The sequence below is a fragment of the Melozone crissalis genome, unplaced genomic scaffold, assembly GCF_028551555.1.
Source record: "Melozone crissalis strain CALT ecotype California unplaced genomic scaffold, PUWL_Pcris_2 ptg000005l_1, whole genome shotgun sequence".
Lineage (NCBI taxonomy): Eukaryota > Metazoa > Chordata > Aves > Passeriformes > Passerellidae > Melozone > Melozone crissalis.
The window spans coordinates 27,109,625-27,181,713 of record NW_026535783.1 but is presented as its reverse complement, the minus strand read 5'-3'; the positions used below and the strand labels follow the sequence as shown (position 1 = coordinate 27,181,713).

Here is a 72,089-nt window from a genome sequence, read left to right as displayed (position 1 = left end):
TGCTTTGGAAATCTTGACTGATTTCATACAGATTTTTTTGCTGCTAATGAAGTCAATCTTTTCTTTCCCGGCACGGAGAGCAATTGATCGCTTCATTAAGCACTTCTTTACATAATCTCTCATCTCTGTACCTTTATATCCAAGTTAAACATATCCACTTATCTCACTTTTTATTCTACAGGGCTTGTTTTCCGAGTCTGTTACCATTCGTATTTTTGGAGTGCAGTGCAATGAATCTCTTTTTCAAAGTCAGATCCAAGAAAGGATACAGGACTAAATCTGTAGTGAATATTAATTAGCTTCCAATTCTGCTGTATACCACTCCTCTGAACAACATCCCAGGATAGGTTCCTTTTTCTTGCTCTTTCTAAGGATTCTATACTGTGCTCCATTTAATTTTATATGTGCCATTTTTTTTCTGAGCAGATGCTTTTTATATAAATTTGTCTATTTCAACCAAATTTGATTGAAAAATACATGAGGATCCATAGTTCTTATGAATTTTGTGAAAATCTGTGTCTGAACAGGTAACAGGGAGCTCAGCTACCTTCCTAGATACTGACACCTGACAGGCTGGGGGATTGGCATGTATGCCCTGTCCACTCTGTCACTGAAATCCACGTCCAACTTCCTCTTCCTCTGGCACGTGAGGCAAAAAAGGGGATTAGAGAGAGAGAGGAATTTGACAAGCATGAGAGTATATTGCAAATATTTTTGAGGGCTGACGTTTAGGAAGAAATAGCTGCAGGTGTTGATCTGGAAGAGGCTAAATATAAGGTAATATTTCATTAGTTCCACCACCGATAGCAATCTGGAGTGATTTTTTTTGTTTGTTTTATTTTGAATTTGAGTTTGGTCATTTGTTTGCTCGCTGTCCAAAACTTATTACTTCTGGCTAATTTTCAAATTGCCATACACTGTAATCCTTATATGATTTCCTTCAATATGCTCCTGGATTCCTGGTGTTTTATGCCTTCTTCGCAGGTGCAGTTTGCACTTTGAAATATATACTCTCAAAAAAAAAATTAGGGGGATTACATAGGTAAGTGAAATAAGCATTTAGATGAACTTGATGCGAAGTTTCAGTTGCTGTACATAATAGGACAGAAAAGAAAAATGTTGCAAAAATCCTTTTTGTATACCCTCACTTCTTCCCAGAGGAAATCTGGACATCGCTTCAGCAGCCCAAGTTTACTTTGCCCATGATTTTATAAAGTTTGTACTGAAATATTTAATGCCCAGTATTCCTTGCTTACCCCAAAAGTTATGGTTACTGCGTGAAAACCGATCTGCAATATGAATATGTTAGATCTGTCTGCTGAAACTTCCCCTGCCCTGAGGAGTGGAACCAGCTGGGCAGAGAGAGACACTGACCATATTCTCACTTCTTTACAATGATCCCCTTTTTGTGCACTCGGTGCTGGTGAAGAGTTTCACTTTGTTGTCTGCAAAGGACAGGTGGTTTGGATAGAGAATTGCAGAGCTCAATATTTCCAAAAGCGATGGGATAATTTAAATGTTAACAGCAAAATAGACTATAAATTCAACACTGGCAATAATATTGCTGTTTAGTTGATTAGCCTTAACATAAATTAACTGCTGGTTCATGTTACTTATATTCTGCTTCATTTCCCAGTCTTACCAATCTGATGCTGTACTCATAAGTCAGACAAACTAGAATACAGTAAATGACAAAAATCTACTAATTCCAGCTGCAAATATTAACATGTGGCAAAGCTGTGTACAGCGGCAATATTTGCATTTAAGTGCTTATGTGATGTGCCAGAGTAGACAAAAGGCGCACAGGCATTCTATTCATTACTTAATTTTGGAATGATAACAGAACATTTATTTGAGTTTTGGTAATTTTTATTGTAGAAAATGAAAACATTTCCTTAAATATTGGCAGGCAAGACATCAGTTGAAGAGCAAAAGAGTAATTTTTTATGTGTATGACTTGAAGAAGTCCACTTTATAATATTAGGTGCTCAGTGTGGTGCAAAAAATAGCTGCACTTTTCACGTTCTTTTTAATGTCAATGACAAATTCGAAGCATATTACATTGTTAAAGGTGAAGCTTCTGCTGTTTTTAAAAGAGCCGGCATTAGTCTAAAAACATAATTTTGAAACCAGGGCATCATTGCGTGACCTGTCTACCTTGAGAACAAAACTGGGAGGATGTGAATGGCCAACGATGTCCATCGCTGAAAACTAGATCTTCTACATGTGCAATGTCACAATAATTTATGGGACTTTCTTTTTATTTGTTAATTTTGATGGATAGAAGAACAGCAAAAATATGTGATCATCTAAGACTTATGTAAGTAATCAAAAATCAAAACAGATATTAATGTTTGGTAAGCAGAGTGGGTATGCTGACCCTTGCACCCAGGTCAAATTTCCCCTTAAAGAGAGAGTTACATGGATGAGAATGTTACCTCTCCTTTATCTAAACACATGTACATGTGCATGCACATGTATGTATATATGTGTATGGGTATTTCTTTCTAGATACCAATTCAAATGAAAGAACTAAAATCAGTCTTATGGTAAGCGGCTTCTTTATAAGCTATTATATCAGCATTTTCGTGAATGAGGAAAGGAGAGGAAGCCAATATGTTTCTGTGCTGATCTATAGGTACCAAATACAGAAATATGCGCATGAAAGCATATGTATTTACATATAAGCGCACGTAAAATAGGAAAAAGTAAAGGCTTGACTGTAAACCTAAAACTCCTAAAGCAGATGTGTCTTTTTCTTGAAGCGAGACTTTGTGGACTGCAAAACTACTTTTTGTCATTTTTGAGCCGTCCCATGTCATAATGTTGGAAAGATTAGATTCACTTGTTGTGTTTCCCCTTGGTCCTCGAGTCTTACACAGTGCTGAGAGGCACTTGGCAAAGAAAAAGGCAGCATATAAATTTTCAAAGGCGTGGCTAGAATCTGGAGTGGCAAAGTGAACCGTGGCTTGAACAGAGTGATCTTCAGGGGCAGATGGTGGCTGTGTGGGACCCTCCTCAGCAGCGTCTGGTACAGATGTCAGGCACAGCTGTTTGTGTGAAGTTACTGCTCTGCACGTCTCAGAGCCACCAGGGGCTGTTAGGTTTGGAGAAGTGGTATCCGAGATAAAATTGCTCTTGCAGATCTTTGGAAGCCTAGTTCAGCTCCCAGACACTTTCCTGATTCTGGCCCACGTTTTGTGTCCCAAAGAGCTGTAGGATGGAGTCTATGTTTTTTACCCAATAATAGGTTGTGGTGTTTTCTCTGAAGCATCACAGCTTTCCTCTTCTGTTTCCTCCATTTATGCCAAAGGTCTTCCAAATGTAATGTATTTGAAGCAGATTATTTTTCTTATCCCAAGTTCAGGACACTGGGTTCTGGAAGAAGTTAGTTTAATAGTATTTTGTTGGGTTTCTAGTTACTTAGTTAATTATTGTTTGATTCCTTTTTCTGTATAGACCATTCAAAATCACACACAGCAATGCAGACTTGTGAATGCTCTTATGGGGGAGGTCAAAGGCTTATCAAAAAATAAGTGTATGTTCTTCTTTTCTGAAAGACTTGGCATATTTTTTCATTTGCACTTCAAGTCTTTCTTATTTCTCCATTTTCCAATATCAAAATATCACAAATGGAATTATTTTACATGCTCTGTTCTAGTGAAAGAGAGTGTTTCTGTGTAGGTCTGATGAAAAACCCCTGGTTATTTTTCAGTTTGATAGATCTCCATAATTGTTTGTAAGGCTATGCAATCCTGCAGCTGAACTTCATATTCCTGCTTTTTATAACATAATAGGACATATTCCTTCAGCTAACAAGAAAGAACACAGTAAATAAGGTAGTAATTTTATTTTTAAAAAATCAAAAGAGGTACAATTGCACTGCATCTGTCTACCATCCCTTTGCACTAAAAACAGGTTGCTTGGATGAGTAAGAATGACTCACGAGAGCATACTGATGCTTAAAAAACCTGACATTACATTTAACCTAATTTATAACAGACATTAACAGACATTTCAGAAATAATTCAAGTTGCTATCGGATCCTTTTTAAAAGCAGTCATGGTATGTAATGTCTGGGACTGTATGAGAGTGGGTTACACAACTTGCTTAAGTCTTTTTCTTCGCTCCTGTTTATAAATTATTGGTGGGGTGAGATGCAAAAGTCTCCACAAAATCTCTGGCCTTTCTTGGGGAGCTTGTTCAAATTTTCTCAGTGCTCTATGTGTGTGAATATACTGTGAACTATCCACATAATCATGTTTTCATTGCCCACTCTGGCATCACCAGCTGCTTTCACTTTTTCAGTGAAATTCTGTGAAAGATTGAAAGAGGTGTTCTTTAATATAAATAACTTTTATCTTGTGTGGTTGTTACCTCACACAGCTTCTGAAAATTTCTTTACAAATGGATAAGTTTCTCTTTCCCAATTATTACATTTTTTATTAGGCATTGAAATAATGTTTATATAAGGAACATGGGTATATTGACTATTGTATTCATGATCTATTTTGGGACAGAACAAAAGCAACATGAAGCAAATTTTAAAAAATGAGATGGGAAAAATTGTGAACTACATATCTGTATGTCTGTTTGGAGAAAAAAATAAAAGGTGTTTTTTATTTAGTCATTCTTTAAACAATAAATCAGGAGGAACATTACAGGAAAGCTGAGTTTTGACATGCTAAGTCTGAGCACCAGAAATTGCCCTTTTGTTTTAGGCAATGTAAAGAAAAGAACTCTAATTTCTGAAGAAAAACACTTAGAGATTGTATTTTATCTCTGAGTTTCCAAATAACATCCTGCCAGCCAAATCAACTAAGAGATTTTGCAAAACAATGAATACCGTGACATGAAAGCAGGTTGTGTAAGTAGGAGTGCATAACTTTTAAACAATGTTTATTAGTAAGCAGTAAGAGAAGCACAGGCAAATATCAATTCTGTTTGAATTCAGAGAGGTTTATTTGTGATGTTAGTCAATGCATAATAAGCTCAGGCCCTTTGTAGCCAGATGCTTTGATGCGGCACAGATCTGGCTTTGAGGCTATTTCTACAAACTAAAATTAAAAATCAGAAAAGCAAACTTCCTCACAATTAGGTAAAATGTACTGTATATACTTGTTCTAAAACAGCAACAAGTGCATTAGAATTCCATAACTATCATGCTATTATGAAAATAAATATATTTGTTAAATTCTTACAGATTTTTGCACTGATTTATGGAAAGAGCAATTTATAGTGTTCATTTGCCCAGGCATGCATCCAGAAAGGTGATTTTCAAGCCAAAGAATTCTGTCCTCTCTCTCACGAGTGAATATTTTTTGCCCTCACTAGGAAAAGAAAAAAATTTCACGTACTCTGAAATTTCTTACATAAGACTTTTTCAGGACCAATGACTATCTTTGCAGATTTTCTGCAAACCTCAAAACCTGAAGAAAACAAATCCTTTGCAGAGTTATTAATGTTAAGCACGGCTCAAAAGAAAATAAAGATGTGGAGGGCTGATTTAATAAAAAAAAGCAAACATAATCAGCTAAAAAGAGCTTTTTGGCATTATCAAACATGGTTCTACCAAACCGTGCATTCTGGACAATTAAAAAATAGATAGCTCTGCTGTAGGGTGGTGGTGATTGAGAACAAGGGTATTTTTGTTTGTATATTACCCATTTTATTAAATTGACCAAAACCATAAATATATTTACATTATCTATATTTTATATTTAATTTTTATACTTAATAAATCACAATAGCATTGGGGTTAAGATACCAAGCACATGTGAGCTGATTTAGGAATTCTTGATTTTGGTTCTAGGGATATAATTTGTACATCATACTTCAGTCCACTAAAACATTTAAGCACACCCTTTGCCCTAAGCAGAGCTGCCTGCAACACTTGCCCATTTGTTTGGGTCTGTAGCTTTTACTGCTCTTTCCTTAAAACAATTTGCAGCTGCTCATCACAAAGCATTGTGCTCTAACATGAACAAGAGGCTCTTCCAAGCTTTCTTAAACTTCTCTTGGGTGCACGCTGCCAACAAAAATGAAATTGTTACTGAACATGACTAGAGAAAAACTTAATAATCACCGTAGGTTTAAAAATACTCAATAGTCACTTGGTTCTCATGCAACAACACAGCTACTGGTAAAAATCCTATGAAAAGCTAGTCAATAGAAATCCAGAAAATGAAATCTAAAGACACCAATTTATTGTATAGTTCCCAAGAACTCGCAACAAGTTTTTTAAAACTGCTAGTTAAAAACATAAAAGTATGGATATTTGTCTTTTCTCTCTTTTTCTCTCTCCCTGGTCACAGCCAACTGATGGGCACACAAGATATGCTGTGAGCTTGTCCCTATGGGCTCAGCTGAAGGCGGGGTGAAGTCGTGGAGAGTCTCCAGCAGGCTTGGCAGCCCAGTTCAGAGGTTGCTGTTTGCAAGAGAAGGGAATGTGCCAGCTTTCACAGATCTGTACTTGCAGGAGGAGACCCAGACCTGTGAGGCAGCACCCTGCCATCCGGCTCCTGGCTGGCACCCAGACGCTGTGAGTAATCCTCCGGTGGGGGAGGCATTCCAGCTGAAGGGAGCCATCTCTCATTCCTCAAGCCCCCAGCAAAAACCCCAAACGAGCCTCTGCTTCCATAGGACGAATTAGGGGCTCACCAGGCACATGGGGCTCCCAAGATCTGCTCTTCAGAGACTTTGAGGAGCACTGGTGTGCTCACATATGCTTAGGTAGAATGGGAGAACTTCCTGTTATGTGAAGGAGCCAGGATTGCAGATCTCCTGGCCACTCTTGGTTTTTTGGACCCTCAGCTGATTTCCAGCCCCATCTGGATGTAAAAGACAGGTACCCACTCCTCCTTGGCACTAGGCTGACAGTACAGAAGTGTAGACAGCTATGGTAAGTCCAAGAAGCTGGGAAACCCAGGTTTCTGGTGCTCACCAGCAATGTCACCGTGGTGTCCCGTGGGCAAGGATCAGGGCAGGCTCAGCAGTGGTCATGGTGTCCCCACATCACACACAGCCAAGCCCAACACCCACAAGGCACATGGGGCAAACCTCAGGGCTCTGGGCTCCAAAGGTGAGCAAGCATTTCGGCTGTGCCAGGACTTATCCTTACGCCTGCAAGCAAAACTCTTTTATTCTTTATTCCATTGCCAGTCTTCAGAATCGCTGTGTCCCTTCCCTGCTTCCCCCTCACTTGTACTCACATCTAGTTTGCTTATGTATTTTAAAAGATGGAAAAATCGCCAAGTTTTCTGCCTACTGATGTTTTGGGACACTCCTGCCTTTGCCATCTTCATTGGGCAAGGCACACAGTGCAGCAGGAATAAAAATGTGATTTTTTTTCTTGACCTTTATGCTAATAATTTCATATTAAACAGAGAAATAATTTCAAAATACCAGGAAAGAAATTAAAAGAAAAAAAACAAACTTGACATGTAATAAATAATTTAACACCTCACCCTAACGCAACCTGCAGAGTCTTTCAGTCACGTTATGGATGTACAGTCATCAGTTTTTGTGGTGCTTTGCATAAATTTCATTAGTATGAACACAGTAATATTAAAACACACACATAGATACAATTTTCTGGCTTTTCAGTTCATTATGAAATACTTTACCTCTGGGCAGATGACTAATATGCCCAAAGGTAAAGTATGCTATTAAATTTCTCTATCCTTGAGTTGTGTCATAGCCAAAAAAAGGGTGCAGTCACTCATAATCTTTATTAAATGAGCTGAATACACCCACTCAGGGAAAATGCTGTTGTATGACTTTAATGTGTCCTGTAGCAGCATTAACATGCTTTTAGGTCATTCACCTCCATATTGTGGAGTTACAATAATAAATCCATGGTGAAAACTGGGGGAAATTCCCTGCCTGTTCTGAGTAGTTTGGGTGGCATTATCCAGAAGGTGTAAATTCCTGCTTAGCAGAAGGAAAACTTCCCCCCACGCTGTGTTGTGAAACTATGGAATTTATGTATCTGGGATATAGTGAACTCTAGCAAACTATTTGAGTAGGGCAATATATATATGAAGAAAGTTTTAGTTTCATCTGTTTTGTGAAACATGTTCGTATAAAATTGCAATCTTCTTATGGATTAATCTTTACCAGAATCGACATTAAACTTTAATTGTTTCTTTATTTTATTATTGATTCTGTCTAGAACTAGACATGAATTCCTATGGTTTTTGCTTTTAAACTGAGGAAGGAAAACACACAACCACTATAAATCATAAATAGGAAATCCTATTTATATAATATAAAAATACATCTCAAAATCTTTTGTGAATATAATTTCGGCCAGAACTAGCCTATTTTCAAGTGGAATAGAAAACACTTTACCAGCCATTAAAATGTCCCTATAGATTCTAGCTGGATTAAGCTAGTAATTTCAACTGGAAAGGAGTTTTCTCTGGTAACTTGCAATGAAGAAATTTCCTTGTCACTGTAACTTCTTTTTCTACCCTTACGACTAGTCCTATGGAATGTTGCATGAATGATTCAAAGGCATTTAGAAAAACAACACAAATCTATTTGATCATACATGAAATTTGGGATATATTCTGGTAGTAGCTGACAGTGACCATACTGGAAATTAATTCACCTTATAAACAAACCTGATTCAGTGTCTTGTTATAAATGAAGAATCATCTGGTTTGCTTGTATTTAGGGATATATTTTTGCTTGGGTGAGAAAATTATTTTTAAGTTAAAAAAGATGTATTCAGAAAGCTATTTCTAATATTAGTAATTTTTTTCTTTCCAAGCTTGCACTTTTTGAAATTAACTTGGAATATTTTAGATATTTTATTTCATAATTAAGAATTTTATTGTTCTCTCATTGGTTCATATTCTAGAGATAATGTTGTAAATTCTAGGAATTCTAGTAAATCCTAGTTATTCTAGTAACTCGAGTAATATGATATGTAAACTCTAGTGTTTCTAAAAAATATTTATTGCAGCAAAAGAACAATATGAAAACTAAATTTTAATTCTTTTCAAGAAAGAAAAAACAAAATTCTTTTAATAACTTTGTCAGTAAGAATGCCTTCCTTTACCCCTACTTGTTGGTACATTGGATTACAGTAGAAGTACCTGAATTGATGAAATAAAGAAACATGAACGTGAACAGCATCAACAAAGAAACAACTATCAGCATGGTAATGAATCAAGGGCCTTGTTAAAAATTGCTCTTCAAGATGCACATTTATGGTGAATGCCTTGGCTTTATGACTTTTATCCTAAGCCTTACGGTGATGTGTAATAAATCCTTAATTTTCTATGCAGCAACATTTCTCATCTCATTTCTTGGACATAAATTGCCTAAGGTTGGTCTTTAAAGAACTTTTAAAGTGTCTAAATGCCTAATGGGGAAGATAAAGAAATATGACTGTGACTGGAGTTCTACTGAGATAAAGATTAAACTGCCAAAACTACCCCACTAATGAAAGGCAAAACCACCATCTTTATCTTATTATGCTTATCACAACAGTAAAAGTTTATACCATGTAACTATTTTAGTTTATTCTTCTGTTTTTCTATTACTTGCAACCTCATTCAAAACAGACGCGATCAAAAACAAAACAAAACAAAAATGCACAAAAACAAAAACAACAACAAAAATCACCCCAAACACTATGTGAATTAAAGCGAAGTAAATATTTCAAGCCCTTCTTCATGAAAATCACTTGGTCTTAAGCGTTGTTAGTAAACCTAAGTGATTAAAAATTAGGGATGTATGAATAACTGTTATTTCATAATGCCAGGCTAAAGACGAAGACAAAACAGCAATTGTAAAATTGTACAGTTCTTATTAAGGTAGCAAACCAGCAACTCATAAGCACATTAGAAAAAATTTGAATAATTTAGATGTCAACCTGACACATACTGGACCGGCTCCCTTACCTCTTAAAATTCATAAGTCTATACAGGTCTTATAGTATGATTCAGATCTCATAATTTAATGAAACAAACTTAATCAGAGGCATTCATTAAATAACAATTCTGATAAAGAGATAATTAAGAATGACGAATTGAAGACCTACTTTCTTTTCCTCTATCATTCTGTGAAAAGTTCTACAAAGGTGTAATTTGCTAATTAAATCGTGTGATCTAAATCAATGTTTCAGGCATGTAATTGCATGAAGTTTTGCTCTTCTTGAAGAAATCATGGAAATTTTTTTAACTATCTTCTCATTTAAGGTATTGATAACATCTTTTTCTGTAATGCCTTAAAAAGGAATGGACTAAAAGCAGGAAAGACTTAGAATTTGGAGTATATAGAGATTGGGTGTGCTTAAAGTTTTGTATTTGAGAGATTCTTTCAGGAGTAAGCTGGTCTTCAGTTTAAGAGCAGCAATGCACTTAACTGCATTCTCATTTTTGTCCCTGTTTGTGGAAGGACAAAAACACATATTCTACGTGAAGACAGTATTTCTGCAATTTTGCGCAACTACTTAAATTCTGTTTTCCTCCCCTTTCCTCCTTGCTTTTATGCGCAAAATAATGTCTTAAAAATTAGTGACGACTCAGTTTAGATGTTTTCGCTGCTTCTTCCTGATGCAGACAATTTCTGCAACCATATAAAGAATTAAACATTACTTTGTATTGCATACTGCTATGAATGGAAGTGATTATTTTCTATCTTTGAGAAGTTCCATCATCAGAAGGTTAGATGATAACTTGGTTTGTTAAAAAATACAGAATTTTTAACATCTTTTCGTAGATGGATAGAATTTATCCTTCAAAACTGCAAATAAGGCTGAGTGCAGTGCATAATTCTTTATGATAAAGGAAATTACAAACTAAAAATCATCCGTTCTGGTAAAAAAATCCCACAATCCTATTTTTATAATTTTTTAAGGGGAATACCTAAAATTTCTGGCTTATTCCAGAAGGTTTTCTAGTTTACTCAATAATAGACCTAGATTTCTTGTTTAAGGAGTATGCATTTTCTGTGGTCCATTCACTGCTCTTTTTTTTGTCTGGTTAGCTTTGGGTTTTTTTCATGTTTCTAGCATTATTGTCATTACAGAAATCTGGCAGGTCTGATGTGAAATGTCTTTATGACACCACTGGGATACTAAGAATAAGAGGGGGGAAAAATCAATTGGAGTCTCATTTAACTAAAGTTGAATCTTTATTACAGAATTTTTTTACAAATTACCCAACTGCAAGCCATTTTTCCAGCTGCTGGTTCCTACCATTTGCAGTTGGCAAATGGAAAAGCTAAGAACAAGTGGCACAGAGACTGCAGTTTTTGTACTTTCCCAGGAATGTCCTCTTTGTTTTAGTACCCTGTATTAATACTTACTTTTTCTGATTTGTGATTGACTACTTGTACGCTCTATTATATTCAGAAATTGCTCAGGTAGCCACAGCTTGAGATTAGCACATCCTTAGAAATGTGACTAGTAATTCAATTGTAGTTATTTAGCTTCCAGTTGGTAACATTGAGTTAACCATTTCCTAGTAGTGGGACTTAAATTCCATATGGGGAGGTTCTGTGGATTTTCCAGTTTTCAGAAGTTTTCCAGGGACAATACTGCCATGGGCTGCAGATATTCAAATATTAATGACTGATATTCAGCCTTGCAGCAGTTTGGGTGGCATTTTCACATGCTGCCCCATAACTCAGAGACATTTAGCACCTACCCATCACAACTTTGCTCGGCCTGTGGTATTAATCCTTGTCTGGAGAGTAGCTAAAATCACCATTTTCATACCCATGTTTTTGCATTCTGTGGCTACTCTTCTCTGACTGCTCTGACATGTCTTGGTGGCATCACTAACCCTGAAAGTTGGGAGTAATGGATAACAATGCCTGGATATGTCTCTCCTCCATGCCTATTCTCCTGGCAGCCTACACAGGTCTTTGTCAAGCTGATTTAAGCATATCCTGGGAAAGCGTATTAGACTAGAAATCCATGAAACTGGAATATCTTCCAAATTGACATTCTGACTGTTTTACAGCTTTGCATTCTCTGTATGTTTCTTAGCTAGATGTAAAGACACTGACAAAAACTCCCTGACTTCACATCTCAACATCTCCATTACTTTTACAAGAGAGGTGACCTGAAGACACAAAAACATATTACCATCATGGAAAATCCCAAGAACTTTGAGTCATGACAGAATAGTAAGTATACATGGCCTCTGCATAGGATAAACCGCTTAAGTATCGATTTGTAAAATTTTCTTATCTGAAACTGCTTAAGCATGGTCCTATGCCCTGAAAAAAAATCTATCCCAACTATGTCTGAAGTTTCTGGGGTTAACATGAGGGTGGAAAGATTTACAATATCAAACCATCTCCTGTTTTGTATGAACAGTGATAAACTCCTAAGTACTACTGGAGCACAACCTTTATTAGACATGACCTGACCAGACTTGTTCTTCTATTGTAGCTCAAGATTAAAGCATTTGCTGCAACATTTTTTAAAGTAATCCTCTCTCTGGCTGACTCATAACAGCTGTAAAGTAACTAGATATTTAGTTTAAGATGAAATGAACCTATAAATTTAAAATGATATAATAACCAACCCCTTTATGCATAGCAAAATGCTTCTGTCATCATTTGAATGCTTCATGCTGATGTCACTATCTGCATTTGATTGAACTGATCTAATACCATAGTTGACAAAAGATGATACCAATGGTGATTATGTATTTTTGATGCATTTTGGAAGGGGAAAGACACTAAATAGGAGTGAGAGGCACCCCGTGGTGGGAGATGGAAGAGTTGACGTAATGTTCTTGAAATGTCCAAAAGATTGTTCAGAGTTTGTTGCTAAGTGTTTCAATGGCAACACGTGCAAAAAGTACACATGCATTGGTTTTCCTTATTTTCTTTACCCACTTTGCCAGTTATCTGGTAGTCTCTCTTTCCTCCCACAGGGCTGGCAATGAAATCATAGTTTTGTTGGTGGTATATTCACCTTTTATTTTCTGCCCTCTTAGAGGTTCTGATTTGTCAGAAACTTCTTAACAGCTCCTGCAGCAGCTCATTCTTTCTTGACCGTAGTGCCTCAAAAGTGTTGACTTTTTCTGATGGGAGAGGTTGACACCTGGAGAAGTAAAATGATTAATGTAGAGCAGATTCAGTCTTTATATTCATAGCCCCCTCCTAACTTACATCACAAGGAGTCCTCAGGCTTTTTTTTCCCCCATGAAGAGATGACATGCATATAAAGGCTTTTATTAAAACAAAACTATGTAAAAACTCAGTCAGATGAAAAAAAAAGCTTTTCTTTTCTCTTGTTGACAAAAGTAACTTGCTTCCTTTTCACATATACTCTTGTTTCAATTTGCACTGGTCCTAAGGTCTCCTTTAACCTTTTCAGTAATATTTGAAAAGACATCATCTACTGTTGGAATTAACTCTAGGAAGTGAGAGGAGTTTTTTCTGGTAGCACAGGTTTCAGAAGACTGAAGTAAAATGACAATTTTAAAGATGACAGGCACATTCCTGAAACCTTTTAAAAAGACACTCATCTTTAAGCCTATGTAAAATGCCTTAGGACTTGAAGGTTAATTATTTGAGTAACGTGTTGTCTCAGTGCAGACCTGAACTCATGAGATAATAATTTGTACCCAGAAGTGAAAGTACTCAGTTACGTTCTTCCCACAGTAAACATGAGAGCACCAGTGTTTGTGAGCACCAGTGGCTTCAGGACATGTAATTTCCTTATGTTTTGAGCTACATTTGGGATTGGTATCATTGGGAAGTCGAAGAGTGCTTAGTTATGCTGTACTCTGTGCAAACATGGAATGAAATAACAGCTTTTCTGAGACCTGATAGAGCACAATAAGGCAGTGATACAGATGCATCTGTCGTGTAAGCCAGCTGATAGTAAATCTCACTAACGTAAGTTGTTGTTCTCCTCTGAGTGTAAGGAGCAACCAGACAGAAAGTTCAAAGGTGTTCACCTGAAAATGAGGTGGAGGAAATTCTGGCACTGTGAACTACTCTGCAGTATCAATCACCTTATTGGAAAAAGAGAAGTAGAGGTTGGTATGTGACAAGAAGTCGCCTATATTTGGTAAGGAAGACATGAAAAAATAGAAGCAATGTGGTATTACAAAGACTGAAATCATCTAAGCTGCAATATGAGAACATAATATTTTGCAGCATCAAAGCCAGAATGGAAAAGGCTGGTCTAAGCTCCTGCTTACCAGTCACAGATAATGATGTCATGATGAATGTGTGGCATTTTAAGAGTTGAAGAAATCAAATGTGTTGTTTGGAATAGCCACATCTCTGAGAAAGAGAAAACTGACAATGAGACGATCAATTCAAAATTACAGATCAAGTGTCTGTGAGGCACGTAAGCATAAAGAAAGGAAAGTAAGGAAAGTGCCAAAACAAAGGCTCAAAACATCCTGAAGAAATGTAAGAGAGACAGGACAAGACCTTTTTTTTTGAGAATAAAATTGGCCTAGAACAGTCTGTGGTTGCCTTGTTTCTCTCATGTGGCCTTATCTTTTTGTAACTTTGAGGATTAAGTAGGAATATCTCAGATAACATTAAAAAAAAAATCACAGACCTCTATCAGGTCAAGTGAATTTATATTCCTCTATCAGCTAATCCGACAGAGTCATTTTTTTTACTCATTTGAAGAGTGTGCGAAGTAACCCAATTCAAGAACCCAGTGATGACAAGTGTCAAGTGCTCAGTGATATTTTAACCAGGGGAAAATTAACCTGAATGTTACTGGAAGTAAAACCATTTAACAAAAGACATGGTCAAACTGGTAGTGGGAATGGAGAATTACATTCTGTCCTGGTCCCAGGAGGCCATGCCTGCACAGCAGTGGATGGCCTCACAGGGATATGAGGGCTCTCTGACCTCTCCTTGCACAGCCTCTCATTTTAGCTACACAGGCACTGCTTCTGTATACGTAGCCTGGTTTCCCTTGGGAAACTAAACTGAAACCATATTGTTTCAACTGTAACAATGGTGTTAGTTCCTCTCTTTTCCCATTCCTTAATAACCCATTATGAAACCTGAGTCAGTAGGGCCAAGTTCAGAGATGTGTTTCACGCAGGCACAGGAAGGAGGCTGACAGTGAGGCTGCAGAGACGGGCACCAGCCATCACTCCCAGTTGTGAACATAATGCTCAAGGGACCTCCTGGCCATGCACTGTCCTCCGCCCAAGCTGAGAGCAGTGCTTCCATCAGGGCCAGGGGTTTCCCCTCCTGGAAGAGGATGTGATGTGATGGGAAGGGGCAAAGGGACATTGCACCAGGTAAAACTGGCTTTTATCAGCTGTGCTCCTCACACAACAGCAACTGCTCCACAGCTGCAGTTTTGCAGCTCAAGCTGAGGATTTCCAGGGGCTCTGCTCCAGGGCTATGAAAGCTCAGTGTCCGTCTGTGGGGTCTTCAGTTAGCTGTCAGAAAAAATAAATAGCCACACAGTATCCAGTGCTTCTGGAAGAGGAGGAACAGTTTTCTTACAGTCTTCTCATCTTTCACCCTCTCCCTTTGCACACCTTTATGTTCTGCCAAGTGTTCTCTCTTAAACAGATACACATCTTTGTCCCAGACTTAATTCCTGTCATCAGCTTCGCTTTGTCTGCAATCATCATGATGTTGAAATCACTAGTGAAATGTACAAAAAATGTTTGCAGACACGCATCAGCTTGGCTTACAAACACACGCTTGGAAAGTGGACATTTTCAGCTCTTTAGCGCCTCCCATTTTAGCTCTATGTAGCGGCTGTGCTCATGTCATGGCTGCTTGTGGCTTTGGAAGATGCAGTATTTTTAGATTATTGGCACCAGAAACACAGGAGAGACTGGCTCAGAAGTCTAAGCCAAGCTACATGCTGAGCAAAACCTTTGGTTAAGAAGGTGGTGTTTTCTTCTGGCTCCTTCTCTCCCCTCCACCCTCCATCTGGATAATTCAGCTTTTTTTACCTCAGGAAAAAAGCCATGGGGACACCGATACTTTTTTTATTTTATTATTTAAACATAACTATTGATCAAATTTCATAGCTTTAAAAGGTCAGCCCTGTGTCCAGTGTCCCTCCTCCAAGCCATGCCCCCTTCACACTCACTAAGCTACATCTTGTACCTGTTTTTTAATGGACACATACCAATACACAGCTGGTGATGAGAAAGGTAAACAAAGAAAGGCAGAAGCAATATGAGCCCATGCAAGAGCTCGTAGTAGTTGTTCTTCAGAACAGAAAATCTAATACTTCTCTTTCTTCTTCAGGAAGGACCTTCTCTCAAGAGAGTCCATAAACACGGGCAAGCAAAAAGGCAGGGAAGGAGTAAGTCACAAGCTGGAGAAGTCAGATGATATCAGTAGAGTTTTTAGTAGACAGTAAAACACAGCACAAGCTGCACACCTGTAGCATGTGCAGCTTTGAGAAGGGTGTCTAGCCCTTTCTCTCTGATAAGATAGTGTTAAGAAGGTCTAGTATTAGAGAACAAGGAAAGGAAAGCAATATACTTCAATTCCTGGCTCATGCCCTAGGTTATGCCATAGGTGAGGCATGGGTTACTGGGGAATATGTCAGTTACAGGAAAAAATACCTGAAGGTGTGTGTTGTGGTTTAATATTGGTCAAACACCAGGCACCCATGAAATCCATTCCCTCACCCTCTTCTGCTATAGTTGTACAGAGGAGAGGCAAAAAAACAACGAAGGGCTTATGAGTTAAGTACTGTAAGAAAAACACTCGAAGGGCAAATAAAGTTTCAGATTTAAAGGTATAAGGTAAATATATTACTAACAGAGTCAGATGACAATAATGAGAAGTAAAAGAGGCCTTTAAAACACCTTTTTTCCCCCCCAACTCCTCCCTCCTTCCCACCAAGAGTGCAGGGAGACAGGGCATGGGGGTTTTGGTCAGTTCGTTATTCAAGATCTTTTTGTATTCGCTCAGGAGAGGAATCTTTCCTCTGCTATGCCATGGGGTCCCTTCCACAGGAACAGGACCAAACAGTCATGCACAACTGTTGGGCCAGGAGTCACTCGTCCACTGGGTTCAGTCTTTCAAGGATAGGCTGCTCTAGTTTGGAAGCAAGGGCCCTGCCTATATTTCTGGAAGCAGGGGCCCTTCTCTCTCTATTCAGGTCTCCTACTGGATCACAGCTTTCTTGAGCATCAACCTGCTCCAGCTTGAGCACTTTTCCTATGGCCTGCGAGTGGATCTCCGCATGAACTGAATTTATTACAGAGGGAAAATTTGTTTCATCATAGTCCTCACTACAGCTTGCAGAGGAATCTCGACTCTGATGCTTGGAGCACCTTCTCCCTCTCTTTTTTTTTTCCCTCTGACCTTGGTGTCATCATGTTTTCTCTCACATGTCTTAACTTCCTCCTCTTCTCCGACCAGTCTGCTGCTCATAGGTACCATTGCCAACAAGTTTCACCAATTCAAAGTATTCTGCAGAATCCCACCGAGCCAAGAGGTCCATCTCATCTAGGCTGCGCCCTGGGGAGGTGCCTGCCCCCTTTGCACTCTCAGCCGTGTGTCCCTGCTGCCTGCGTGCAGTGGCAGCCAGCATGGCACTGGTGCTATGTAATGCCTCTCTTCATGCGGAGCGTTGGGAAGGAGAAGCCACTGCTGCCACACCTGCCCTTCCAGCTGTGGCACTGCTGGCCAGGAGTGGCTAGGCAGGCCAGGCCTGCCACAAGCTGTGCCGAGACAGTGGCAGCCACCGTGGCACATCACCGCAGGCTGCGCCACAATGGTGCTGGCAGTGGCGCCTCACCATCCCTGGAAAAAAACTGTGCTTGCCATGTTATAATTTTCTCCTTAAATACATCAAAACAGAGGTGCTACCAACCTCTTTATGTGGCTCAGAAGCATGTCCATCTTCAGAGCCATCAGGGATTTATTGGCTCTCTTGGACATGGTGGAAGCTTTCCAGCAGCTTCTCACAGAGGGCCTTCTCACAGGCCCTCCCTGGCAATGGAAAACCAGGCTGTGCCAATTCAAGACAAAGTATGATAATGCAAACCAACAGATCATGACATGATATTTTTGAACCCATGTGTACAAAGATAATCCCCCAGCTACAGATGATCCTTTTGGTCAGTATGCATTGACACAAACGCATATGCTGATGTGTGCTTCCATGTGGCCATCAGGTACTCTTACAAGGGCCATGGGGAAAACTTCCCAAACTGAGGTGTATATTTTTGGGTCTGCTGCAGTTACCAACTCCACTTATGTGTAGTCATCATGCTATTAATTCACTCCAATACAGCCCAAATGCTTCCTCTGAAATGGAAACATGGTATCTCCAGGGTTAGCAGAATAGAGAATTTTGGTTTATTCCACTTACTACATCTGATCCAGCTGATAATTACAACTAGAGGTGCTTTCAATTTATTATATACAATTGTGTTCAACACAATGTATATCATAAAAATTATATACAAAATTAAAAGATCTGCAAAAATAAAGATCACAAAAATTCAGATATAAATTGAACACTTGCCAAATGTGAGGTCATGTATTGCATTTTATGTGATGTATGTTTTGTGAAGAGTAGACTGCCTAATAGTTTGAACACTGAAGAGATAAACTCAATATCAATAACTTGTGGTGTTCTCTGACACAGTGGAGAGACTACTTAACTGTTGATAGGACACCTTATATATCCAGGAGAATTGCAAATGAACATTGTCTACATCAAGGCTTTTACATGTTTGTCATGAGGTGAACTTTCACAAGCATTCAAAACTGTCAAGAAATTTTGTTCCCTTTTTTTTTTATCATTGAAGAGGAGAGAGAATCCCCAAGCATCCCCTCTTGTCTATGAAAGGTAGAGAATGTGGGGTTTCTCATATTTTCAGCACCTTACTCCTCCATTATCATGATGTTGCCAAAATTTCATGCCAAGGGTCAGAGATTTGGTTGTGGAACAACTCAAATATTTGCCTTACCCCATGAAACAGTCTGTGGTTAGCTTTCCTCATCCTTTCCATCTGATCTGTGTCAGTACTAGAATAGGAATTTCATCCACAGGTCCTTGGGTTTTGTTGTCTGTCAGTCAACAGAAAACTCAGTGAAGACCACTTTGTTCCTTGACTAAGAACTGTATATTTGCATTAAAAAGTCTCAGTTTGCCACTCAGTGAGCTGTGCTACAAGACCAATGTATTTTCCCCCAGACTGCTATGCCCCAAAATAGCTGGGCTAAGAGTAATTTAGTCCATCTGCTGGGGCTGTTGAAACTTCTGCTTGACAAGGAGAAAATTTTCCATGTTATTGCAAATTTTTATTGTCTTTGTGCATCAAGTCCTTCTTTATAGACTAGAGAAAATAACACACTAGTCCAGAGATGAAGCATTTGAATAGTGTGTTCCTGCCAGTATTTGCAATTCCTCCATCAGAACAGATTTCTTGAGTTACTTATAAAGTTGCTAAGTTGCTAACTAACTAAAGCATAGTTGCTAAATTTATTATGCCACAGAAAAACAGAGCAGTAGAACCATCACTAGTAATCACAGCACATGTTCTATTACCCTTTTTGCTTCATAATTAAAAAAATCAATTCTATTCATTTACATCTCCATTTTTAGGCCACCTGGAGCATTTTAGAGAGGCAGACCTTGCTATGGACTGTTTGAACATTCTAGCATGTTGAATGTCACTGTGTGCTGACACAGAGCAATAATTGACGAGTGCCTCTGGGGGTGGGTGGAGGGAGCACAGGCAGAAAGTTTTAGAGAACTCATGCAGAGGTAGCAAGATAAGCTCTGGAGGTGGGGAGGCATGAGCATGAAGAGGTATTGCCCAGAAAAGGAAAAAGGAGCTATTTAATATGCCAGATCTATACAATGATGTTTAAGAACATATGCAATGTGACAGTTTATGCAACTGCAATATATGAATATAATGCAAGCATGGCAACAGTGTTTACAGTTATGGTGTAGCCCTGTTCAATTCTAAGATAACTAAGAGATTACTTTGATGATGGCAGTGGGTGTCTACAACAGCAGCATGCAGTCATGGAAGAGTTAGCAGTACCCAGCTATGGTTATGATTGCTGCACCCAAATTCCTGGATTTTTTTTTTTTTTTGTGCTGAAAGGCCTGCTTTTGTTCCTGAGCATCCCTGTTGATGGCTTAAGGCCTCAGGATGTTGCATGTGGTCAGGGTAATCTGCTAAAAGAACAGCCACCGTAGCAGCTGATGCTTACGACCTGGTGGTAACAATGCTGGCTCTTTTCTGCTGACCCCACCCTTGTCATCCTTGATTTTTCCATTTAACTGCTTAGACAACATGACCTATGGCTCTCTGGCCTTCATTCACTCCATTTTCTGGACAGATTCATCATTACTGAGTCACTTGCTGAGCTGATCCAAAAGTGACAAATCGTAACATCTTCCTATTATCCTGTCTTCATCTTGCAGCTCTTCCCCAGGGGACACCATTCCCTGAAACCACTCAGAGGTCAGATGTGATCTCTGCTTTCATTGGTCTACACACCCTAAACATGCTATTTTTGCACTTTCTGTCCTAAGTTCTACAGATCATATTAAACAAGAGAATAAATCTTTTCATGACAATATCAGCAGTTTAATAGTTGTCTTACACATACAGTGATAAGGACAGTAGAACAGAAAAAAATTTTACTCTGACAAGGATTAAACAAAATAGCACAGCTTTGGAGAAAGAAAGCATGTAACTTAAGCAAACAGAAGTAAAGCAAAACTTAACAGGATGCCAGCTTAGCTTTGCAAGGCCGACAAAGCAGAAGTTATGCAAAGCGACCATGTTGCTTTGGTTGCTCAAAATGATAGCTGAGGAACAGGCACCTAAAAAAGACACTGGACATTGAAGACAAACCCCAAAGAACCACATAAGGACTTCCAAAAAGAGGATGTGACTACGTAAAATAAAGTAATTCATGTACATCCCAGTAATCAGAGATAGCCAATGAGTATGCCATCAGTGTGTATGATTAAACTCTCAGTTTTGAGCTTTTACCAACGTTCAGGGCACTCAGTTAAAGGAAGGATTCTGTGAATGATCAGCACACTACAGTAAAGACTGCAGCTTTCTAATACTCAAACCTGTGTCAGAAAGATTTTATCTGGCCAATTTCTGTATCAATGTTAAGGTTTTATGGTTAGGCTGGGACAATGATACATTAGTACACTAGTCTTTCACCACAGGCAATTATAAATCTGTTTCTTATGTTAACATAAGTGAAGTTATATTAAGGTTTTATTGTGTGCCAGTGGTACTCAGCCCTGCTGTGAACATAGACCGCTACAGACATTGTGTTTTCTTTTCCATATTTATATAAGGATTTTTTCTTTCTGATATCATTTGCAATTTACAAAGTATGTCACCTTATGAGCTATGTGACACAGCATGGACCATTTAAAGTGGGAGATGTTTGGGTTTTTTTGACTAAGTACTGATAGTAAATCTGATCCTATATAAGTGGTTGCGGAGTTGGGGCTGAGAACGGCAAAACACCCACAGCAGAGTGTATAACTCATCAGGCTGGTTTTGCTAGGACAGGAGATGGTTATTGTTGAAGGTTCTGAGAAGGAGGACTAGGGATGCAGGACCTGCATCCCTGTCACTCCTACAGGATGCAGCTGACTGAGTTCACTAGTCACCCAACCAGAACCCAATGAGGCCAAGAGCACCTTAAGCCTGATTTCACCTTCTTTTAGGTTGTGCTTTGTATGCACTTACTGATATCTTCCAACAAAAACCCTCACCCTTATTTGAATGGAAAATATCTTCCAGATGATCTTACTAGGAGACAATATGTTTCCCTGTGTATGACCTTTCAGCATTCACATATTTATTTTCTTGTTCTTCCAAATGGCTCTGGGAATGAGTAACATTCCAAGCTGTAATTAGTAATGATCCCTCTGTGAAGCTAAATACAATTTCTAGAAGAGCAGTTGTGTATCTACTGCCTAGTAAAATATATGCCATATATTATAGCTAACACATTACATTATATAATACAATCTAATGCACTATATTGTACCATACAATATATTGTACTTACTACAATATATTGTATTGTACAATATACTGCACTTAATACAATACATGGTATCTTTTTCCAGGTGTGTGTTTATAAAGACATTTGTAATTTTTCTTGCTAGTATTTTTAACAAAACTATAAAATAAAGAATGGTAAATTTTCCCCAAACCTTTTTTTTCCTTGCCATTTCTGCAGAAATTGAATGTTTAGTCCAGGCAGAACCTGTAATTTAGCTGTTCCATGGCTCCCATCACCTTTGAGTCACATTCCCAGAGGGTACTACAGCTTGCATGATTGACTCCCACTATTGCCTAGCTGTCTTTTAAGTAATGTTATGTCTTATATCCCATATCACAAAAAACTCTTCTTTCCCTGGGAAGCTCTAAAAAATTTTGGTCAAAAAATCATCAAATTAAACTTAAAATTGGTGAAAAAGGTAAGTTATGTTAACATACAGCAGAGTGGAAAGTTAGGCCTATGCTGAAATATATTCTTTATTAGATTTTAAACTACACATATGCTTCAAACACTTGTTGGTTTAATAAGGTATGTTTGATGGAAGTAGCCATTTTTTCAGTATGAAGATTTTGAACTTATTTTTTTCCACTTTTCAGTTACAGAGTATTGTGGCCTTACTGTGTTTTAATTACACTTGTGTAGAAATATCTCCCTACAATGATAATTTCATCTTGGGAACACTGGCATTTGCATATTGTTGAGTACATTCATTAAGGTATGTATGTGCCAAATTCTCAGAGAAGACATTAGCAGATCATTAATCATTTGCGTACATTTACTGCTAGTTTGGTGATTGAATTTATGCCAGCCTTACTAGAATGAGCTGTCACACAGCATTAGTCACTTTTTTGCTTTACATTGGTGACAGAGGAAGTAGAACTTCTGGGAACTATCCAAAGCTCTATGAGTGGTGGTGGCAGGCCTACCTACACCTCTTTGAAATACCTCAAGAGATGGTGACTCAACCACTTTCCCTGTTCTAGCCTGTTCAAGTGCCTGACCACCCCTAAGCAGAGAGAGATTTTCCTAATATCCAATCCAAACATCCCCAGGTAAAACTTGAGGCCATTTCCTCTCATCCTTCACTTGTTACTTGCAAGAATAGACCAACCCTCATCTCCCTACAAGCTCCTTTCATGTCATTGTAGAGAGGGATAAGCTGTCCCCTGAGCCTCTTTTTCTCCAGGCTAAACAACTTCAGCTCACTCAGCTGTTCCTCATAACCCTTGAATTGAAGAGCCTTCAATTCACTGGCCCTTAATCTGAATTTACAGTTTTGTTTTGTTTTGGTTTGGTTTCAATTATATCCAATACTTTATCATTTACAGGACTCAGTAACCTCAATAACTAAGCTGTCAATAAACTGGTTAAAATCAGCATTATACCACTACTGATCCTCTTTTACCAGTTTGTAAATAGGTCTCCACAAAGAATTTCAACCCTTAATCATTGAAGTCTTGCTAACAAATCTTGGTAGTAACAACCATATATCTGCATCATGTAGGAAGACTTCCAGATCCTCCACATTTTCTTGAGCTTTATGCATTAATATGGAGGTAACTTATATTAATTTAACATTTTGCTTGTAATAGTCTTACTATTCAATTATGATTATATTCTTCCTTCACAGTTCTCAAGCTCCATCAATGCAATAAAATATTTTCTGTCTGGAAAAGTCATTCCAGATTTGTATACAAAAGTAATTAGAGTATCAACTGGTAATTATGAGGTGAATGTTTTAAGTAAATTTATAGGATTGCATGGTCTGGTTTTGGTAGCAGTGGGGCTACAGAGATGTCTTCTATGAGAAACTGTGGGAAGTTCTTTCATGTACCTGGTGGCTCCAAAGATGGACATGCTGCTAGGCTAATTAGAAATGATGGTAACACTTCTCTGATAATGTATTTAAGAAGAATTCAAAACCAAAAGGGGTTGCAGAGTTGTAATTTTGACTAGAGAAGAGCAGAGAGAGAACATGTGAGAAGAACAACTCTGCAGGCACCAGTGTCAGTGGAGAAGGAGGGGCAGGAGCTGCTCCAGGCCCTGGAGCTGAGATTCCCCTGCAGGCCGTGGTGCAGGCCGTGGTGAAGCAGCTGTGCCCCTGCAGGCCATGGGGATTCACAGGGATGCAGAGATCCACACACAGCCCATGGAGGTGCCCATGCTGGAGCAGGTGATGCCTGGGGGAGGCTGTGACCCTGTGGGAGACCCGTGGAGAGAGGGGTCCTGGCCCCAGGCTGGAGCAGTCTGTCCTTGGAGGACAGCACCCCATGGGAAGAGAGCCATGCCACAGCGGTTTGAGGGGGACTGGTGCCCATGGGATGGACCCACATTACAGCAGTACACAGAGAGTTGTTGCTCCTGAGATGGAGCCATGTTGGAGAAGTTGATGGAAAACTGTCTCCTATGGGAGAGTGCCCATTGTGCAGCAGGGAAGCAACTCCTCTTCCTGAGCAGTTGGAGAATGATGAACTGACGAAAATCAAAACATTTGAGTAAATTTCCTTTTTTGGAACAGTTTTCCTTAAAAAAGTTTTCCTTAAGAATTGTTTTTCTCCTCATGCACACATTTATGAATAATAATAATGTCTTACATTTTAAAATCTTTTGTCAGGAAGTACTAATTAATCAACTGAACAGCAACTACTCATTCTGTTTTGCATTATTATGATGTTGTCATGCAGCTGACAGCTAATTGGAGAGATAGAGAGAATATTTAAATATCAAATACATTTCTTCAGCCTAGTCAGAAAAGTTGCTCTGCAATAAGAAGCATTTCCCATGCTGAAATGATTGCCAGGTAAATTTGCTGAAAATTTGTCAGGCAGCAAGTAGTTTATTTGGAGTCAGTATGATCAAATACCTACACAATATTAACACAGAATAATGAAGTCACAGAAACTATACAAATTAAAATTTATTCTAGTGCATAATTTCTTGGAAAAAGCTTGTTGCACAAATGTATTTGCCACAATGCTGGAAATAGAGTAAGGCATTGTGCATCAAATTGTTATCAGGAAATCAGGGAGTTTTCCAGTTTTCTTTGGAGTTTACTTTATTGTTGTTGTTATTGTTGTTGTTGTTTTTCCAGAAACCTCAGAATGCATGTGGAAGAATTGATAAGGCAAACTGGAAAGATAAAATGAGATGAGCAAAACAGAAGACTAAAATAAAGGAAAATGGGAAGTATGGCTTAATGGTGGTAATGTTTGATGGTCATCATAGCATGGTGATGCTATGTTGTTGGTTGGACTTTATGATCTCAAAGGTCTTTTTCAATCCTGATGATTATATGATTTTGTAAAATAGAAATATATGATCTGAGCTTTACGATGAAAGTGAAGAGGAAAAGTACAAAAAGTAATGAAATGTGCTAATGGAAAATAAAAAAGTAGTGTGGTAAGTCTGTACTCCTACTGCCCAAGGATACATTTTTCCTCCTTTTAGCTTGTGGGTTAAATCAATAAGACATCTTTTCCTGACTTTGCATTTTATTTTGTCTTGTCCAGTCATTATATCCTGCAGAGATGAAAATTGTTATCACTGTTCAGAAAAGGTACCAGTTGCTGCCTTGGCCAGAATATAACTAACTAAAAGAATCCTGAAGACTGGTTTTCAGTACATTTTTTTTCTTTAACAATAAAATGACAGTGCTTTAGTCTTCTCCTTTGGAAGAAGTTGTTGGAAAGTATTGTTTATTAACTGTCTCTCCCTATTCTACCCAGCCACATGTTTTCACAGATCTCAAGGGAACCAGTATCTTTGAGACTTCTGTCCACCTGGATTGGAATGGCATTGGACAGTAAAATAGGAGGAGGTGAGAAAGACAGGTGCAGATAAACAAAGAGGTATAACGGTCCAATATGTCCAGTTGTCTCCAGAAAAATCCCCTAAAATAACTATGTGAAGCAATACTTAAATTTTTTCTATCCCCATATGCCTCCTTGCTCTACTTTGTAGAGAAATGTAGAGACCAAAAACTATTAAATAGCTACATTTGTCTGTAAGGATCACAAGACTCTTTTCTCTCTGTGTACAAAGTCCAAAGATCCTTTCACATGAAATGAGCACATGCTCTGTTTGCATATGTCTTGTCATCTTCCTTTATGGTCCAGGACATCAGAGCACATGCAATGCAGAGCATGAATTCATAGCAAGAATACTTTGCTTCCCTTTCAATTTCTTACTGGCCTAGAGAGGTAACTAAACAGAAGTTTCCCCTAACAAGAATATCAGTTGAAAAAATAAATTAGATAATTAGCTCAAAGTAACTCATCACATTTGCTGTGTATTCTAGTCTGTTGCTTGTTTTTCTTCCCTTCCGTAGCCAATACCTTTTGTCTTATATAACAAGCTATTATTATTAGGCTAACGTCACTCAAAAGTCTGACTCAGCTATTCATAATACTAAAGATAAAGGAGCACTTACTGCTGGCTTTCAGATGGGTTTTAAGTTATTCTGTTCCCACTGAGTCAGGAGCTCTTTGCCAAGAGCTTTTGAAATCTTCCACTTCTGCCATTTGAACTTGTGCCTTTTTCACAATAGTAAGCAGCACATTCAGACCCTCAGTATGTACACCCACACACCATGTCCTGCTCATACATCAATTTACATTTACTTTGTTATTCTGCCAACCTTTCTTAATTCTACCAGTCATCCTTCCTTTCTGCAATTCAAATGAGTCATGGAATCCTTCGACCTGTTGTAGCACAAGAAGTTTTCCTACATTCTTGTTGAAAATTGTTTCCTGAGAGCCTCACTACAAGCAGTGACTTTACGTACTTTCTAAATAAGGTCTTGAGAATTATTTCTGTAAGTATGTATTCATTTAGCAGCTGAAGTACCCTAGCTCCATAATGCATTCCCCAGCAATCTTTTTGGGGAATTTTAGCTCCTACCTTAATCAATAAAATTGATAAAATCAATAAAATCCCTGTTTCAGGATTGGGAGAAATGCTCTTCAACTGTGGTCCCTTAGATTGTAAAGCTCTGTATTTGGTCTGGCTGAGACAGAGCTAGTTTTCCCACAGCAGTCCTCACACTGCTGTGCTTTGCATTAGTGCTGGAAAGGTGTTGATAACACAGCAGTGCCTTGGCTGCTGCTGAGCAGTGCTGGCACAGCACCAGCTTCTCCTTTCACCATTAGGCTGTGATGAGCAAGATCTTGGGAGGGGACAGAGCCAGGACAGCTGACCCAAAGTAGCTGAAAGAGTATTTCATATTATGTTATGTCTGGTCAGCAATACAGCAATACAACCTAAGGGAAAGGAGGAGGAAGTGGGGGAGGGGGGGAGAATATTTGTTCTTATGATGTTTATCTTCCACAGCAATTGCACATACAGAAGCTTTACCTCCCAAGAGGTGGCTGGACATTACCTGCTGATGGGAAGTAGAGAATTAATCTATTGTTTTCCTCTGCTTCCACACGCAGCCATTGTTTTTACTTTATTAAACTGCCTCATTCTTTACTATGTGTTTTTTCCATCTTTCTCCCCTCCTCCAGTCCTCCTATGGAAGGAAGTAACTAAGTGGCTTGGTAGGCACCTAGCATCCAGCCAGGGTCAACTCACCACAAACTCTTAATTTGGCACAAATTCTAATCACAGGCCTTCTGTGAGCATACCTAAAGAGGTCTGCAACATGTTTCTGCATTGTTTCCTTCTAGAACTCTGCTTTCTCCTCATGACCAGACTAAACACACAAATCTTCTTATCAGCTGCCGAGTTGTACACAGGTAACTGCTATTCAGTTAGCTAAAGCTTGTTAAACTCAAATGGTCATTCATTACAGTAACAATACACATCAATCACCACAGCACTCTGCCCCTTTCTATACCTAAAGATTTCAATTAAGTGCTTAGAAAAGCAAGTTAAATAAATCTACTCCTATTAAATGGGAAAACAGGAAAAAAGACGCATGGTGGTGATTCCACAGGGCACAGAAACCTGTTAAACAATTCATCATGGGGGTTTTTAGGCTCCTGTTTCATTCAAGCAGATCAGCTCTAGAGATAATCAGTCTCCTGCTGCTTCCTTTCTGCTTTCCAGAGTTGAGAATTCTCTGAAGTAATTGAAATGTAAATCTCTCTTATACATTGTCCCAGGGACAGTTAGGGAAGTTTTGGCAAAGTTCTTTAAAGAAGGGAGGGGTGCAGATGGTTGAGCTGATTGGGGGGGGTGGGGGGGGGGGTGTAATTAGTGCACAGCAGCATCGGGGTGAATCCTAAATTTAAAATTAATTCAAAACTAGGATTTGGATGACTACTACTTGTCATTGCTTGAAGAAGCTCAGAGTCCATAACTTAGTCTGGCTCAGTGGAAGTATGTGATTAGGAGAGCTGAGACATTGGGTTCTGTTTCCACGTTTTCATTGCTCAAGTATCTTCAATTCCTTCTGTCTCTCCTCCCTGCCCATTTGGATCACCATAAACAGTAAGCTCTTTGAAGCAGAGACCATCTCAACACATTGTGTGCAGTTGCAAATTATTGTCTTAACACTTTTGCTCATCTACACTAAAGATTTTCCCTTTCAAAGATACACTGGTGGCTACAGCAGAGCATCCTTTCAGAAGAGAAACATCCTGCACATCAATGCTCTTGTTAATCATGTTCAACTCATTTAGCAGCTAAAAAGAAAACAGAAAAGGATGTTGATCCCAAGAACCTTGATTTTTACCTTATAGCTGTCTCTTAAATCTTGCTCAAAGACAAATAGAGAAAATTAGATAGATAGATAGATAGATAGATAGATAGATAGACAAAATTTCATCTGCTGAAAACTATTTCTGTCACATGAGCATCTGATGGATGTTAAATATACTCAGTGCAGACAGCTCAGTGTGCAAGCTGTAGTGCAGGCTGCAGACTGAGCTCTGCCAGGACATAAGCCTGAGCCTAAACAAGAAGCAAGAGGCCATTGACTGCTGACCCTTTGCACATCAGAGGGCACGGGGACATGTGGCTGGCCAGGTGATGGGACACCGAGACACAGCAGGAGCCGAGGGCTCTGGATGAAAAGGGAGACTTCGGTGTGCTTAGACTGTGAAGGTATAAAAGCCCAGGGATTCCTTTGTTCAGGGTCCCTCCTCAGAGGCACCAGCTCGAGCTATTATCTTGTTATTTAGTTATCACACCAAGATTAAACTATTTTAAAGATCTTGACACGTGAGACTTTGTTTTAGGAAACTTGGGGTTGAGCCAGTGAGGAATGCTGGTCCGACTGTGAGCAGGGAGATGTAGTTGCAAAGGGATTCCAGCTCAGGTGGTGGAAATGTGGCTGCCAGAGTGGCTCCTGGGTTGTTGGACAGGGAAGCTTCCTTAGCATGGAGATTTCCTGTTACAGTCAAAGAGTTTTTCCCTTGTGCCCTGAAACTGAACGAGACTCATGCCTGGGCAGTGATGTCTCAGGATGCGCCTTAGTGATTGATTGAGAACCAGAGAATTCTCCTGAAAAATGACCTTGGGAAATTCTTTCCCTTCTATTCGGAGATGTGCAGACCATGGCAGAACTACTGGGTGTGATACCACGGCTCTCCTGCTCAGGTCTGCCAAATGACTCACGCTGTAACAGGGACGGCATGAAAGTTACTCCTGATGTCTGTCTTGACATTTGGGGCACTTTGATCTCACTACAAAGTATGCAGCTTTCTCCATTAACTGATCACCTATTCAGAGACATGAGGCTGAGATCTTCAGTATTTTGACACAGTGACCTATTTTTTTTATCAACCCTTTAGCCTATCATTCATAAGTAGTTTTACCATCTCATTTGGGTGTTGTTAGGAGATGATTTTTTATAATATTGCATATTTCTAAACTACAATAAGATGAATGCCATAGACAATAGATACCAGCAGACATCATCTCATTATTCAAAGCATTACCCCTTTACTCAGCTAGAAAGTACATGTTCTCTGATCAGAGGATTTATGTTACTCCTCTTATGACACTAGATCAACTTAGATCAGCTAAATTATTAGGTATAAGATTTTAAATACCTTTTTAGCTTCCCTCCAAATATTTTACAATAGTTAATGAATTAAATTGTATTTTAAGCTGACACCTTCTCATCTCAAAATTCCTTTATCATTTTGGAAGATGGCAATATAAAGAAGACATTTAAAAAGCCTCTTTTTTCATTTTACATGCACAAAACTAATATTTAATTGCTATTTAAACCTGAATTATGAGCCAGAAGTTGGCATACACCACAGTTTAGCTAACATGGCTACACAGGCTACATTAGCAAAGAAGCCAACCACACAATAAAAAGGAGCTATTCTGCTGCTAGACGTAAATCACGTTGCTGAAGTGTTGGAGAATTTTGCTCAGAAATGGCTTATAGAGTTTTGCTCAGACATGCCATAATCATATACAGCTGATGGAAAAGTAAAAGGCAGCTGTGAGGAGCAAATTCTCAAAGCCTGTTTCTATAAACAGCAGAGTTCTCAAGCTGTTTTTTCATGACAGGTAAAACATTCTGTCCTTGGCTGTTTTGGGAAAGCAAAAGTGACAAACATGGAGGCCTTGAGAACCACTCATATCAGGGTGAGAAAACAAATTTTGTTTTCAATACTGAAGGACATAATCTGTACCTACAATGGATACACATGTAAGAGTTTTGTGGGTTTTATTTGGCACAGAACCACTACATTGGCTAGAAGCACTAGCAAACCTCAGATCTAAGCATTAAATGCTCAGACTCTATTCACCTCCACAAAGGACCTGCTGGACCAGGGAGCTAACCACAGGGAAATGGTACTGCAAGCCCCCTAAATGGAAGCAGGCAGAGGCATCAAAAAGGTGATCTGGTCCCATCCAGAGCACAGCTGTGTGGGATGGGCATGTAATAACTGAAGGATTTATTAGGTCTGCAGTGAGTACCCACACGCCCATGGCCAGGAGGAGGTAGGGAAGCAGCCTCTGAGTCACTGTGCCTCCTGGGCCAGGACCTAACTTTTAATCAAGACCATTCAGAAGTGATGCCTGAGCAGAGACAAGGAAGGCACCTGAAGTCAAGATGCAGTCAAAGAGGGATATGGGAAAACAAAATCCAGCTGGGGTTTGAATAATCATACCTCAGCATAAACCAATTAAATACTTAGGCCACTCTTTTTCACTCTTCTCCTTTTAATACCTGTGTGGTGGGAGCTAAGCTGATATGTAGATTAGAAAAAATGCTGGGAGTGGAAGCATGTACTAGAGGAACAATTTCCAGCCAAGACACATGGGAAGGCAGCTTTTACTCCAGCTACCTACATTAGTTTTATAAGCACTTCTATGCACAGGTGATATGGATGCACTCATGTATTTCATGAACAATAACTAATTAACTGGTATGTGGGCCAAATTAGAGAGAATCACTCACATCTTAACATTAGCAGATCAATGCAGCTATTGATTAAAATAATGCTTATATTCTGTAACCATTTTCTACATGATCTGAGGTTCCATTTTCTCTGTAGCATCACTGGAGATAATGGGGACTTTGAGTCCTCACATTGCAATCAGGAAGAAAAGTATGACCACATAATTGCAGTTTGCATTTTATCTTCTGAACTGGCTTATGTCAGTAATGTCAAAAGTCAAGTTTCTGAACTCCACTATCTTATCTTGCCCATTTGACATACCTGAGCTCACAGTGTGTATTTCTTTGCATGTACACTTTCAGAGTTATTATATGAGTAAATTATCTGTAAGACGAAAAATTCTCTTTTGTAAATGCCAGAGTTGCTCTGTCTGTGGACTCTGCAATCTTCATTAAATTAAGGTTATTTAGTGCACAAGAAGCACATCTCAGCTTTGAAGATGATGAGGTCATCTTCTTTATGGTTCCTCCTTGTGAAAAAGACCATGCTAGAGAGGGAAATTTCTGGTGTTTGTTTTGCTAAAATGGTCCCTTCAAGACACTTCCACTTGTTTCAAATTAGGGAAAACCCAGCTGCTCATTTTACAAATGTATGGACCAATGTAAAGTGTTACAATCCCACAGCAGAGTCAGAGTAGAAAGACAGATGTTTTCAGCTCCTGCTAAAGGTCTTTTTAACTTCCTCAGTTAGCCTTTTGCTGGCATGCTTTTAGGGTTCACAGACCCCTCTGCTCCACACGACATCTGCAGAATCAATAAACTAGCAGTTTCGGTAGTAGATCCCAATAAAGAGTTTGAAACTTTAATTTTCAAATATTCCTGAACCTGACTCAGATGCTTATGTACACTAGTCCCTAAACTTCTTTATTCTTTAAAAGTTATTTTTCCTAACACCAAACACAGAAATTAATTTTTCTTTGAAGTCAGTTGAAATCATAAATCATTATTTTGAGGACAGGGGCCAGAAAATGGTTTCCAGTAAACAGGAGCAAAGATGAAAGCAACATGGAATGTGAAAGAGAAAGCCAGTCTCCCAGTAAGAGCAAATGGCAAATGTGGGCTTCCTTTTTGGGTCAAATTTTGTCTGACACAGAATACTCGTCTTTTAATGTGTGCAGTATTCCATCACTATTTAAAACATTCTGTGAACTTTCAGGGCAGAAACAACAAAGTCAACAAGCAATACAGCATAATGGGAACTCTTGACAGCGAAATCGGCAAGAATGAATGGAGAAGGTAAACTGGACTTGACTGAGGCTTTATTTTCCCTTTTTCCATGCAAATACTGTTTCTTTGAAGTAACATTAGCAAAAGCAATTCAAAGCTCAGCTATGTGTACACAGCACTGTTATTTCTTTACAGAAACTTTTGTTGTAATAAAAAAAGTAAGACCTTTTACCTTGATACAGAGCTTTTAATCTTCAAAGCATTCTCACAGATACATTCTAGCTAATCTGAACACCGCTTAACACAGTTGATGTTGATTACTATCACAATTCTAATTCAGAAGGGACAGAGTTTAGATTATGTATATGGACGAAAGTATTTGATGTCTGAAGAGGGATTAAAACTCAAGGGTCACTACATCCTAATTGCCCGCAACAGACATTTCCTCAGCTTTGGTTTGTACTGTGAAGAATTATCTTCCTATACGCAAACCATTTTCTGTATTTACTTAAATAATATACTATTTTGTAATTAAAGTGTTTCTTACACTAACATGTTTCTGTCCATGTGATCAAGGTTTCCAGACTCTGTCAGCCCTATGACCAAAACTGTTAGAATAGTTGTGGAGGACTTAAATTGTCAGGTCTTCCCAGACTTCTAAGGACTTTCAGAGTTTTCGGGTATTGGCTACGTGTAGAGCTCCACAAAAATTCCCTTGAGACATAGAAAAATTACTTTACATTTAAGTTTGAAAGGCATTCATCTGATACATTAACTACCTATTTTCATCTAAAGGTTCTTTTGTATTTTTTGAATGGTGTAATGGTTAAATTATTTTTACACATCATTTTAACTTCAGCTAAGGAAACACTGCCCATGAGACAAAGCCAACAAAAACACTGCAAAATCAAAGCAGAGAAATTCCAAATAATTGTGCATTTATTTTATTTTTGAAAAAATGAAACATCATATAACTGTTCCTCTTTATTCAGATAAATGGATTTACAGTTCGTCATTTAGAATATGAAGTACAAAATGCAATCTCTGGGAAAATACAAAGCTATCACTTTATTTTATGGCGCTCTTCTCTGCAGTGCCATAAATGGAATTGTGAACTGAAATTGCAACGTCTCTAGTAATCCTGTAACAAGCTTTTTATAAGCAATTCAGCGGAGGAAAATTGTAGGATTAAACAGAAAGACTTGCCAAGAACTATTCATTAAAAGATTCTGTACACTAAAAGCAGAATACATGCCTTCAACAGAACAAGAAATACATGGCAAATTTCAGTCTTATTGTGGTGTTATGGCTACACACTGAAGCCATAAAAGAAGTTAGCTGTAACTTCAACTGAAGAAGTTAATATGTGGCATCACTCATGTCCTTCTTTCTCTTTCATTTTCCAAAGTATGATCTACATTTTGACCTGCAGTAAGAAAGTTTCAGCCTTTGTAACAAACATCCCAGCAGCATACCGAGATTGCCAGCACACACCGAAGACAGTGTTTAAAAAAAAAGTTTTAAAAAATAGTGTTAAAAAAAAAAAAGTGTTCAAAAGTGTTGAAAGCTGCACAGAGAGCACATTCCAGCTGAAGCGTGAGTTCAGCACTAGCTCCTACTACCTTATTTGGAATATTCATTTCTGTCCCGTTCTCGGCTGTTTTTGATGGCCTGGAAAGGCTCGGGATGGCCTTGGGACAGCCCGCGCTCCAAAGGACGAAAGGAGTCTTCAGGTTTTTTCTTGGTCTTCAGTGTTTATTAATTTTTTATCTACAATATCTTCTCTCGGCCCGTCAGAGGTCCACACAGCACGTCAGCCATGAGCACACTGTGAGCCCTCGGGGCGGTCACTTATCTTTATACCCAAAACTACATATAAGATATTTACCTATTCTCCCCAATACCCTTCACCCTTATTGACAAGTGCACATTTAGTAAGAACCAATCCCAAAGTGCCACCACCACCACAGAAGAGGGACGACAAGAAGAAGAAGAAGAAGGACAGGACATGCCCTAATTCCTCCATCTTGTCTCCCTAGAACCCCCCTGTACCGAGATTCTAAAACCTGTGTTTCACACTATAATTAATCTATCCCTTCACCATTATCCCCGTGTGATCCTCCCATCCTCATACACGTGTCGTTTCCTGTGCAGGATCAAAGTCCAGCCACCAGACACTTCTGGCAACATTCCAGGACCTCCGAGACCTCCAAGGGTGGTCTCGGTGACTCTGCACATCAGGACTGCTGTGCTGAGATCCCACACATTTCTTTTAGTATACAAGGAACTACCTCAAGATCGTAGCAGTTAAAATGTAGGACATTTGTCCAGTGACGAATCTGAGCCTGCATTTAATAGCAGTGTGACAGTTTTTTAACAGGCAGGTTAAGTGGCATGTGAGAATAGCGCACCTGGTGGCCAAGGTGTCTCCAGTCGATAAAGTTGCTTCAAAGAAAATATATCAAACACTTCTACAAGTACTCCCAATTAACAAGATAGTGGCTCTTTTTGAAAGCTATACATTTATTAAAAATATATATAAATTTGTAATGCCTATAGAAATAAAATGCACAAATATATAAAAACTATTGATGTGTCTCAAAATGTAGGATTATGGTACAATAAAACAAGTGTTCCTCCTAAATGTATGGACTGGTAGCAACAAGAAAAATACCACAGATAGGAAAATCTTAATTATTAATACACAATAAAATGTCTATCTTTTTCTATCACTTGAAGCTCTGTTTAGCTTGGAGAGCTAAATATCCGTGCTTAACATGTCCATCGTTTAGCTTGTGTTTAGCTTGGAGAGCTAAACATGTGTAATCTTTCTATGTGTCTGTACTTCAAAAAGAACTATTTTTCTTTTTTGCAAAATGTGCTCCAGTTTGTTCTCAGACATCTTTTTGGATACTGAAAAGACAACTCTTAATTCAGAGTACATCAGAACTCTAAATTAATTAGATTTTTTTATTTAAAACAAACCTCTTTTACTTAGTTAAAAATATTCTAAATTAGGAATTTTCATGTAGGTTAGAGTTAGAATTTAGATCTCATTTTGCCGTTCTGGTACTCCAAGGCTAATTAGCACTTTTTCGCTTCATGTTGCTGGGGTTTTTTTGCTTCAGGCATGTGTGGCTCAGTTTAGCTCCACCTTTGTTGGCAAATCCAAGGATTTGAATGGGGAGGGGGGCGAAGTCAAATAAACCGCTGTTTCCGGGAATATGAAAACGTGGTCCGACTGAAATCCGACTGAAATATAGACCCTCTGACAATTACGATTTCAGAGAGACCGAGCCAGGGCTCAGCAATCTGAGCACACAGTTGCACCTTCCGGTAGACAAACTATTTCCATCACACCTCCCTTAGCACCACTCCGGCTCCACGCAGCAGGGGCTCCCAGAGTCGCCGCGGAGCCTGCAGGTGGGAAGGATTAAGGAGCAAGCACGACGGGCTTGCGGCGTGGGGCACGGCAGGGCGCCCGCTCCCCTCACGGCCCGGCGCTCCCGGGCCCGCGGCGCTGCCGGGCCACAACGCGGGCGGGTGCTGCCCCCTAGCGGCGGGCAGCGCCCTTCCCCGACGGGCTGAGCGCGGCCCCCGCGGCACCGCCCCGCCCTCCCGCCAGCATGGCCGCCGCCGCCGCTGCCGCCTCCGTGCCTGTGAAGGTAAGCGTGCTTCCGCCCAGCGGCGCCTCAGGAGGGAGGGGGTGGCGTCCATCGTCGCCCGCAAACCCTCCCCGCCGCCGTCTCGGGGCGGGGGTGCGGGAGCCAGATGGCGGGAGCCGTGCCGCTGCCCTCCCGGCGCTGCTGACCGCGTGCCGAGAGGCGCTGCCTTCTCTGCTTGCTTCCTTCCTTCCTCCTTCTCTCCCTCCTGCCCGCTGCATTTTTCCCCGCTTCCTGCCGCCTTCCCGCCCTCCTGCTGCGCCGCCTGTCGGGAGCGGGCCCGGGAGCGCGGTGGCGCCGCTGCTCTGGGGGGCGCCGCTCCCTCGCCAAGGCCCGTGCAGGGGCGCCCGCGGCCGTCCCGGAAAGGACTTTTTTTTTTCTTTTTCTTTTTTTTTTTAATTCGGAGAAATCGCCTTTTCCGGTTATCTGACCCACGCCCGGTGTGTTGGGTTTGTCAGTGAGAGGAATCGTGGCGGGTCTGTAGCTCTGGGCTCTGTTTTTAAACGTGCACGGAACTCTAAGCTTTGGTAGAAGTAAGCAATGCAAAACTTCCTCTCTTAAGACTAATTTCTTGTGGGTTTGAAGAGCTTCTTAGAGCGATGATGGCACCAGGGGGTGAGCAGGCCGGTACTCAGGCTGAAATTTGAGTTTTCACATACTGTGCGTTATTTTTCTGCCATGAAGTAAAAAAATCCCAGTCCTTTTGGATGTAGAAAACAGTTAGAACCCGTCTTCAGTGTACAGATTTATTCTCTAAAGTACAACTTATACTTAGCTTGATGTTTGTCTACTTTAAACAAAATTATTTGTAATGCTATCCTTGTCCCTTTCTCACTATTCCCAAAACGGAAGAGAAGCATACAGAAGGATTTGTGTGTGGTTAGTTGTCAAAAAGACCCATAGATTATCATGATATGTACTAGTTTAAAACCCAAGGGTGAACAAGTGTAGGCAGTCACTACAGAGATACCACTATGCCTTTAACTTAAACCTTTGAGAAGTTCATCAAACACCACATGAAGAAAGGCATACACACTTTAGTGTGATTGTTTTTTGGACTTTGATGAGAAATGGGTTTGATTTTTGTAGTTACTGTTGTGATAACTTTTTGTTAGGAATCACTTCTGTTGCTCTTCACCCCACTGTTTGAGATTCACTCTATGCCATTTTGCTTGAGATTTAATTCCAGATTGCCTTTGATATAGGCTCCGTTAAATTTTACAAGTTATATCCTTTGTGTCCCTTTGTAGGATGCAAAGTCTGGAATGGAGAATAGAGTCTTACATCTTACCATTCTTGAAGTCATTCCTAGGTGTGAGGTCAATTCGCTTGCTTTTGAGGAAAGGTGAAACTCTTCTTCCTTGGTCACATCCTCTCTGCCTTCCCATGTGTTCAGCTCCTGGGCTGGCAGCTGGGAATAGAAGTCAGCACCCCTCACCGGGATGTTGTGGTTTAGACATGACGCTCTCCAATTCAGCGTTCCCACTGAAGCCACTCCAAACCACACATCATCCCATCCCCTGCAGCAGAATGAGAGGAGAGTTGGAGGCACAAAAGGTGCAGATCATGGGTTGAGATAAGAACAATTTACTAGAAACAACAATAAGATAAGAAAAATAGTAATAACAGCTATATAATTGAGAGAGGTGAGCAGCTAATATGCAACTGCTCACCACTATGCACAGCCCAAAATTACTCAATTGTCATGCTACCCTGTCCCCAGGCCCCTTCCCCTGTTTTTGGAAAATGATACTAGGTCATGTAGAATAACGTCCAGGTCCTAGTCACGGCCCTCCCAGACTACTGCAAAAATTAATCCTATCCTGGCTGGAGCCAGGCTGTAGGTTATTTCTCCCAGTGAGCCTAGAGCATTTGCATTTGTTTTGATAATTCACTAGGAGATTTGGAAAGCAGAATTTAGTATGGAATCAGATTTTTCTGTCTAGTTCCCAGATACAAATAGTATTTCTGGAGATCATGTAAACTAGAGGAAAAATAATTGTCAGGTAAAATTAATTTTAGGATTAGAGCTGCTAGCTCCAAGTTGACCTTACATGGCTGGAGAAGCAGCTACTTCAGAAATCTCTGCTGCCTAACTTTCCTTCCACTGAAGTAGCTCTCCAGTGAATTATAAGTGAGCCCAGCATTTCTCTAGCCAGGGGGTGCCTCAGGTAGCCTGACTGCCACTGCGGTAAGTTGGCAGTGGGTAAGAAAACACAACAAGCACAACATAATCTGGGTCATCTGTGCTTTGGGTTCTGCACCCAAAGTGGGAGCTGTGAATGTTTTGCAAGCTCGTTGCAGCCTGCAATTTCTGACAGCAGAGCTATTGGTGTAGAATCCTGGGCAGGAACCGAACAGTGCAGCCAAAGTACATATTGATGCTGCTGCAGCCCCTGAGTTATGGAGCCTGAGAGCAGATGTGAGAGCAACCACATCAGGCCTATGCTGCCACAGGCCAGGCAGGCTGCTTTCTGTACAGGAACAGTCTGTTACTGTAATGGATCTGTGTGTTTATAATAACCTTAAAGCACTGCATTTCCAAAGTAACTTTCATGTTGTGCATCTGTAGCTACTCTCTCCTGCACTGCACATTTTTCCTCAGTCCCAACAACTTTCACTTAGCTAGAGGTAAAAGTTCAGTTCCCTTTTGTATCCTAAGTCATAGGCCACTAGTGTTATACCCAGCTAAAACCAGTAAAGTGACTGAAGGAACCTTTTTTTTCCTCCCCTAGATTGAAAAAAAATGAGAAAGGCGCCATTTTGGTCCTGTCCTCTGGCAATGTAGTAATCATCAGTGTTTACTGAATATATGCATGAACATTGTTAAGGATAGTCTTTTCTGGATTTTGAGTTTTGTGGTTGTTCCTGTTGCAGACCTTTCGCAATTCTTAAGGCAATTTGTTATTCATCCTAAAGTGTACGTAGTTTTCAGGATTTTCATGAGCAATCCACGTCAGAACCTTTGTGGTAGCTAAGCAGCACGAGTAACACGGGAACAGACCCATCAGCATTCCTGCAGACAGTGGTCTGTGTCTTCCCTTGAGCTCGTGTGTGTATTCCGGGTCGGAGTGTGTGGGTCGGCGCTGCTGTTTTCCTTTGCGCTTCTCCTCATGCTCCACAGGGGGGTGGCAGAAGGAAGGGGGAGGCCGCTTGAAACCATTTCATGTATCCGCGTTTGCACCACCGGCTGTGGAAAGCTTTATTAAAGAGGTGTTCGTAACCAAGACCTCAGAGCCTCTCATTGTTGAAAAGAAGTGCTTAATGAGCCAGCTAATACGGTGGTTGAACAGATGGGATCTCCACGAATGTGAAAGTAAGAAAAAGATGGAGTAAGAAACAGCTCTCTGCGTGTTGTGGAAGGAGGGGTTGTATGTTGGAGTCTGGAAGTTTTACTTGGGAAGTTTTCAGTCAGTATAATAAGTTACATCACAAAGGTTCAGATTTTGAAGCAAATCAGTCATGATATGTATTCAACTTGAAAGTGATACAAACTTTGCAACAACTGATCACACTGAAGAAAAAAAAAGAGGCACTCTTTTTCTCTATGTGTGATAAATGGTGACATAACTTTTAAGTACCATTACTAAGCTTTCTGTTGTGAAAAGCTTGACAATAACAATTCCGTCTGAAGAGTTACAAGTGTTCTGAATTCTAGAAAAATCTTCACTTGATTGAAAATCTAGTTATCCCTTGAGAGACAAAAAACAAATTACTTTTCAATGATGAACTAGAAACAAGAAAAATCAGATGCATTTTTCTTAGCTGGAATATGCAATCATAGGCAAATAAAAACACAAATGGGATTTTAAATGGGAAAACTTAGATTTTGTTGAGTCAGCTCAAAAAACTAATTTTTTTTTTCCCCACAAAGTTTTCTTTCTTTTGGAGGTGTAATACCATAGAGAAATGCCTGTGTCCTGGTTATGGCTATAGTAAAAATTTCCCCTCAGTCGCTGTTCCAGTGCTCTGTTTTGGATTCTGAATGAGATTGGTGTTGATAACACACTGATATTTTGGATTTTGCTGAGTCGTGTTAATCCTAAATCAAGGACTTCTTTTTTCCCTGTCTCATGCTGTGCCAGGGAGGGAGTGGAGGGGGTACGCAAACAAAACCGGGAAGGAGCATAGCTGGGGCAGATGACCTAAACTGATTGAAGGGATATTCTACACCATGGAATGTCATGCCCACTATATAAACTGAGGGAGTTACCCAGAGGGTGACCATTCCAGATTTGGGAATAGGATCTGGCATTAGTCAGTGGGTGCAGAACAATTGTGTTGTGCATCGCTAGTTTTTCCCTTTTTTACTATTATTACATCATTTACCCTTGTTATAATGTTTTACTTTATTTTCAGTTATTAAGCTTTTCTTATATCAACATACAAGTTTTACTTTGATTCCACTCCCTGTTCCACCAGAGTGCAGGAGGAAAGAAGGGGGGTTTGAGCAAGTGGCTGTGTGGTGCTTAACTTCCAGCTGGGCTTAAAACTATGGCAGCCTGATATTCAGTATGGTGGTTATATGTAAGACTTTTTGGGTATATAAATAAAAATCCTTTGTTTTAATGGGCTTTCTACATGCATTTCTCACTCATTGCAGGCATTCCCAAAGAGTCTTAATTTATATATTGGAAATAAATGTTTAATGGTACATCTTTGTGCATTTTTTTCATAGCTTTTTTTAATTTGGTACTTTAAGAGGAGAATCATGGGGTAAGAAATTGGCAAGCTAAATACAGTTGTTTAAAATCAGGTATTTGAGATTTGCATTCTGGAAAAGTGTGGTGAGCATATTATGATTCGTTGATCTGTTGTCTATCCTCATCCTGAGAAGAAGATACATTTTGTACCTTCCTGGTTAGTTTTTCAAGCATGCGGTTAAATGTGAATTGCAAGAAGACTAATATGTACTTTCTGTGTAAGATTGGAATTATTGGTGGAACTGGCCTGGATGATCCGGATATCTTAGAAGGAAGAACAGAAAAATATGTTGACACTCCTTATGGCAAGGTCTGTATAATCTTTTTATTTATTACTGAAAGTTTTTGCCAATTCTCAAGATGTTTGTATGCTTTAAAAATTTTCAGAGTGGTAAATGAATGTATAAAGGAGGTGGCACAACTATTTTTAGTTGCTATGTATTGTGGGATTCTTAGTTTGCAAAAACAATGTATTATTGCAAAGATTATGTGCAAAGGAGACTGTACCTCTTCTCATTGGTAGATTGGATTAATTTAGAAACTCACTGCTGAGTTTGCAATCAAGGGATAAACCCTCTCTTTCAATTTTGTACTGGTGCATGACCTGTATTATCTATCAGATTGGTCCAGGAACCTTTCTGAATTGCAGAAAACTCTCCTTTGAGGTATATGAGATACCATTTTCCCTGTAACTAATGAATTATGTCTTACAGGCCAATGTAAGATCATGCTTATACCCACATCATTTGAAAATTAAGCTCTGAAACGGTGTTTGTGAGGCTGGTACACCTAAACAATTCTCCTTTACATTGCTTCTGCCCTTTTCCTCAGCAGAAGGGAGTGGTGGCTGGGGCTGTTGCTCTATACACAGTGCTGGGTACGTTTTGAAGGACAATTCCTGGTGCAAGGCATTTATAGTATAACCAGGCAAGACAAAGGATGAGGGAGTTTTATAGGCAGGAAGTCAAGGGGTAGGGATGTTCTAGTTGTCACATGAAGCTCATAGAAGAATTGGATCTTAGGTAATCATGTCGTAGGACATGAGGAGTCTGGGTGCTTTGTAATTGTCATTGGAATTATATCTTATGCAGTCTATCAGTGTATGCTGGTATACATACAAAAAAATCTGGTATCTGATAGCAAGTGCTATTTTGTGACTGGAAGCTTGCCAGAAAACTCAGTGGTATGGTGTGTGATTGAAAACCAAATCCATACCTCCACTCAAAAATGGTTTAAAATGGAGTATAAAGAGCAAGAGGAGTTTGTATCCACACCATTAGGAAGGGGAGTATTGTAAAGGAAGTGAAAACATAATCACAAGAATGCATTTGACTTTTCTATCCTCTTTCAGAATTAGTTAACAAATTGTAGTAGAATGAAGGGAACTTACCTCCTCTGTTTTCTTTACTCTGGCTTCCAAAAGTAGTCAGCTTTGGTCTGAAGGAGAATCCACTGGCTAAACCAAACCAGTTGCCATTGCATTTCCTATTTCTTGAGAATCATGGATGTTCATGACAGCATGGATGCGTTTGGAGACTGCTGACAAAGCAGAAGTAATACTATGCTTGTAGCAGATATAAACTGAAGCTCTCCTGTCTAGGACAGATGGAACACTTCTCCCTCCCAGGGTTCTATTCAGATCAGAGTTAAGAGCACAGTGGCAGCATGGAATTTGAAGATCTGTTCTGTCACAGCATTGAGATGTCACAGGATTTGGGGAATGCAAATTCTGCAGTGCAGTAAGTGGCCTACAGTAGGGTTCAGTGTTCCTGAGAAAAGTAGGAATACTTGCAGGATGGCTCCTGCATGAAGCAGTGAAATAATCTTCATTGGCCGTGCAGCTTTGGTCAGTACAGAGGGCTTTTTTACTATTTTTTTTTATAACTAATAAATAGCTTATCTAGTGGTTTGGGGTTTTTTTCTGTGTTCTTCACAGAATGTAACATAAATAGCAAAAAAACAATGTTGTTGCCTATTGTGGATTGTGAGAGACCTTGATCAATTGACTGCCTGTGTCTGAGCCTGCATGTTACATATTTAGCGTAGGTTGAACTTAAAAAATAAGAGCTCGTGAATATTTTTTCTTTTTGTGAGGGGGATGAGAATAGAACTGAGATACCATGGTATGAATCCAAGCCTGAATTTGAGATAATGTCCTGAGTTGAACTGCGACTGTTAAACTGACCTAAATGGAGTCAGGACACAGACAAAGAAGGACAGCACAGCCAAACAGGGAGCTTTTATCTTTTTACCTGTAATGGCCTGTCTTCCTTCTTTCCATAGATCTGAACTTCTGATAATCAGGCCATCGACCTGATGGTTGTTTAATGTAGATTTCCTCCTGTATAGAATCACATTAACTTCAGCGACTAAATGCAGTTTGCAGTTCAGCAGCTGATGGATCAGCCTTAGTGTAAGATGTCCAGAGCTTCGTCCACGAGTTACAGTTGCACAAAGTGCAATGGATTTTGATTGAAGAAAAAAGCCTCAAATTCAATTAGTATTATTAATTATAAGTAGGTGGATCAATATTCACTTACTTTGGTGCTGAGACTATTTAATATTCAGGAAGGAGCTGTTACACAACCTACCACTCATTTTAGAGCTACATAGTTGAGGGGAATAGCTATTGCTGAATGCTAGAGGGCAGTTTTATTTTTTTCCAAGTGTGCCTGGAAAAGTTTAGAAGTTTATAGTTTGTTTGTATTTTTTTCCTAAAGGTATGCTTTGTTCTTGATTGTTACTGGAGTAAAACCAAATTGGGACTTTTCTGCCATAAAGATACTTTTTCATGGAGCTATGAAATCAGTGGAGACATAATCTGCCTGAAATTTTAAGAAGGGCTTAATTTAAATAAACTTCAGAACTTTGTGGCCTTTGATTTCCTGAGAAATAGACATGAAACATCAACCTATTTAATTCAAGCAAAGCTAGGAAGAATGAGAATGAATGAATGAATGAATGAATGGTCAAAAGGAAATTGCAAGGCATAGTTACTAGAATGTATGTCAGTTTCCTTCTGTCATGTAAAAAATGCAAAGTGTATAATTCCACTTCACTTAAATTTTTAATTCTAAAGTTTCTAGACAAGGAAACTTGTGGCAAAAGATTTTTGACTGAAAAGCTTTCTGGGTAGATGTTCTTTGGCACCTTTGACATTTGACAGCAGCAAAATACATTTTTCTTTAATGAAAAAATGCTATTTTCTTTTAAAACATGAATAACAGCTTACTTTTTCTGTATAGAGAGTTCTTGAATTGTCTTCTGCTTTGGCCTTCTTGAATCCTAAGAATCATTTAACTACAAAATTTAGCATTGGGAATGTGGGAAATATGGAAAGGTTTAAAAGAAACTATTATGGCAATTTTTTGCTGTTCTGTATGTTGACATTGGTCCTCTATGATCTATCAAGTTACATTAGTAATAATGAAAATGCAGAACAAGGTTTTTTTAAAAAAACTAAGTATACTTACAGCTCTTAATATTCCAACTGTCTTTTCTCCTTGGCTTCCACCATTTTCAGTGCATCAAAAATTTAGTATTCTATGGAAAATATCCCAAAACCTTTTGAGATTTTATCTCCAGATATGGAAAGAATTAGTCTCCTACAGGATAATAAATGCTGTTCCAAGCAATTTTATCTTCACCATTGAATTTTGAAGCTCCAAAAAGCTTTGGTCAGAATATATTTTCAATTAGATTCTCTTCCTTTCTGGATGATGGATCTTTATTCTGAATCACCTTCCCTGGCGGGCAGGAGATCTTCCCACTCTAGAAAATTATTCTAGGGGCTCTGTGGTTTTTTTTCTGGTCAGAAATATAGCTGGCAAACAAAGCAGGGGGTAGTTCCACCTTTCAATTGAGTGATTTTTGCTTGCATCAGGAAAACCTGATGCATCAGGAAAACCTGACCACGTAACATAATACTTAATCTCTTGTTCTACCTCCCCAAAACAATGTACATTGTTTGGTACCTAAAGTAGCTCACAGGTTGAATGGAGGCTTGCAGAACCTCTGATGTAATTTTTCATCATGAGTGTTCTGTATTCATTCTGTTTTCTGTTCCAACTAGCCTCTGAGAAGGGAGACCAAGGGAAAAATTAATTCTGTAGACAACACATGAATGGTACTTTATGCATATTTACACTATAGACAAAGGGGATTTATTACGATTGTTTGTTATTGTAGTAATTTGAGGTTATTTGCCCAGGGTTTTATTCTTCCTTTTCTGTTTTGGAACAAAGGGTATATCATACTTATATTTTGTGAAAAGAGGGAAGTAGTTAAAGACATTTATGAATTTTTAATGTTTGAGAACTTGGACCTTTTATTAAATCATCCTTTAAAAATACAGTATTAGAGCTTTGATTTCAAATTATACCATTGAAACTTTTTACTATTTTATCATCACTCCTGGCTGTGACCATGATAGTAGAAGAGAGGTACAGCGCTTGGAAAGAAGTAGTGGGAGAAAGAAAGCAGAATGGAAGTATACAGTAACTATGTTACATGGTTAACATGTGGTTTGAAATGTCTGTTTCTGTAACTTTATGCACGTATTGATAGTTGGTCCAGCTATTCAATCTCTTTACAAACAACATGGATGAAGGGATAGAATGAACCCTGAGCCAGTTTGCAGATGTTACAAAACAGTGGGGGTGTGGCTGACACACCCGAAGGCTTTTCTGCCACTCAGAGGGACCTTAGTCTGGAGAAGTGGGCATAGAGAAGCTTAATGGAATTTAACAAGGACAAGTTTAGAATCCTGAACCTGGGGTTGAATTCCCACCTGGGGTGGGAATAACCCCAAGTACCAGCACAGCTGAGAGCTGACCTGCTGGAAAGCAGCTCTTGGGGAAGGACCTGGGGTGGTGGATGACGAGTTCACCCTTGCAGTCAGCAGGGCCAATGCTGTCTTGGGGTTCAGCAGCTAGAGTATGGCCAGCAGGTCAAGGGCTGTGATTCCCCTTCTACCTGGCCCTGGTGAGGCTACGTCTGGAGTGCTGGGTTGAGTTCTGGGCTCCTCGGTGCCAGAAATACCAGAAGCTACTGGAAAGGGTCTGGCAGAGCCATAGAAGTGATTCAGGGTCTGGAGCGTCTCTCTTACGGGGAGAGACTGCAGAAGCTGGGCCTTCTTAGTCCAGGGAAGAGAAGACTGAGGGGATCTTGTCAGCACATATAAATATTTTAAAGGTCAGTGCCCAGCAGATGATACCAGACTCTTTTCAGTGGTGCTCAGTGACAGGATAAGCAGTAATGGCCATAAACTAAAACACAATATGAGTAAGAATTTCTTTACATTGAGGGTGGCAGAGCACTGGAACAGGCTGGCCAATGAAGTCATGGAGCCTTCTTTGCTGGAGACACTCAAAGCACCTGGATATATCCCTGTGTAACCTGCTCTAGGCGAGGCTGCCTTGGCAGGAAGGCTGGACTAGCAGACCTCCACGGGTCTTTTCCAACCCTAAAAATTCTGTGATTGTGTGATCTTTATTTAATGTCTTTTAATGAAGCATGATGCAGCATCTGCAATTCTTTTCTTAAAGTGTTCATCCGTCATTTAGCAGTGCTCTCTTTATTCCAAGTGTTTCTTTTTCTCTTCCATTTTTCTAGAAATGCTGTGCCAGAAAGATACTCAGTAAATCATGTGGAAAATGTGCAGAATGCATTTTGTGGAAATCCATGCAAACATGTCAGTCAGACTGTTACACAACCATCCTGAAGCCTTTTGAAGTGTTAGGATATGAACAGATAAGGAAGGAAACCCTGGCTACAGCAACTAGATTTTGAAGCCTGTGAATTTCAAAGCTGTTATGTTCTTTTTGCATCGTCAATGTATGCCAGAATTCAAGGGAGTTCTGTAATGGGAATGAATATCAAACTACCCTAAGTCTTTTGAAAATGGGCATAAATTTAAATCTACCTCTTGGAATAAATTTTAATCTGTTATTTATAAAGCAAAGAGCCCAGTGTTTAGTTTGCTGACCTTTTTAATGGTCAACTTTTTTTGCTGGAAATCCTCTTTAGTTTTTAAGAGTATTTTTGTAGTCTTTTGGAAACTTAAGTTCCCAATTTTAATAAATGCTTATTACTTAGCACAGCAAATGTGTGTAAATGAAACAAAATCCCAAGTGCTAATTTTTGTGGATCTTCCTTGTTATGGAATGTTGCAATGCAAGTTGCTGTGGCCAGTAGACAGCAAGGCTTTTGCCCTGTCTGAAATTTCGCTCTTAAAGCCATGTTTGTTTGAGAAGACTGTATGTGAGGTAAAGATTAAGCACTTAAATATCAATAGTTTAATATTAAATGGATACATAAAAAAAAAAAAAAAGAAGAAGAAGAAGTCAGAATAACTACTGTTCTAAGCATAAATTTTCTGGAATATTCAGTTTTTTAAAAAAGAAGTAATAAGTGTGCGAGAATTTCAACCTTGGTGATTGAGTAAGTTATGGTGCTTTAGAGAGCTTTCAAATGAATAATTACCAAAAAGAGCAGTGCAATAGGAAGTAGAAGATGATGGGTTTTTTAGAAATGGGTATCTTTAACGTGGGACTCCTATAGCACTTCACTGTCAACCTCTGCAAATTTTCAAGTGTATAATAAAATCAACAGCTGTAAAATAAATGCTAATTGAAATCTTGCATCTAGCATTATAATTTTATTTCTTTTCTATCAAATACCTGGCAGCAGAACATTTGTAAATGCAAATGTGTGAGTCAAGACACTTGCAAACTTGTGATCAGTAAATAAACCATGCTATTGTTAGTAGCTGTTTTAACAAAAAGGAAAGCTGTGGCATAGCATATTTGAGATCCCTGAAGGCCAGGAGCAGAACGCAGCCCATAGAGCAGTTAATTTATTGTAATGGTGATTGATGACTTGGAGGCTGCTTCTCGTGGGCACGATGACCCATCTCTGTTGCAAGGTACACATTCCAGCTGGACAGCTAAAATCAAAATGTTCAATTGTTCTGGCTGGTTGGTAGTCAGGAAGATTGTATTTTCTTGTTGGGTAGCAGTAAGAGAAATCCCTAGGATGAGAAAATACAACCCTGATTCTGCCACTTATGTACCAGAATTTCTCTGTTGTATCACCTTTCATTTCCCAAAAGCAAGACTCCCAGCAGCAGGGAAGAGCAAGTTTTTCAGGAAGGTGGGGTTGAGTGAGGGATGGGTTGGAGGAATCCAGAACTCTTCACACCCTACTGCAAGCCCAAGTTAGAAAGGGGACAGAGAAGAGAATGGTGAGTGTTATGGAAAAGCACAGATTAAATGGTTTTTATGTTGGAAAAGGGCATTAGTAGAGAATGGCACCTATTTAGCAAAAAGAAACTGAAGTTTACAGGAAAGAGTGAGTCATGCTAACCAATTTGATGGTAACCTGTGCATGCTACTATTTTTGTGTTTGAAATACTCTTTTGATATGTTAGAAAGTATTACAGTTTCAAGCCCTAAAGTAAAGAGTTGCAATGTTAATTTTTGTCTGAATACAGAAAATTTGTGTAATTTTTGTGTAATTGTGTAACAGTAATCCTTCCTGTTTCAAGTTTGATCTTCCTGTTCCAGGCTGTTTTACTAACCAGTCATATCAAAATACAGGGCTGAGCTCAAGAAAACGTGAGAGTACAATGGTAACCAGTATTTTCTTCTGTAACTATTGTGGTTATTTTTAGGTGGTAGTAAAGGTTTGTAATGTGATTGTCAGACAGTAACTCATTCTTACGTGTTTGTTTTGCAGCCATCAGATGCTCTGATTTTGGGAAAGATCAAAAATGTGGACTGTGTGCTCTTGGCAAGGTAAATGAGCATTTTAAGTGTGTTTGTATTAAATATCTTAAAGTCTTCTCAGAATTTTTTCTTTTCATTAGGTGAACTTAATTTCTATGCTGACATGATCTTAACTCTGTATTGTTGCTGGCAAAGTCCAGCACAAGTTTGGGTTTCTTCATAAGCAAGTTTGATGCTACAAGGACTGAGAGTATTAAAAATGCTGTCTAGGTTAGGTAAAAAAATCTAGTGGGAGGTATTGCCCCAGTAAGAATGGTGCCCTGCAGGGCCACCTGCTCTGATGGGGGATAGGTGATGCTGATAATCTTACTAATTAGTTCATCTGCTCACTATGTTTGCAGATTTCCTTTGTGAAATAGAGAAAATGTTAGCTTCCAGATTGACTATGTCTCTGGTACCACAGTAAACTCTCCAAATCATTCCCTGAGGTTATTGAGTCCTCTTGCTGTTACTATTATTGCTTAGGAGACTGCATCCCCTGCAGTTCTCCCTCCCTATATAATTTTTATTCAGACATTTTTACTATACTTGAAGAGACTCCGGAAGCAGGATCTGCAGATGAGTGAGTAGAAATTTCCCACTGGTTTAACTTTGGATGTCTGGGACCAACATGCTATTGGATTAAATGTAAGAATACTAACACAGTTCATGGCACCTGGTCAGAATGGTCAGAGCAGGTGCTGATCACAGCGTCTCTTAGCAGGCCAAGTCAAGTTTATTAGTCAAGCACGGGATCCATCCAGGGAATCCAGGCAGGAACCTTAGGAGGTAAGAGACAAGGCTGTAGTGTGTGTCTAAAGCCCATCCTGCTCTGGAGACAAAGTACAGATAGGTCTGAAGGCTGTGGGGGACACTGAGCTGGGGACTGGCACACTGTGACATAGCTCACAGGCTCACAGGCATCAGCAGTTTCTGTGGAGGCCCAGACTGAGACTGGCCGGGGCACTTAGGACCCAGTGGTGCACTCAGGGCCCTGATTCTTTTCATTCCAGTGTTTTTCCATTAAAGCTGCTGACTGCTAACCATCTCTGTGACACTTCTGTCTGTGGTTTTACTTTTCTTATCTTTCATGGACTTTGCTCATGTATTTTATTACACCTGGACAACATTTTTCTCATTTTCTCAAATGAACTGCTAAGTCAAGTTCTCGTTGCTGTACTGTTGCAAGCTAGACCTTGGATGACAGATGTCTGAAAAACTTGGCTGTGGTTTACCTTCTCCCTGGGATTTATGACTATTCATATAGAAAACTCCTGAGTTTACTTTTAGAGCTAAGGTACCTGCAACTTTTTTTTTTGTGTTTTGGCTTCTGAATCAGATTGGAAAAGAAAAGGCATGTATATTCCATAAGAAGATTATGACATCAACTGCAATAAAGCAATAGATCTGTGTGCCATTGGCCTCAGAAAGGCTAATGACAATGTGGGAATCCTGACTGACAGTGCTTGATCATGTTGTGTGTAGTTCCTGAATGATCAAATTCTTAGGGCTTTTTGGCCTTTGAAAAAAATCAATTGAGAAATTAAGTTCCTTCTTTTCTCTTACATGGTTGAAAATAATTTTCTAATGTGTTTAATCATGTAAATGATGTGCTTCTGTAGCAAAGACAGTGATAGCACAAAAGCTTGTGCTTATAAGACCAAGTATTTCCTGTCTTGGTGAAAAAGAATACTGCAGCAGTGTGAAGTCATACTTTTAATTTATGAAAGCTGTCAGATCACTTAAAAATCAAAGAGAAAAATGTGATGATTCTACTGTTTTCTTTGGAAAGATGACAGATTAGAACACAATGTTCTGTGATGTGCTGCTCTTTGTGTAGGAGAATACAAGCAATGCTTATGGGCAGAATATTCGTGAAGGTGCATATAAATCTTCCCTGTAGTGTTTGGAAAAGGGGTTTCAGAATCTATGGAACTGAAGAGAAAATTCAGAGAAAAGAAGATTCAGAGAAAAATGCTCATTTTATTCTTGAGGCTGCTGAAACATATTTGAATTATATTTTTAAGGTTATTTTCATTACAATCTTGAACTTAAAGTTTTGCATATAAAAAAAAAATTATATCACTGCTTCTTAAATTGAATTCCAGGAGAAGCTCGATACATTTAGGAAAGCAAAATATAGCAGAAGTAGCAGAAATGGTCAGTTCCGCTTCCAATATTGTTAGGGGAAATATGTTTCCTGAAATTCTCCTTACTTGGAAGAAGGAAGGCAATTTGAGTCTGATTTATTTTACTGTCTTACTTCGTGTATCTTTGCAGACATGGAAGGCATCATACAATTATGCCATCAAGCGTCAATTACCGTGCCAATATCTGGGCATTGAAAGAAGAAAATTGTTCCCATGTATTAGTGACTACTGCCTGTGGCTCATTACGAGAGGAAATACAACCTGGTGATCTTGTCATAATTGACCAGTTCATTGACAGGTGAGTAAGAAGGAGGAAAAAGAGGAGAAATGGGGTTACTCCATATAATAACATGTTCATCTTAAATTAAGTTTTTTGTAAAATAAGATGATAGCCCCAGTTCTTCTGTCAAAAAGCAAGATTCATTCAAGAAAATATGATAGGAAATGGGAATGTGATTATAAGAAGTTCTGTTCTAACAGACGCAGAAGTACTAGGCTTTGAAGAATGGCCATAAATGAGCTAAAGTGTAGCTCTGTGGGAAGACTGTTCAGAAGTAAAAGATACCTTCCGTTGTCAGATGTGGGAGAGAAACATGAATAAAAGCACAGGCCATTCCAAGCTTTATGAGGAATCTGAAAAGAGATGGAGTAGTACAAGAAAGCATAGTAGGAGTCAGCTAGGTAAATATATGTCATAATAGTGAGGTCCTGCAGAAGAGAGATCAATGCAGCACAACAGCAAAAACGAGGAGGTTGTTTTAAAACAAGAATAGATGCTTACATATCTTATTTGTTAAGAAACATAAGGAAGTAAATTTGTTTCCAAAAGTCTCCGTACACCAGCTTGTCTATCCTTCTTGATCATTGACTAGAAAAATTCAAGCAAAGCTAGGGGCAAAATAAAATTACATTTAAAGATCACCAGCAACACCAATAATTCAGAGATCTGGTTGCACATTTTAAAGGTAAATTTACTTTTAATACTTGGAGGAGTATTATATCTTGAAGTCTTATTTTGTAATTCCACATAGTTTGAAGTATTTAAAATGGCTTATGCAGCTTCATTGGGCATTTGTGGTGTTGTATTTAATGGCCAACTGAACATGTAAACCTAGATTGTTCCCCACTGCAGTGGGGATACCACTGCAGTGCTATTCAAATTTTCACTTACCTACTTTTTTTTTGCATGTGTAACTGAAATGCTTTTTTTGCTTGTAAGAGTAGGTTTTAGGTACAGTGTATCTAAATTACTAATTAGCCTGCAGGGGCAAGCCCCACATAAAATGCTTCCTGTTATACTAGAGTGAATTTAGGGGTGAATATGAGATATATAGCTGACAATACTATTTTTTTTTTTTTTAGTATTGGTACTGATTTATGTAGGAAAGATGTTAAACAGACCTGGGGACATGGTTTGAATGATTGTGAGTCAGGCACCAGTTATTTTGACTGCATTATCACCTGGCAGACTCCTGCGTAAGTGACAGGAGCCTCTATTTGCCATTGGTGAACCACTCCTGGAGTACTGTGTCCAGTTATGAGCTCTACACTGCAGTTTGGACATGGACATTGTAGAGAGAGCCCAACAGCGGACTATGAAGATGCTAAAGGACTGGAGCATCTCTCCTAAGAGGAGAGTGAAGTGAGGAAGTGGGGCTGTTCAGCCTGGAGAAGACTAGACTCAAGGTGAATATCATTGATGTGTAGAAATACCTGAAGGGAGGGTGCATAGAAGAAGCCAAGCTCTGTCCAGCAGCACCCAGGATCAGAGGCAGTAGGAACAGACTGAAACACAGGAGATTCCCTCTGAGCCTCAGTGAACACTTTTTACTGAAGGTGACTGAGTACTGGCATAGGTTGCCCAGAGAGGTGGCAGTCTCCGTCCTTGGAGATACTCAAAGTCATCTGGATATGGACCAGGACAACCCATTCTATGTGGACCTCCAGGGGCAACTTATGCCCTCAGTTGTTCTGTTTTCTTTTAGAGTTTATTCAGATGGTCACCAGTAGTAATGGTGTAGCCTATTTATGAGCAGTGTTTTGTCTGGGCAAGTAAGTTTCTGTTTTGATGTGGGCAAGTGGAAACTTGTTCAGACTTGTTTAATGGCATCAGGAAACCAGAAAGCTTCTCAGAAAAGCATGTGAAAATGTTTCTGTGTGGAAAATTATATGTAATACGAATATTTCAATCATCCTCAACATGCAGTTTAATTCAGAAAACTGATACATTCTATTAATGTGTCTCTTTTGACAGCTGAATTTCTGTGTCAGGTCTTTTTCTCATAATGTTCTCTGCCAGGGAGTGTTAGACTGCCAGGTCTTTGCAGATCGGGTCTGTATTTAGCCCTTCACAGCAGTCCAAGAGTGATTGCATTATATAAGTCACTATGCCAACAGTCCTACTGATTGGAAGATATTTTCATGGAACAGAATATTTTAGTTGTCCACCAAAGTCTGAAAATACTGAATTTTTCTGAAATACCTTCTAATGGAAGATCAGGGTCATGCAAACAATGTTAAAAGTCTTGGAAAGATGGTACTGGTTAAATTTGCAGAAACAGTTATTTCTCTTAAAAGGTACTCTGGCTTCTATATAGTGGTTAACCCATGCCAGGCAGTACATAGGAAGTCATGGTCTAGGTGGCAAGGCTTTACTCAGGCCACCATTAAAACAGTGCCTTCTGGTGTCCAGGTACCTTTTAGTGTCTGTCTCTCTCTATATATATTCTCAATAGGGAGAATTCCTGTTCTCAATTCTCCTTATAGGTGTGAAGCAAAAAGAAGGAATAGTGAATAGAAATTGAAGAAGAGCTAGAACTCAGCAAAAAACTGTTGGCAGCTACTGTAATTTGCTCTTCTTGGGCATGTGCACCGTGAAATTAATGACAGGGTTGCAATATAAGAGGTTGTGTAGAACTTCTGCCTAACATGGATTTGATTTTCAGTGTGAAACACTGAATAGGTGTAATTAGAACCGTGTAAGATTTCCAAACTTTTGAGAGCCTAATTCTGCAGGTCATTACCTCACCTAGTGTTTGATTCTATATATAGTCTCTGCTTCCTTGATACTTATTATTTTGTGTATTTAAACAATAAAATATACATTTTATTAAATAAATACAAAAATACATCTTGCTTCCAAATCCAAAAATAACCACTTGCTACTATAGGCTGCAAAAGTTGTTCTCTTCTCTAAAAAGGTACTTTAAAAATATAGGATAATTTTTTTCCACCTTTGACTCCTGTTAGTTAATTGCAGTGCTGTTAGTCAGCTGATGACATCAGGCTAATTTAGGGCTTTAGAATACTTTCTGTTTGGTTTGCTGCTGATATTTGCTAGGAAGAGAAGAGCAAGACAGGAACTACTTACTTGAATGACTGAACTCAGTTGGGGAGATGCAGAAAATAGCTTCCTGTAACAGCTGCCAGTTTTATTGTTTCAGTTCTCTGTGTCGCAAACACAACTACAATTACTGCAACACTGTCACACCTTTAAATTTTTTTGTAAAATTTTCTTTCAGCGTCCTTGAAGATGCAGAGCATACTGAGATTGCTTTTCATGCGCTTATGCCAGTCTGAATTTACATTTTGTTCTTTAATTACCAGTGGTTTGATAATTCAACCCTACTGGAAGAAGAATGAAGTTGATGATGGAAATGATAGAGGGCTCTTTGTCACAGATGGAAATGACTGGTTTGTTCATTTGTTTGGGTTGTATTTTGCTTCCTAGAATCAGTCACAGTCAGAATTGCCAGAAAATCCTGTGTTACTGTGATAAAACCAAAATGAAGGAGCAAAAGCCACCTTATTGTCAGATTAAAAGTGTAACTGTTGCTGCAGGTACAGGGGCTAAATGGAGTTTAATTTCCAAGTGGGTTTAAACTACAACAGATGGAGAAGAGAAATTATCTAAGTGGAACACATGTGGTCTATTGCTCAAAGCATTTATAGGTCTTATTGTTGTTACTTAGTCCCGTGCAGCTTGTATGAACGATGCTAAACATAGTTGGATTTCTTTATGAAGCCATGTAATGATGTTGTTGTTCTCTTCAAAGAACACAGAGTATCTGAAAGTCAGATATTAATATTTCTGCATATGAAATCTTTCCTTGGGCTTTTCTGATTGAAAGTGCCTGGCTAACAGCAACCGAAATACCATAATGCAGGAAATGGATTGTGGCTTTTACCATTTCCTCCAACTCTGAATAATTAATTAGCAGACAAAATAGAAAAGTGGGGAAAATTGCATATATTCTATTTGCAGTGTTTCAGAATCCCATAAAGTAAGAATTAATTTTAGTGTTTCAACTGATTTTAATAGCTGTACATTTTCCAGATGTTTTTAATTTGTCTGTTTCTTGTTTTATAATCTCATTCTTAAGAATTGGTGATTGGCAGTACTTTGCATTCTTAATGCATCCTATTGATACATTTTTGATGGATTTTTTTGTCCAACCTACTCTTAACATATAAATTGTATTTAAAACCTTCTTTTAAATATTTCCTAGTGAATTTACTGGGGACCTGTTATAAAAAGTATTACCAGCAGATACTTTGTATTTCAACTGCAGATTGAATTTGGCTATTGTCTTTATTTTCTGCTGTAAAGCACAGTAGGGAAGAAGGGAGTGTCTGAGAAAATTATTCCAGATGGTTTGCACCATCCAGTTGGGTGGATTAGCTTGAGGCAGTGCTTTTGAGGGTAAAGTGGTAGTGGGTAGCAGTTCCATGTGTTCCAAAATGGCATGCTGAATGGTAATTTTAATTTTTGACCATTTCAATCCATTGAAAGAAGAGAAAAAAAAGGATTCTTTTACTTGGAAGCTGGCACGGCAGGTGTGTGTGATCTGAGAATATGAGGTTTTCAGAACATCCTGTTCCAAGGTTTTTTCTAGTTGAATTCATACTTCCTTCATACTAGAAGCTGTTTCTGTAAATTCCTGTCCTTTGGGATGTAGGAATGCAGTGATACAAACAAGTTCTATTTTGACTGGCCTTGTGGTAGTTGAGATTTTATTCCTTCCCTTTCTTAAAGATTACTAATATGTTTTTCCAGAGGTTACATCCCTGACTAATAAATTAGCTGGTTGTTTTGCAGTAGAATCGCATCACAATAGGGGTGTTTATGTCATTTAGGAACAAATCAGAGTTTCACTGTCTTGGTTAACAGAAGATTTTCATAATGAATTGACAATGGACTAGTGGAGTAACAGTTTTATAGTCTCCAGCTCAATTCTCAAAGGTCTGTACAGAGGCAGAGCAGGATTACAGGTGGTCAAAATATCATCCTGTTTTTTCCTTCCACTCCCAGGGATGCTGTTTTTTGGTTTGTATCAATTTGTTGCTTTCTCTTTTTGTTTTCTCTAAGCAAGTTTTCTGCTTTTTTAGGACAACTAAAAGACATTGTACTTTATATGATGGACAGCATTCCACTCTCTCAGGAGTATGTCATATTCCAATGGCTGAGCCTTTCTGCACCAAAACCAGAGAGGTTAGTGAATTCTGTAATAGTGTTAAGAAATGTTGTTTTATGGCACTTATTTGTGATATATTAGTCTAATTGTGCATTCTTAGAAGGCAGAGGCAATATGCACCTCTTTATCCTGTTTCTCAGATACATCATGGTATTAAGAATGAATGTAACATTTAGAAAGCATGGGAAGTAATAAAAGATCTTGTGTCTGTCTTCCTAAGTCAGTTGGCAACATATATTCCTACAATCTTAATAGCAGGACAAAAGATCTTTATTTTAATCAAATAACCAAGAAAGCAATGAAGTGAACAAAGCAGTTTGAATTAGAAATTAGTTCCATTTTTTTCTGAATAAAGATGAACCTATGGTAATGACACTCTGCATACTCAGATATTTAATCAAGTAGTGCTTTCACATTCACAAAAATAGCAGTATTACTATTTGCGCTTTTGTGTATTGTAGAGGTGGGTGGTGGTGGAGAGTCAAGGCTTAGGATGTTAAGCATTGAAACAAGCCAAATTGTATTTGCCATTTATTCTTAGTTGTTGCTCTCAGTTGCGTCACTTTTCGGGCTTCTCAGACTACAGAGTGTGAAACACTTCTCTGTTTTTCAGCACCTTTATAAACTTCTGGGAGGAGTGTGTCTGATTAAATATGTCACCTTAGTGTATTCCTAGAGTTGAGGAAAAAGGAAGGTGAAGATTGAACTGCATGTTTTGTGGTGTTGTGGAATGCTCTGATCGGTAGCTGCAAGGAGGTACATTCTTCAGAGGAACAGGAGTACTTACAGAGTCAGTCATGGTCATCTAAGAGACCTGCTGTCTGCAATCAAGACAAAGCTAATTGTGAAGCAGGTGGCACAAATAACCAGAGCATGTACAAACATTTGGACTACTGAGCTGTTCTGCTTTTGTCACCAGTTCTCTTCAGTGTCATGTACTTTTTTTGTAAATTGACCATGCTGGTTTAGACATATCCACTTTGGGAATCAAGGTGTTTTACAATGACCTAAAGATACTCTTAAGTCTCATGAAGAAACAAAGCACTGCATATTATACATGTGCATGTTTTTGCCCTTCTTTCAATGAGCAGCAAATTATGCAAAATACTTTGCATTTTTCTTGCAAAAAGAGCCTAGCTACATGCTCTTAGCAAAGATTAGTTGGTATTTAGTTGCTTTCTACTGCAAGCATGATGTCATGTCACACAGATGCAAGGAGTTTATTAAGAAATGGATTAAAAAGTGTTATTACTTTGGTGATTGGCAGTACTTCACATTGTCCTTTTTTTAAAAAAGCAAGCACTCATACATAAGACATTTCCTGAGACTGCAGGAAGCAGTTTTCTTTCAGTTGTTAACAAGCTAGAGATGTTATTTGGGTTTTTCATTTTTTGAAAAGCCAGCAAAGAAATGTGCCTTTTCAAACTGAGAAAAAACATTTAGGTACTTCCCAGTCTCACATGTGATCATTATCTCGTTAGTTTGTGCATTCTAGTCAGCCTGAGAGATGCTTTAAAGAACATGTGGGTTTGAGCTCTTTGTGAGACTGAGAAGGAGTGTTTTCACTTCATTAGAAAATATCAGATAAAAGTGATGTAAATTTTTTCCTGAAACTATGTCTGCAAATTGTTGAGATAATTTCAGCCCAGTTTATCCCAGTTCAAAGGAATTTCATAGGTAAGTGCAGTAATAATAAAAAAGCCAAAATAATGAATGTAATATGTTTAAGGAATTTTGCAGCAAAATATCTGAAACCTTCATATGTTGCTTTTATGCAAGTACATTAAAATTATCTGGTTTAGTTGGTTTATGCACTGTAAGTTAAATGAGAATCTAAATGGAGTTTTACCTTTTTCTCTCAGAAGTTTTGAATAATATAGGGTATTTTGGGTATTGCTGCTTTTAGAAACTGAGGCTTAGCACAACATCCTATAGGCAGTAAAGTTGGAACTTTGTAAAGAGTTTCAGAAAGATACTGTGGCTCACCTGTGGTTATGTCATGTCAGTTGGTCAGTTGGTTTATTAACAATGTAATTAACTAGCGTTCTTCTAATATATTCATAATTCATATATTCAGAATTAATAGCATCAATAAACCTAAATATTAGGTGTGATTATTACTAGATCAACTTACAGCACAGAATGATTCACAGACTATTAAGGGGTTGTAAAGGACCTTGAAGATTATGTAGGCCCAGCTGCCACTGCCATGTGCAGGGGTACCTTCCACTAGAACAAATTTCTCAAGGCCTTATCCAACCATGCCTTGAACATTCCCAGTGTTGTGGCATCCACAGCCTCCTTGGGCAGCCTGTCCCAGTGTCTCACCACTCTCACATTAAAAAATGTCTTCCTGAAATCTAATCTGAATTTCCCCTCTTTCAACTTGTGGCTGTTATCCTTGTCTTATCACTACAGTTCCTGACGAGGAGTCCCTCTCCACCTCCCTGTTGAACCCTTCAGATACTGGAAGGTTGCTATGAGGTTTCCCCGAAGCCTTCTCTTCTCCAGGCCCAAATTTCTCAGCCTGTCTTCATAGGGGAGGTGTTCCACTACTCTTACCAATTTCGAGACCCTCCTCTGAATTTGTTCAAACAGTTCCAAGTCTTTCCTACAGTAAGGACCCCAGAGCTTGTTGCAATGTTCCAGTAGGATCACCTACTGGAGCAGAGCAGAGGAGCAGAATCCTCTCCATCACCCTGCTGCCCACATTGCTCTGGATGCAACCCAGGATCCTATTGCCTTTCTGGTCTCTAGAGTGCTCATGGCTGGGTCATGTTGAGTTTTTCATCAGCCATCACCCTCAAGTCCTTCTCAGCAGGGCTGCTCTCAGTCACTTCATCCAACCTGCACATGTGTCAGGTGTTGCCACCCAGGTACAGTGCAGACTTACCTGTTTACACACATCTGCAGTGGCAGATGCAGGTGGTCCAGCTTTATTTTGTTGTGCTGCTCCACAAAATCACTGCTCTACGCAATCCACTGATCCACATGCCAGGGACGAGGCACCCCACAGGGTTGTGTAACACACTTGAGCTCTTGTTGCTTGTTGCATCTGTTTGTGTTGAATGTAGGCTTCTTACAGTGTTTTGCGGGGAAGCTGCTCCACAGTCATGATGCCAAGTGTCATCTAGTGGTGTCAGACTAGGTTTTTCACTGCTGCTGTGTTATGAAGGTCTCTCCTGGCCTACCACAATTTTTGAAAGTGCTTTTGCTTTCTTCTCTATCTTTTACTTTTTTTGTTGATGGCCATTTTAAATAGATGGCGTCATGGATCCTCTCACTTTCCTACTCAGGACAGTGATTGGTGTCCTAGTCCCATTTATCTAGGCCAGTATCCTCTTATTCCAGCTGTATCAACTGGCATTATCCAGGCTGATTACCAAGAGAGAAAGTCAGGATTATTCTGCCATATATTAGGTTCTTGTTAGAACTAAAAAAGCTGATGGGAGGTTGTCTTGTTTTGAAAGACAGATGTCTACTAGGGAAGGCAGGAGCCTCCCTTGGAATGGAGAATGTAAACCCTTTCCCTCTGAATTATTATAATTTTGAGAATAAGGGGCTCTCAGGCAAAAAGAAATTGGAATAGGAATAACAGTTAGTTACTGGTGTGTAATAAAGCAAACAAACAATGACTACAGCATTAACACAAACAGGGCCCAGTCCCGGCCTGCTCGGCCGCGGCGCTTTCCCTCTGCTGCAGTTCCGGGCTCGGCCGGCAGGGGCGCTGCTGCTCCCGGGGGCGGGGGCGGTGCCTCCACCGCTCTCAGGGGGCGCTGTGGCGATGGCGGCTCGGCCCGAACGGGCAGGGACGGGGGTGAGGCCTTGGTCCACAAACCCCGTGGCACCGATCCCGGGGCCCAGCGGGACTCTCAGGAGCATCGAGCCCACAGCAGAAGAAGCAGGACCGAGCTGGGCTCTGGCGGCAGCAGCGAATTGCCTTCCCGAAGCAGCAGTTCGGACCATCCTGCTCTGAAGCTACCGAGCAAAGTCGCCGAGCAGGAGAGCTAGCAGCTGCCGCAGCCCTGCTTTACCTGCCCCACTCCCCTGGGCCTGGCCAATTCTTTTGTTTTTCTGCAGCACCCTGTCTTTGCCTTAAGTACTCAGTCCTTACAGTTTCCTAGCAACTTATGATGAAAATTCTGTAAGTAAAAAGGAGGAAAAGGAAAGAAATCTAACCCCCAACAGACTACATGCTATATGTCCAATATGCAGCTCTGCCACTGGAGGGGGAAAACCTGGTAATAATTTCTGTACAGATTCCCAGGGTACTCTTTGAATTATGTGCTTGTAAAGTCTGACTTTCAAAATATAAATTTCTTACCACTGTTTTCCCTGTCTCCATCATGTGATAACGTAGTGCTCAGTGGAATGCTTTTACCTGCAGTTCTGTCTGCAATGTAGGCACAATCTAAATGTGCAAAACATTCTGTTTCCCAGTCTTCTTGGTCTGCATTGAAAGCAGTAATCCAACTGATATGAATAAAATCAGATGAGTTCAAGTTAATCCCTGTTGATAGGACTATTATTTTTTTTCTTGTTGGGTGAGGAAAACAAAACTCATCTTTGGTTTTGGACAGCTGTGACTGTATAAAGTTAACTTCTTTTCTGTGCAAGTTTGTGGTGGAATGCAAAGGCAGTGCATGAAGGGAGTTACTTCCTTTCTTCAACATTGGCATGTTTTGCAGGTTCTTATTGAGACTGCCAAGAAGCTGGGCCTCCAGTGTCACTCCAAGGGGACAATGATCACAATTGAAGGCCCACGTTTCAGCTCTCGAGCAGAAAGCTGTGTTTTTCGCAGTTGGGGAGCTGATGTTATCAACATGACTACAGTGCCTGAAGTGATTCTTGCAAAGGAAGCTGGAATGAGTTATGCTAGTATTGCCATGGCAACAGATTATGACTGCTGGAAGGAGCATGAAGAAGCTGTGAGTGAAACTTTTTTCCTCTGGTGTTGACCTGAGGAATTTGAGTGAGAATGTGTAGATTTTGATCAGAGATGACATACTATACTAAATCTGTTCTTAATTATGTTAGAATCCCTGAGTTATTCTTGATGAATTATTGTGAAAGTAAAAATAGAGTCAGTTGTTGCTATTACATTCATTTTCATGAACCTGCCTCACTACTAGCAAACCTTTTGTTTCCTATTATCTGAATCAGGGGGTCTGTAAGTATGAAGCTCATGAATTCTATGTGACTTGTCTTCTTTGTGACTGATTGGTCTGATGATTTTACTTTTGCAGCTCTGTACAAAACAACGTATATGCTTTATTTGTATTTGTTTGCAATACACAACTATAAACCATAAACATACAGAGGAAAAAACATTTGCACTATCTAAAAAGACTGATATTCTAAGGCTTCACTTTTACATTTCTGAGTTAAATTTGTTTGTGTGTTTAAAATGTGTGCCATCAAAATGGAGACACAGCACTCAGTTGTATTGTATTTCTAGGTTTCAGTGGATAAAGTTTTAAAGACACTGAAAGGGAATGCAAATAAGGCTACAAGCATACTCCTTTCTGCCATACCTCAAATAGGCTCCATGGAATGGACCAGCACCCTGCACACTCTGAAAGTAAGTACATGATCGAGGCTGATAAGCACCAGGGACAGTGTGTGTGTGTGCGCAGGTGTATGTTACAGGATGTTTTTGCTTAAATCAAAATGTTTCAAGAAACCAAATACATTCAAGAAGGGCGGACAGATTCTGCATGATTCTTGCAAGTTTTGTTGTCAAGATCTAGCTTCAGTTTCACAAGAAGTTTTGGAAAAGGTTAAAAAAACCAGATAGCTATATATGGTTGATGAAGTGAGACATCAACCATAAGATGTTCATAAGATACAAATAAATGAGATACACAGTAAGATACAAATAGATGTGAGTATCCAAATTAAACCCTGATCTTGGATCTTACCACAAGGAAGAATCAACTGGAAGAGACTGAACCAAACCAAAAATATTATGCACACTTTAATATGTAGAACAGGAAGAGTCCTAAAACATATGGGTAATAATGAATTTGGAATTACTAGAATTGTGTTCTCTGTAGGTTTTAAGTCCAAGGTACATGAAAAAAATATGGAAAAGAAAAACATTTCAAAATATATTGACAAGGGGGTTCTTAAGGAGAATTTTTCTTAGACAAGGTTTACTTGTGTTTTTTATCATCTGTATTTGACAGGCATACTCAAGATTCATTTGTGGATATAACAAAGTGGGGGGAAAACAATGTGAAGAAAGTTGGGATGTCTATTCAGCTTCTTGGCAAGCTTTTTTTGGCTGGATTGAGATAAGGCCCAGGAGGGATCATTCATCAAATACTGTCATGAACAAAACAGGCTCAGCTTAGACATATTAATTGAATTTATTACTAACAAAATCAGAGCAGGATAATTCCACCCCTGGCTTCTATGAATATTTAAGAATTATAATCAAAATTACACTCAACATATAACACTTAGCTAGAACAACAAAAAATTACTAAACTAAACAGAAGAAAAAAATTGCTGCACTTAATCTAAGGTACAGTCATTACACAGAACCAAAAGGACAAATTGCACAAAAAATCTCCCCCTAGATTTTCGTTATAATTACAATACAAATTTCCTACTATCATTCTACCTCATTTTGTGATTTAATACTTATTTTGTCTGTTATTTCTCCCAATTAATGTCGTTATCTCAAAGTCCTCATGTTTGCCTGCATTCTCCACCAAAAATGTTGCAATTTTGACACTGGCCAAAGGCCAGTGCACCCATGAAAAATCATTCACTCATGCTTCTCTGCTATAGTTGAGCAGAGGAGGGGGAAAGAAAAAGAAGTTAAAAGGTTCGTGGGGTGAGATAAGGATTAGGAATAAACACTCTAAGGGCAAAACAGAGTCAAAACTTTAAAAGATATAAAGAAAAAATTATTAATAGAATTAAAAGAGGTTAACGAGAACAAAAACCTGTAGAACACCATTCGTCCCCTCCCCCAGCCCTTCTTTCCTTCCCACCAACAGAAAAGAGAGACTAAACCTGGAGTTTTAGTTTTAGAGTTTGTCACGTCTAAAAATCTTCAGTTTGCTTAGGGAGGGGTCTCTTTTGCCATGCCACCCTGTAGACCCTTGCTACCCAAACCAGGCCAATATGTCAAACCCAGTATGTCATATCAGTGATTCTCTTCTCTAGTTTAGTCAATGTCATGAAGGGAAGGCATATTCAGTAAAATGCACCTCAGGCACTTCTTAAACATAAAATGACCAGGTCAGGTTTGTAGAATTCTAACCCAAATTCTTGAAATTACTCTTTTGCCAATTCTTTACTGAAAAACCTACTTTTCTTTATGAGTCCCTGAATTATCTTTATGAACCTTCCTCACCTGGTTATCTGAAACAGTTATTTTAATGTTCCCTCTGTACATATGAGAGAGGTAACTGACATTTTCCTTTCCCTTTTGCGTTCATTAGGAAGTTGTATCATTGGATGGATAAGGGCAGCACCAAAATTACTATTGCTTCTTCCCTCTAATCCACTGAAAACATTTTCAGAGAATAGGACTGCATTTTTTAATACAGATGCCTAGCTATACAACAAACTCAAGAGTTTGAACAAATAATATAAAATGCACTAGATATTCCTCAGGCACTTTTTTTTTTCCATACTGGCATGAAAGGAAATGGTTTCCAAGTATATTATGCTGCTTAAGTGCTGATGAATCTGCCTTGGTTTCTGGCAGGCATACTTCAGTGAGCAGTGTCCTCCTGTGTTCCTTTTCATAATTGTCTTGAATCTTCATTGGGAGTGAAAGAGAGCTGGCACTACATTTGCAATATTCCCCTTTATTGAACGCCAGCTGTTCTTTCACTTCATTGTCAAGTACTTCTTCCAGCTCAGTCCCCTAAGTACTGGAAGAGGAAAATGTGATGCACCAGAGGAAGGGTCACTTGGGTCCTAGTGTTGCTTCTTAATTTTTTTCTCTTAAATATCAACTGCCTCATATCAATGATGAATAATGAAATAGTTTTACTTACAATTCTTAGGTGTTTATGTTCTTTGCAGACAGGTTTGAGTGATAGTGTACTGGGAAAAAGAGCTGATCTGAAGGCTCTGGAAGAGCTGGAAAGAGGCAGTGGGGATTGAAATTTTATATCAAGAAAGTAGGAGCCACAAGGATTAATGACTTGAAAAAACAAGAACTGTGGAATAGTGAGAAGTTCTGCAGCTCCAAAGGCTTTGGAGGCTTCCTTTAATTTTACATAGGAACATCAGGAAAGGCTACAAATGTTCCTGTTTGGGGAATTCAGTGGTGATAAAGCAGAGGAAGGATTGGTGTTAACAAATGAGAGAGGCAATTTTGCAGGGAAGCAAAGAGAAAGATACATGTATGTGCCTCTGTACAAGTATGTAATTGAACCATAAAGAGTTTTTAAAATCTATTGTCTTGTATTGTACTTCAGTATATTTTATATTGTGAGTTTTGAAGGCCAGACTATTTCAACTGTTTTGGAGGTGTTTTCCTAGATCTTGAAGGCAGCTGCTCTTGCAGCACTGTGGAAATGTGTTAAAGAACACAGACAAGGAGCCAGCTGAGTAAGACTGCAGCTGGTACACTCCTTTCAGTGACAGAATATAGCCAAGCCATAGCTGTGCGTATGAAATGGGCAAATGTCTGGTTTAGTGTTGGGGCAGCTTGTGAAACAGTAAATCTCTATGTAGACACAGCTTTTCTTCAAGATCTGTAATCTGTCTGCTTTGACAGGAGGAACTTCACCTGGCAGGAGAAAATGTGCTGTCAGTCTCTGCCTACCTTTATTTCTCTGTCTCCTTGTGTGGAAGCATTAATCCCAGATCAACACACACGCCAGTGGTGTCACCTCTGAATCTCACTGTAATTTCAGGAGAGACTTTGGTGTTGAAACAAAATGTCCAAGGGCTGTTTTTTGAATAAAGGATAAGCTGCTTGCCATCACTTCTCTTTACTGTATCATTTAATCTTTGATATGTCAGTGAGTGTAAGTGTACTTTGAAAGTCTAAGATTAATTTAGGCCAGTGTTTCGTGGCTTTCTTGCTGTAAAGAGATACGTTTCCAGTGTCAATTTAAAGCCCTCACTCTTTCAGATCAGGTTATGACCACCTGCTGTTTATGTCAAGTGTCAGGAAACACAGATGATGCTTTTGATGACAGTGGTCCAAGTGATTTCTGGTTGGTGTCAAGGAAATTTCTGGATAGGCTGGTCAGTCATGGGTGATATACAGCTGGATATGCTGTTAACTGAGAAGAGTTGTTTAGTGAGATGATAATTACTGACAGTTGTTGCTGTAATCTTCATGAAATTGTGGCATTTGACATCTTATGAGGAGCAAGTAACGCAATTAACAGTACAGATTCAGGTGAGCAGGGCTGGAGTTCAGGTAAGCATACTCGTTTTCTGAAGAGTCAGGGAGCTCCAGAATGTTGGCAGGTCTTCAAGGGCAGCGTTCTGATCCACAGAAAGATTTTGACTGAACAGGAAACAGCTCCAGTGCAAAAATGCAGCAATCGAGGATTGGCAGCAGAAACAAGCTGCAAAGAGAGAACCCAGATGGAAGTGCAGGTGTGTTAGGGATGCTTTCAGGACAGTGGAAGCTTGTCTGTAGTTGACAATTGGAAAAGATGTCAAAGGCAGCAAGGACTGCAGCCAAAGCATTGGTAACAAAAACTTATCATGTAAAACATGGGCTCATTGTCCATAATGTAAGTGAATTGGTGGCAGCAAACAATTTCATATGTTTCAAGACTTTTTTTTAATCTTTTCTAAGAAAAGTATGAGTTTAAAAAAAACTGTCCCGTTTAGAAGAATTTTAACTCATCATAACTGGGAATTGAGCTCTGTACCTTTATTACATTACAATAATGGTTAACCCCATGAGTATCAGGAGAGAATCTGTACTATAATGGTAAAAGGAATTTCCTGTTAGAACTGATTTTTTTTTACAGTGTGTCTGTAAGAAGATCAGCTTGTGGTAAGGTGTCAGAGCTTTTGTGAGTGCTCCTTAGGTAAATTTCATTACTCTCTGGGGAAACCTGCTTGTACTACCTGCCTTTTTCTTGAACTTCTGTACTAGCCTGTGAGAAATGTATTTGTCAGATCTCTGATACAAGGAATAATGCTCTATTTTGAGAGTTGTGGTAAGTGAATACTCTAGGATAGTTTAGATTGGGTAAGCTAACTGCAGATGTATTTCAGTACACTTCATTAGGGAGTCACTTAGACATTTATGTGATTTGACAGGTAACAAGTTGAAGGGCATAAAGCTTAATATTTTTTTCGGTAATTTTTTCTAATCTATCTCAAACTGAAACTTACATTCCTAAGTTCTGTATTTAGAACTCTAATCTTGTAAATATCTTTGAGTAATTCTCTTCCTCAAAAAATATCTCATCTGTGATGCTGGTCAGTGAATGTACATGTGTGATCACAGTATATTGGCACAGGTGAGTAAAGTGGAGGAGGAAAATTCATCAAGGCTTCACTTCAACTGTAGTTGCATTGGTCTACATGCAGGGGTACTTGCAGGCCAAGAAATTCTCACAAAAGCTGAGATTAAAATGTTTCTTAGACCCTGCCCTTGAATGTGGCTAATGTCAAAGTTGCCTGTCCCTACATCACTTGAGTATTTCATTCACCCACAGTCAATGCCATCTGGCTGGTTTCTGTTCTTGATAGCTGTACTTCAGAATTTATAAAAGTCATATAAAAGTCACAGAAAGCATGCTGCACAATTTTTCATTTGCAGTCTGTAAGCCCAAAGTTCATAAATTAGTGGTTTTGCAATATCGTTGTTCTTCTCCATACCAATAATCCTATTACATAGCTTTGCAAAAGTTGTAATGAAAACTCATTTTGTGTGTATGCCCTCCTTGTAATAATACTGACTTCTGTGGTGTTGGAAAAAGTTGGAGATACTATGCACATGAAAGGATTTATACATATTTGTACCCAAATGGAAGCTACATAATCTACCTTTACAATGAAAAGTAACTCTCTCTACATTGGAAAAAGAAGCACTTATCTCCTGTGACTTTGTATTTCAGACAACGGTGCAGTGTTCGGTTATCCTGCCAAAGCAGTAACAACCTGGATGAACCTTGAAGTTTCAGTGCTCTCAAGGAAGAGTGGATCACTTTCGAGCTTTCAGAGGTCATAATATCTTCAAAGATTGCTACAAGCTTAAAAGAATGGACTAAACATTGACCAATGATCATGTGTAAGGCTGCTGTTAAAATCTTTGTCGGTTTGATCACATATAATATGGTTAAAATTAGATTTTGAGTACATTTTCAACTATAAATAGCCCTATTGACAAACTGTATCTGACAGAGAAAAAAAGTCAGTATCCTCTATTCAGTGGTACCTTTTAACTGGTGATAGAAAGCAAAGTCTAAGTTATATTATTGTTGCAGTTTCATAAAATAAGGTCTACGAAAGCAGACTCACAGGCTATTTGTGTTGCCGTTTCTACCTCCATCTTTTCCTTCAACAAGGCACATGATTACAATTCACTTCAGAAACGTAACAGAAAAACTGAACAATTTCAAATTAAAATTATACTATTTTTATACATTATCCTTATTTTTTATTCCAGTGATTTTTTTAAGCAGCGTATTTGTTTTGTGTGCTAGAAGACCTGGTTTAATAATTATGGTGGTTCTGTCACAGCAGCAGGTGTGTAATGAGAGTATTGGAGACCGAAGTAATGCCTAAACCAAATTTGTGCCTGAAGATGTACTTACATGACTTACAGAACTGTACAGAAAAAGTACTTTGCTGACAATGTCCCAAACACACCCATTTTCTGCTTTATTGAACAGCTCCAATTTTAGTTCCTGTATTAAGTGATGAATGTGCTCAAGTGGTTTGAATGTATGCATTTCAATTTTTTAATACAGTTTTATTTTAATAAAACAACCTGCTACTTCTTATCTAGTAAATAAAACAAATGAAACATATACTTCTCTAAGATGTGTGGAAATCGGGAGGGGAGGTATTTACTTCTAGTCATTATGTATCACAATTATTTTTGCCATTCATTAAACAGGTTGGTGATGATATCTTGTAAACAACACTTCCAGAAAGACACTTTTTAGAAAATACTCTGCTGCTCAGAACTTTAGGTTCTAAGTCCCTGAACGGGGATTGCTGAGGCAGAAGTGAATCAGAGTGCAAGGAAAAGATCAGAAACATGAATGGTAAGGATCCTCATAGTACTGTAAAAAAAAAAATACTAATCCAGAGGAAAATAGAGGAAAGCTGGTACACAAGCATTTTAGCTTCCTTGTCTTTTTCTATTAGACACCCAGTCTCCTGCTGTGAAATCCTTTAGATTTGGATGTATTGTTTCTAGCAAAACCAGTAGAGGTGCTTTTCAGGTACTGGGGAAAATAGTTTAACCAATTTTCTATATTCATGGTGTTTTTTAAAAATTTGGATTGCAGGAGCCAGAGCTGGAACATACATTTCATTACCTTCCATTAAGCCAAATCATATATGTGGCCTTAAGAATGGTTTCCATTTTTATCTTCCTTCCATTGGCACTTCTGGTGAAATGGATCAGATCTGTGTGTTCTAAAGAGAAAGCTTTTTGCTGGGTGTTAATTTTCAATCCCCTTGGGTTTCTCTTTTTGCACTTGGTAGTGACATATAATGGTAATTGTTATGCTATTTTTTTTGTTTATATACTGGATACTTAGTGTCACAGGAGAGTGGCACAGAGCAGATCCATAGGTAGTGGCTTCTGTTACACATTTCTGTTACATATTCTTCATATGTGAGGCTAGGTGAGAACATAGATAAGAATAGCTGCATCCAAAGAGTTACAGTCAAGTAGCTCAGTGTCCAGGTGGAAACCAGGAACAGATGGTTTCCCTCGGAGGTCTGGGACCAGCCTCATCAATTAAGTAAGAGAGTGAGATTGAGTTTGTGGAAGAAAAAAGCACCAAGCTGGGTAGTGACTGATGGTAGGAATGTCATCCAGTGGAACATTGACAGCTCAAGGAGTGGGGCCCAAGTTCAACAAGGCCAAGCAGAAGGTGCTGCATTTGAGTTGAGGTGAAGGTGGTTGAGATCAGCCTAGTGGAGATGGACTTTGGTGTACGAATGGATGAAAAATTGAACATGGGCCAGCAATGTGCACTCACAGTTCAGAAGTCCAGCTGCATCCTGGGCTGCATCAAAAGCAGATTGAGGGAGGTGATTTTGCCCTTTGCTCTCATGAGACCCTACCTGGAGTATTGCATCCAGTTTTGGGGTACTTTGTAAGAAAGATGTGTTGGAGCAAGTCCAGCAGAGCGCCACAAAGATGACCAGAGGGATGAAGCACCTCTCCAAAGAGGACAGGCTGAGAGAGTTGGGGTTTTTCTGACTGGAGAGGAAAAGGCTCTAGGAACATCTTAGAGTGGCCTTTCAGAACATAGTGGAGGCTTATGAGGAAGAGGGAGAGAGACATTTCACTGCAGCCTGTGGTGACAGGACAAAGGGCAACAGTTTTAAGTGGGTATTTTTAGATTGGATGTAAAAATAGATTTTATGATGAGGCTGCTGAGACAATGAAACAACTTGCTCAGAGAAGTTGTGGATGTCTTACAAGTATTCAGAATCAGATAGACAGAGTTCGGGCAAGACTAGTGGAAGGTGTCCCTGCCCATGGTGGGAGGTTTGGGCAATATGTGGTTTGGGCTGGAAGAGACCTTTCCATCATATTTACTTGCTCTGTCAACATAGGCTTGGTACCTAACAGTCTCTCATGCAGAATTTGTATATAAAGTCTATAAAACTCTTATGGTGTATAGTATGTTTTTTGCAAAGTTCAGTGTACCTTTTACAGTCTGAAATGTGCTGCAAGTAATTTATCCATAGGACTACAGACAGAGATGGTAATTGGCAAGAAAAGCATAGGAAAATGTTTAATTATGTAAAGAAAGGACCAAATATAAGTGATTTTAATGGTCTTTCTAAACAGTCTTAAGAAATTTATTTATTGTAGGCAGAACTGCAGGTGTAATAGAACAAAGATACAAATTGTATGTATTGCATTACTAAAACCAAGTAAACATTCTAACAAAGAATCATGGCCCTTTCTTGGACTCAGACTGTGTCTGGTTTCACAAGAATGAGATAGTGATGGGCAGAGGGCTTCACTGATAAAAGTTGCCACACTTCAGTTTGTGTCTCTCCATTACTTTCTTCTTTTTTCTTTTTTTTTGCTTTTTTTTTTTTTTTGCTTTTTTTTCCCCTTTTTTTTGCCACCATCTTTCAGTCCATTTAATGTGAAGGATTTGGAGTACTAACTTCTGGTGCAGAGTATTGATGTTGATCCTATATCATAATATCAGAATCAGTGTTAGCAAGTATCATTTTGAGGCTCTTAGAAAATTGCATCTTGGTTGGTAAATAGCTTATCAGGATATAGGGTGTTAAACTGGGTAAACTGTGGCTGTTGCCTAGTTTTCAGACATTCCAGGTTCCAAAGTGTGGCCTCCAAGCTTGACTGATATTGCTCATCTTACAGAGACTTCATGGTTTTGGGTTTTTAAGTAAGACACTTCTGGTTTTACACTAACATGTCTTACAACAAATGCTGTCTCCTAGAAAAATTAACAAAGCTTTCGGCAGGAAACCTTTCTACTTTCTATGTGTATGTTTCACAGACCACTTTAAAACCTCCTCTAAACATCATTCACTTCAAGACAGGTATATAAAGAGTGAGCACTGAAGCAAATGAAGCAGCTTCTCTGTGCATGAATTACATGGATTAGAACCATGGAAAGCCTAATAAAGTATTAGCTAGTGGAATTTTACTGTAAATTTTCCAGGTCTGCTTCTCCTTCTCCAGCAGAATTGTCCTAAACTTACTGATTTGTATGGCCTGAATGATGTCTCGACTTCGAGTGGAAGAGAACACCCCTAGACCTTGCAGGAGCTGCTGAAGAGCAGATCAGTCTCACATGCTTCTCTGCAGGATATGCTTTGGGGGAATAGAGAAATGCAGCTGGCAAGCAGTGGGTATGTTAGAAATAAATGCTCAAAGCCTAATTTTCTTTCCCACATACATAGAGGGGAGACTGAGTGGACCTGAGTGCTTGCAAATAGCACAGATACACAAAGCAAGAGGAATGCCAATATTAAGCAAGGACCAGGGAACACCATAAATAGCCAACTGATTTCTTACTGGATTTTCAGCTGGCATCCAAAGACAGAGATTGGAACTTTATTAAGCATCCAGATCTGCACAGACCACAGGCAGAAATGTCAGGGTAAGTTCAACACACAAATGACATGCACGAGAAGACATACACCCACTCACAGGAGCTTTTGTCCGACTGTCTCTTCAGTGGACAAGTGATGTTCTTTGGGAGTTCTGTTTCATCTTGGTACAGGTGTCCCAGGCAACAGAACTCCTTCTGCTTTGAGTGAAGATACTTCTCTATTTGGATTCAGTAGGATTCAGCTCCCTATCTATATTCCAAGCCCACACTTACTTGTATCATGAGCGCTTTCTTTCTGAGTGTGGACTTTCTATTATCTCCTACTGTACTCTTCACTGATTGTTTGGATGTTGTATTTTGCTTAGCAAAGCTATCCATGGCTTTTGAAGTCCTTTTATCTTGGATAAGATCTCCCTTTATTTTGCTCAGAGCATCCTCCAGTGTGTATATTAGCAGTATAATGTAGTGATGGCAATGCAATAATGTGGATTCAAATATGGCACAAACTAGACCAGGAGACAGGCCATTAGATTTACTCATTTTCTCATTTTTT

General features: G+C 39.2%; 1 protein-coding gene across 1 annotated transcript; it reads left to right on the top strand.

Annotated features, from left to right (window-relative positions):
* The first annotated feature begins 36,157 nt into the window (after nt 1–36,157).
* MTAP (methylthioadenosine phosphorylase) lies at nt 36,158–68,283 on the top strand. The gene is made up of 8 exons (XM_054288499.1): nt 36,158–36,210; nt 41,134–41,220; nt 48,648–48,706; nt 50,957–51,124; nt 56,215–56,317; nt 60,989–61,228; nt 61,759–61,881; nt 67,367–68,283. Exons 1-8 carry the CDS (start codon nt 36,172–36,174, stop codon nt 67,403–67,405), a joined length of 858 nt encoding a protein of 285 aa, XP_054144474.1. The 5' UTR covers nt 36,158–36,171; the 3' UTR covers nt 67,406–68,283.
* The last annotated feature ends 3,806 nt before the right edge of the window (nt 68,284–72,089 follow it).

Excerpts from the sequence above, each read along its gene's own strand:
- MTAP (XM_054288499.1), top strand. The coding sequence starts at position 36,172 with ATGGCCGCCGCCGCCGCTGCCGCCTCCGTGCCTGTGAAG. Across the intron at positions 51,125-56,214 it reads ATTGACCAGTTCATTGACAG|GACAACTAAAAGACATTGTA; the intron begins GTGAGTAAGAAG and ends CTGCTTTTTTAG. Across the intron at positions 61,229-61,758 it reads GGAAGGAGCATGAAGAAGCT|GTTTCAGTGGATAAAGTTTT; the intron begins GTGAGTGAAACT and ends TTGTATTTCTAG.